This window comes from Coregonus clupeaformis, chromosome 27 (genome assembly GCF_020615455.1).
Source record: "Coregonus clupeaformis isolate EN_2021a chromosome 27, ASM2061545v1, whole genome shotgun sequence".
Taxonomy (NCBI): domain Eukaryota; kingdom Metazoa; phylum Chordata; class Actinopteri; order Salmoniformes; family Salmonidae; genus Coregonus; species Coregonus clupeaformis.
The window spans coordinates 2346013-2418101 of NC_059218.1; the positions used below are offsets into that span (position 1 = coordinate 2346013).

The 72089-nt window shown below is 44.8% G+C and overlaps 1 protein-coding gene across 1 annotated transcript; it reads left to right on the plus strand.

Moving 5' to 3' along the window:
• Positions 1-1517: 1517 nt before the first annotated feature.
• On the plus strand, positions 1518-12551 carry LOC121541541 (beta-centractin). The gene is made up of 11 exons (XM_041850616.2): positions 1518-1725; positions 3895-3959; positions 4083-4158; positions 4252-4377; positions 4532-4656; positions 4742-4958; positions 5097-5189; positions 5330-5504; positions 5670-5731; positions 5893-5933; positions 10402-12551. Exons 1-11 carry the CDS (start codon positions 1678-1680, stop codon positions 10502-10504), a joined length of 1131 nt encoding a protein of 376 aa, XP_041706550.1. The 5' UTR covers positions 1518-1677; the 3' UTR covers positions 10505-12551.
• The last annotated feature ends 59538 nt before the right edge of the window (positions 12552-72089 follow it).

The window sequence follows — 72089 nt, forward strand, 5'->3', positions numbered from 1 at the left end:
CCTGAATGACGGGTCGCCACTGCATGTTTCATCACTCCAGAGAACGCTTTCCACTGCTCCAGAGTCCAATGGCAGTGAGCTTTACACCACTCCAGCCGACGCTTGGCAATGTGTATGGTGATCTTAGTCTTGTGTGCAGCTGCTCGGCCCATTTCATGAAGCTCCCGACAAACAGTTCTTATGCTGACGTTGCTTCCAGAGGCAGTTTGGAACTCGGTAGTGAGTGTTGCAACGGAGGACAGACGATTTTTAAGTTGCTTCTAGACATTTCCACTTCACAATAACAGCACTTACAGTTGACTGGGGCAGCTCTTTGATGAATTGACTTGTTGGAAAGGTGGCATCCTATGACGGTGCCACGTTGAAAGTCACTGAGCTCTTCAGTAAGGCCATTCTACTGCCAATGTTTGTCAATGGAGATTGCATGGCTGTGTGCTCGACTTTATACACCTGTCAGCAACGGGTGTGGCTGAACTAGCCGAATCCACTAATTTGAAGGGATGTCCACATATTTTTGTACATATAGTGTAAGTCATTTCAAGCCTTATTCATACAGTTTTGTTGAATAGGAAATACATCATATAAAATATTTCATATTTGTACTGTGTACTTGAGTCCTCAAAAGTGACTACACCTCATTTATAACTATTTAACTAGGCAAGTCAGTTAAGAACAAATTCTTATTTACAATGACGCCTACACCTGCCAAACCCAGATGAAGCTAGGCCAATTTTGCGCCGCCCTATGGGACTCCCAATCACGGCCGGTTGTGATACAGCCTGGAGTCGAACCAGGGGGTCTGTAGTGACGCCTCAAGCACTGAGATGCAGTGCCTTAGACCGCTGCGCCACTCGGAAGCCCAGTATGCTGCATTACTAGTTATTGTTTATGGCCCTCTCACGATAAATAATTACTTTTGGGAATTACGTAGATGACATTTTCGATTACATTTAGTTACATTTAACTGGTTAAACAACACTCTAAGTGCTACCATTTCCTAACAAAATGTTTGTATAATTTTTTACAGTCTTCATTACGATACTTTTATTTTGAAGGGAAATCTCCGAGGTCACCGCCTTATTCTTTCTAGGTCTTGCTTATTCTTGCTCGCTTCTCAGAGGTCTGACTGTCCTACTGACGGCCAAAAATCTATACCTCAGTGCCAAAAATGCACAACAGTCCTTCTGATTACAGACACTTTTTTCTTAAAGGGAAAGAATCACTGTCATTGATTTTTTTTTAACCTAATCATTTTTGGGTGTTCTGGAATTTGCAACAGACAGATAAACCATACATCATTTCTATTCAGTAATAGCTAATTACCAATGCTAATTAACCATGATTTAAAAAACATGCACATAAATATAATGTAATGATAAATGTTTTCATGAAGATAATGGAAAGCCAGCCAACCAAAATGGTGCACACGCTGACAACCCTGAATCGAGGGTTGATTCGACAGTGAGCACGTGAACTCCAGCTGGCAGCATTGCGATTGGCTGTTACCAGTGTCCGTCTAGATAACCAGACACAGGGTTCGGTTGTGATCAAAGCAAGCAGCGGCAGCGAGTCGTCTGAGCCCAGAGTGACAGGGCGTTATTTACATGATTAGAATATACAATAGGCAATATTGTATCGAAGGAATAATAGAAACATATCTTAAACAATCAGTTCGTCATGGAGTCCTATGACATTATAGCTAACCAGCCGGTTGTGATCGATAATGTAAGTATGATGTCACTCATCCACACCCTGCCTTGCCCGCTAAATGACTACTCAGGGAGGTTAGCTAGCTAGCTTATTGTGTTGGAAGCTTTGATATCTGACATTACTGAATACTGTGTACTAGCTTGCTATTCATCAATATATTCCAGTTGCACTTAGCTAGCTAGCTCTTCCCATGTGCACATCGTGTAGAATGCCTCAATTTATTTTTGTTGCATTGCATAGCTTGTTAGCTAACTTGTGCTGCAGAACCAGCTTGCGAGTGCTAGCTATCCAGCTTACGTTACGTTATTTTTCATCTAAACGCTGTATAACGCTAGCTACATCTCCATCATATTTTCTGTGCTGGAAGAATAACAATATGCATATGATAAAATCATAGTTGCATCAGCTACTAGGAAGCTAGTTGCAACACCGGCTAGACACAATTGTGTCGCCGGGAGACTAACCCCACCTTGGCTTGCTAACGGCTAGCCATCTATGCTGAGTCTTTCCATGTCGTTTCAGCAAGCCATGACCCCCACCATCTCCGATTGTTCTGACATTTTCTCCGTAGTTAGAAACAGATAGGATTTACATTCCTGAAACATTATTTGGTTGAAATGTAGTTTTATCTCGGAGAAATTAAGCTAATTGATTGCACCCAAATTGGTAATTTTTGTTAGACCATTCCTGGTGAACAAGCAAACTATTAGACTACAGCAGTTCTAATGGTTTCAATGTTATGGTCTCTGATGGTCTTCAATGGTAAAAGTCCCAAACACACACTGTATAGTGTTTTGCAATTGGTGTTTTTTGTTGTTATTGGTAAATGTCACTAATCACAATACATATAGAGCTGTTTCCTGATTATTTTATTGAAAAACATAAGACTGCCATGCAATTAATTATGTTATTATGGTTGTCACTATATTTTAGCCCATTTGTATTGTTATATTTTAGGCTTATAGAAAAAGTCTGCATATGAGAATTGCATATGGATAGCCCTCTCAGAGAGCGGCCACTTGTTGGACTATTCAAGGAGAGTTGGGATGAAGTATTAGGTTGCTAAGAGATGGGCAAACTGAATTGCTTTCATGGAGGACTGGCTTGAATTGAGCCAAATCTATTGTTTTACAACCTAAAGTTGCAAAATAAATGTTGTGATCTATTTAATAAACAAAAGGGACCAGCAAACTGGATAAAGTGTGGCGGTATAGCAGAAACAGCGACATCTAGTGGTCAAAACATGGTACTGTCATACTACCTAATGGGAAATAATGCAAGCGACTTCAATTACAAATTTCTCTGAACAGGAGGAAAAAACAACACCAGATTTACAGGAAATACATTACATAGTATGGAGAAGAAATACTCCAAGCCACAGCTTCATACTACTTGTTTAACATAGATAACTTATACTGTTTACTGGTTGTTGGAGTGGGATTGGTGTGGGGTGTATGTGGATGGATTTTCACAATATTGGGGGGATTTTTGGGGAATGCTAATCGTATCTGTTAATAACTACATAAACAATTTTAGAGCAATCTGAGATGGTGGGTGTCATCCATTTTCTTATGCTTTTTGAGGTGGATCGTCTCTGATGCTAGCCCTGCATTGCCAGAGAAATTGGCTAGCTAACAGCATTAGCAAGTGCTAACTATCGCCATCAGTCACTGATCATGCGCCTTAGCGTATACCAGTCTAAAAATAAACAACTTCAATCCAAAAAAAACTACTTGAAATTGCATTTTCAATTTCTTTGCTAGATTATTTATCCTGAATGAGTGTACCCAACCTTGCAGGTTGTTGTCAACATAGTACCTGTGTCATCTGTTGCCCTGATTAGCCCTGAGGCCTGTCATGGGCTCTGTCTGAAAGCTATACAAGTAGCATACTGTTTTACATGAGTGGCACTCAAACCCTTATGAAACTTTTAATTATAAAGCCCTGTGATGCTGCCATGACCCAGCAGACAAAGGCTGGAGAGTGTGTGATGTCTTAGCCAGAGAGGGATGATGCCTTCTTTGGCTTCAGGCTGTGTCTTATGAGACACACACACGAGGAGTGTTAATTGCAGTGGGTGAGGACAGAGAACACAAGCAGTCATAGCTCAATATGGACCCCTTTCTCTCCTCTCTGTTTTTATTTCTTCCCCCTATTTACCTCTATCGTACTTTCTCTCCCCAGGGTTCAGGTGTTGTCAAAGCTGGCTTTGCTGGAGACCAGATTCCCAAATACTGCTTCCCCAACTAGTAAGACCTCAATTTTTACTTATCCTACACCAATAACACACTGCTGATATTCAGTCAGATAGCATCCAAGGGATTTGGGTTGTGTTCATGAATCTGTTGTGTTCTGCTGTGTGTGTGATCCAGTGTGGGCCGTCCCAAGCATGTGCGCGTGATGGCAGGAGCCCTGGAGGGGGACCTCTTCATTGGACCCAAAGCAGAGGTAGGCTTCACACCATAGGCTTCCTCACACACTATGAATGGGCCTGTCACAACAAGCCTCTAACTAACCCTTCTCTTACCCTTCCCCTCTCAGGAGCACAGAGGGTTACTGTCAGTGAGGTATCCCATGGAGCACGGCATAGTGAAGGACTGGAACGACATGGAGAGGATCTGGCAGTACGTCTACTCCAAGGAACAGCTGCAGACCTTCTCAGAGGAGGTGAGCTCTCCTCTCTTTTATAACCTTATTCCTTGTTTTGGTGGTCATTGCAGAACAGTCGACCACATGCTTCCTTCAGTAGCCACGGTCACTGGCTTTAGTCGCATATGATAAAACTGTCCCTCTCCCTTTCCTTCTCTCTCCTTCCCTCCAGCACCCTGTCCTGTTGACTGAAGCGCCTCTGAACCCCAGTAAGAACAGGGAGAAGGCGGCTGAGGTTTTCTTCGAGACCTTCAACGTCCCCGCCCTCTTTATCTCCATGCAGGCAGTCCTCAGTCTGTGAGTATGTTTCCCCGTGTGTGTGTGGTCGTGTCTCACACACGCTTTTGTGTGTGTGTTATACTCTCATCCCTCTCTTGCCCAGCTATGCAACAGGGCGTACCACGGGGGTGGTGTTAGATGCGGGTGACGGGGTGACCCACGCGGTGCCCATCTACGAGGGCTTTGCCATCCCCCACTCCATCATGAGGGTGGACATCGCTGGCAGGGACGTGTCCCGCTACCTCCGGCTGCTGCTACGCAAGGAGGGCTACGACTTCCACACCTCCGCAGAGTTTGAGGTTGTTCGCACCATCAAAGAGGTACGGGACGGACTGTGTGTACATGTGCGTGTGACACACACACACACACACACACACACGTAACCAAACTAAAAGAAACGCAGGGCTCTATAGCTGTCAATAGGAATTTGGTGATAATGTGTGTGTTTCTGTCCTCAGAGAGCCTGCTACCTGTCCCTGAACCCCCAGAAGGATGAGACTCTGGAGACAGAGAAGGCTCAGTACACCCTCCCCGACGGCAGCACGCTGGATGTTAGTATTTAACACACACCTTCATTTTCTTTTGAAGGACTACAAACATCAACAACATCATAATCACCATGATGACCCTGAGCCTAATCTGACACCCAGTTGACCCTAACTCTGACCGTTGACCTCTGCCCCCTGTCCAGATTGGTCCAGCCCGGTTCCGAGCACCAGAGCTGCTGTTCAGGCCAGACTTGATCGGAGACGAGAGCGAGGGGATCCATGAGGTGCTGGCTTTCGCCATCCAGAAGTCTGACATGGACCTCCGACGCACACTCTTCTCCAACATTGTACTGTCTGGAGGATCTACACTGCTCAAAGGTTACACACACACACACACACACACTGACTGTTCGACATCAACTAATACCAGTGTGTTGTGAATGGAAAGTGGGTGTTTTCTCGTGGTTTAAGGCTTCTTAGCTCAGCATTGCACACACACACACACACACACACTGTTAGCTAACATAGTATTTTCTGCTGCAGGCTTCGGTGACAGGCTACTAAGCGAAGTGAAGAAGCTCGCTCCCAAAGACGTGAAAATCAAGGTATAGTAACTAATAACCAAGTTCATGCCCAGGGGCCTCTTCTTGGCCAGAGCTCAGCATGTTAGTATAAGCCTGATGTTTTTAGCATATGTTGGCAGGATGTTGTCGCGTCAACAAGCCCCTGCTGACTTCCTGTCTCTCTCGCTCTGTTTCATGTCCAGATCTCCGCCCCTCAGGAGAGGCTGTACTCCACGTGGATTGGGTAAGAGATCACCACACACACACCAGGGATGCAAGCTCGTTGCCTTTCGGCGGTATTCACCGTTTTGATCTCAAAATAGGCCGTCCATGTGAATCGTGTAGATCCGAAGAACATTTTGGTTATCATTGACATGTTGAAATCATTGACTGAGAACAGAATGCATCCCAGTAAGGGAATATCGGGAGTTCAGAGCATGATGTCAGATCAGAATCAGTGCTTCATCCAATATCATGTGTGACCGCTGTGATCAGCCAGCCACATCGTCTGCCAACCATTGTAATGGCGCTGGAGGGGATGGCTGCCGTTTTATGGACTCTTAACCAAACGTGCTATTTTGTGTTTTTTTTTCTCGCATTGTTTATAACTTATTTTGTACATAATGTTGCTGCTACCGTCTCTTATGACCCAAAAGAGCTTCTGGACATCAGAACAGCGATTACTCACCTTGAACTGGATGAATAATTTTTCTTTAATGAGTCGGATGAGAGGGATTTGCTCCGGACACCCGACAGGGCCCTCATCCCCGTCATTCGCAGTAGAAAGAAAATGAGATATCGTGGAAGGAGATCGGGGCGTCTGGTAAGGAGCCGGCGACGAGTGGCTAATCTTCCTTTGCCATCGATACTATTGGCCAACTTACAATTGCTTGATAATAAAGTGGACGAACTACAGGCACGTATATCCTACCAACGGGACATTAAAACTGTAATATCTTATGTTTCACCGAGTCGTGGCTGAACGAAGACATGAATAACATACAGCTGGCGGGTTATACACTGTATCGGCAGGATAGAACAGCAGCCTCTGGTAAGACAAGGGGTGGCGGTCTATGTATATTTGTAAACAACAGCTGGTACACGATATCTAAAGAAGTCTTGAGGTTTTGCTCGCCTGAGGTAGAGTATCTCATGATAAGCTATAGACCACACTATCAACAAAGAGAGTTTATCTATATTCTTAATCTATTTTCGTAGCTGTCTATTTACCACCACAAACCGATGCAGGCACTAAGACCGCACTCAATGAACTGTATACGGCCGTAAGCAAACAGGAAAAAGCTCATCCAGTGGCGGTGCTCCTAGTGGCCTGGGACTTTAATGCAGGGAAACTGAAATCCATTTTACCTAATTTCTACCAGCATGTTAAATGTGCAACCAGATGGAAAAAAACTCTAGACCACCTTTACTCCACACACAGAGACGCGTACAAAGCTCTCCCTCGCCCTCCATTTGGCAAATCTGACCATAATTCTATCCTCCTGAATCCTGCTTACAAGCAAAAACTGAAGCAGGAAGCACCAGTAACTCGGTTAATAAAAAAAGTGGTCAGATGAAGCAGATGCTAAGCTACAGGACTGTTTTGCTAGCACAGAATGGAATATGTTCGGGGATTCTTCCGATGGCATTGAGGAGTACACCACATCAGTCACTGGCTTCATCAATAAGTGCATCGATGATGTCGTCATACATCATACGTCATACGTATGTGTTACATACCCCAACCAGAAGCCATGGATTACAGGCAACATCCGCACTGAGCTGAAGGGTAGAGCTGCCGCTTTCAAGGAGCGGAACTCTAACCCGGAAGCTTATAAGAAATCCCGCTATGCTCTCCGATGAACCATCAAACAGGCAAAGCGTTAATACAGGACTAAGATCGAATCGTACTACTCCGGCTCCGACGCTTGTCGGATGTGGCAGGGCTTGCAAACTTTTAAAGTCTACAAAGGGAAGCACAGCCGCGAGCTGCCCAGTGACACGAGCATACCAGACGAGCCAAATTACTTCTATGCTTGCTTCGAGGCAAGTAATACTTAAACATGCATGAGAGCATCAGCTTTTCCGGACGACTGTGTGATCACGCTCTCCGTAGCCGATGTGAGTAAGACCTTTAAACAGGTCAACATTCACAAGGCCTCAGGGCCAGACGTATTACCAGGGTGTGTACTCCGAGCATGCGCTGACCAACTGGCAAGTGTCTTCACTGACATTTTCAACCTCTCCCTGTCTGAGTCTGTAATACCAACATGTTTCAAGCAGACCACCATAGTCCCTGTGCCCAAGAACACTAAGGTAACCTGCCTAAATGACTACCGACCCGTAGCACTCACGTCTGTAGCCATGAAGTGCTTTGAAAGGCTGGTCATGGCTCACATCAACACCATTATCCCAGAAACCCTAGACCCACTCCAATTTACATACCGCCCCAACAGATCCACAGATGATGCAATCTCTATTGCGCTGTCCACATCACCAACAAACTAACATGGCCCAAGCACACCAAGACAGTCGTGAAGAGGGCACGACAAAACCTATTCCCTCTAAGGAGACTGAAAAGATTTGTAATGGGTCCTCAGATCCTCAAAAGGTTCTACAGCTGCACCATCGAGAGCATCCTGACTGGTTGCATCACTGCCTGGTATGAGGTGTGAATGAAGGAGTCAGGCGCAGGATGTAAACCACCGAAGTCCAGAGTTGATTCCGTTTACATAAATAAAACGCACCCAGCGTCAAAACGAAACTATCACAAGGGAAATATTCCACCTTGGCAATAACAAATGGAAGAGTAGCTGAACCTACTTGCGCTCACAATGAAACAATCACTCACAAAGACGAGGGGAACACTTATACACATACTAATTAGGGAAATGAGCACCGTGTGTGTGATTGACAAGACAAGTGGAGTGATGAGAATGGGATCGGCAGTAGCTAGTAAGCCGGTGACGACGAACGCCGAAACCTGCCCGAACAAGGACGGGAGGCAGCCTCTGCAGAAGTCGTGACAGGTGTGCAGACACTGATGAGTCTTCTGTTACATTTGTGTAATTATTGGAGCAGCTTGAGCGAAGTGGATACAGTATCTTTTCATTTAGCCTGTTAGAACCAAGAGCACAGGCCAGTCTGACTAGGCTTCGCTGTCACGCAGCCTCTGAGTGCCATAGAGGGGAAAACAGAGCACAGTGACAGTCATGCTTGCGCCGTTACATCTCTGATAACAGTGTATCTCTTGCCCAAACCATTCAAAAGTTCTGCCCCATTTACTGGAGCTACCTTTCTGCCGCAAGTTCGTGCGCATTTTATATAATTTCATAAACCATGTCGCGGGCCGTTTTTAAAGTGGAACTGACAGCGTTTTAGCAACATGAAATCCTATTGAAATCTGTTTATATACACCCACAGGAAGAATATGACACAATTTTTTTTTACATTTTCTGACAAGCGACCACTTAGATATGGTCACTTTCATACTTTCATAGAATGTTTAGGAATGACGTACAGCAAGGCATTTGTGAAAATTCTATAGCAATATAGAGTGGAAAAGCGGCCGTGCGTTTGGACAATTAATAGACACTGCAGCAAATAAAACCTAATAAAAACATATGTCTTGTCCAGGACCGGACTCTACACAGACCGGTGCACCATAGCCAATCAGAGCTACAGTAGGCCTATATGCAAATAAATCATTTGTCACACCGGCTTGCAGTCATTCACTTTGAACCGGACTGTGTGTATACAGGCAGTAACAACAGCGCAACTTTAGATCATTAGAAAGCATTGGCCAAAAGCCACAAAATACACCTGAATGGATTTCTGCAAATATGTAATTACCACGGGAGTCCTCGTACATTTGGAAACTTTACAGTCCTATTGATCAAACAACCATGAAAAGTTAGGCTCTCTCTCCCTCAGTTTCCTATCCACATCAACAACAAGAAGATCAACAACTAATGTTGCCAGAGCGAGATGAGCTAAAATCTAACAAGGGAACAGTAGATAAACCCTTTCAAACTTTTTCAGCTTGTAGTTGGCCGTCAAAAGAGCACCGATAAACAATGGGGAATAGTAGCCTGCTCACCCTTCTGCACTTTGCCTGCCAATGCATGCTTGTCCCCCAATGCATGCTGGTCCCAACCCACGTTTTAATAACTGAATGGGAACTTGCCTGCCTCCCTGCCCATTTGATCGATGCCAAATTTATATTGGATTGACAACTAAGACATATGCTAACTGTGGATAACAGTCGTTCAAGTTCAGCATAGCTAGCTAGCAAAGTGATTCACATTTCTTGCTAGCTAACCAAATGACACCTGCATCTTTAGCTGTAGCCACAGCAAAACGATATGGGGTGAAAAAGTCGGCCACTCACCCATTCGTCCAATGACATGACATCGTCCCAGAAGATAGCTAGCCAACGTTAGGCTCCGCGTTTGAAGCTTGCTAAAGAAATGGCTATATAAATAGATTAGCTAGCCTATTAGTCACGTTATGACTAACTTGTGATCATTGCCCTTGCTAGTTTGAATGTATTGACATTCGTCCGTTTTTGTCCAAAATATTGAGTAATTGAAACTGAATCCCTAATGGCTGGAGGCAGCAAACAATGTACCAGGCCAGCTGTGATTTACGACCTGATAGCACACTCACTCACTCATCTCTTATCCCTCTCCTCCCTCTTGTGTTCTGTGTAGTGGCTCCATCCTGGCGTCATTGGACACCTTTAAGAAGATGTGGGTCAGTAAGAAGGAGTATGAGGAGGACAGAGCACGGGCCATCCACAGGAAGACCTTCTAACACCGCTGCCCTTAAACTGCCCTCAACATTAGCTATCTGCCTCCAACCTTCCCTCACACTACCATCCAATGCTCCTGTATCGGCCCTCAGTTGCCCCACATTGCCAATTTGCCCCAGACAATTCCAACGGTCCCCATATTGCCCTCCATTACCATTCCATACAGCCCAATGTCTGCCCCAGTCTCTCCCCCTTTGTTACCCCCATCCTCTGGCCAGGGGAGTTTCTATATACACCCTCCCTCAGTTCAGCATGCCTTTTGTTGCCACCCACCCCACCCATGGGTGTAGGGAGAGAGCAGGGTGCCCCTTCAGGTAAACCTGTGACCCCCTCACCTCCTCCCTCCACACACACACCCCTCGACCCCAAACATACCCCTCACACACACCCAGGGCTGCGTGGGCATTTGTCAATACTGTGGACTGTCTGTTTTTCTGTTCTAAAGGGGGCAATGCTATACTCTACTCAAACCTGAAGTATTTATATTACTCTCCTATCTTCCCTACCTAGCGTCATATCATCCAGTGACAATGAAGGTGAATGTTTTTTTTGATACTGTAAGAATTTCATTCCAAACCGAAGAGATTGACTTTTGCTTTTTAAAAATGTTTAATATTTTGGTCATCACGGTAACAGATCACCATGTTGAAGTCACCATTGTTTTGTTGTTTTAGTTTTAGTTTCCATTTGTTTAATTAGTTCGTATTGAGGGTTAGGGTTATGACAGTCTGCTATTGGAATAGGTCATGCTGCTCTCTGTGGTCTGGGGTAAAGAATACCACTGTGTTTTACATTGGCTCATAAAACATCCAAGGAATTCATTGGAAAACATTAAAGGAACTTCTCTCTCCACCAACCCTCCTACAGGTGTTTAACAACAATGACTACTGGACATGTTTAGATGGCAGCGATGTTTAACGCTTCCTTATATTGATGTGTCAAAATATAAAGTATCTCCATTCGGTTAGCTGTGTTTTTTTCCTCTTTGTCTGAAAATGATGTTTGTGAAATGGTTTGATAACAGAGGAGTGATGAGATGTACCCTCCTCACTCAGTACAAAACCCAACAGGGGGATTTCAACATTATATGACCATTACTATTTCTAAATGACCGTTAAATATATGAAAGCTAAACTTTGGGACCTGTTGGAACCTTGAATGCCTTCTCCTTCTAAAATTTAAAACTGACAAAGTGCTGTCTGTGAAAAAGTTGGCATCCAGGCCTGCATCAGATGTGTTCCTGTTATTAGTGGTCTGTGTTAGACAGAGAGACTGGTCTGAGAGCTGTGTGCCTGTACAGGTTCAACTCTGAGGAGGTCTAAGTCTCCCCTAACCACTGATGCAGGGTCAGATTTATTCATCACCCAACTGGTTAACCTTCAGATTGTGTGAACGTTTATCTGATCCTAGACCTGGAGTGAACTCTGATCTCAGTGTTAGAGGTTAAGGGTCAGGGTCTAGCTGAGGATCTGTGGGAAGGCCACTGAGATCCTCCGACAAACATTTTCGCTTTTCTAGTGCTCCATATTTGGCTCCATTTAAACCATGGTGGAGATTAACTGTTAAATATGCAACTGTTATTTTAAAGCACCATAATTGTATGTATTGGATATAAACTTTGAGAGATGTTTAGTTGCTATAGACTTTAGTAGGACCATTCTCGTAGTAAGCACGTAGAAGCACAAGATGGTGGATTATTATCAGTTAGTTTCTACCCTCTATTCCCCTCATGTACCAGTAGAAGTCTGGGTGGTATTATGGCTAAGCTGGGTTCCCTGCATCTCAGTGGCAGGAAAAAGGTTGTGTCTAAACCTGTGTCCTTCTTACTCCTATGCCCCGGCACCGGAAAGTCCACTAGCATCTGGGTGTTTTTTAAAAGGTTCTAAACTTCATCAGCCTTGTGTACAGTGGAACGCTTTTCAAAAAGTCAACAACAACTAAAGAAGCTAGTTAAATACAGGAATAAAAATGTACAATACTGTTTATTCAAGTCTTGCTTTTACTTTTCATTTTGTAAATTCAGTATAATAAATAAGTTAATGACTGCTGTTGGAGGTGTCTGATGTGTTTTATATATAATTAATTATAATCATAATAACAGTAACCAACAGGATGCTATGAACTGTTTTAGACATTGTGACCCAGTTCAGTTACACTCGTAACTTTGGCCACATTTTATTAAACAAACGGACATATAAAGGCTTTATAAGGCATTCATTCGTAAGCTCTACACAAATGCTTTACGAAGTCATACCACATTTATAAGCGTCCTATTAAATAAACAGAGTGCTCTCTGGATCTTTTCTCAGTTACTTAATAAGAATACCATCTGCTGGCTGGATTTTAGGGTTGAAGTTGATCGCACCATACTGTTGATCGCACCATACTGTTGATTGCACCATACTGTTGATCGCACCATACTGTTGATTGCACCATACTGTTGATCGCACCATCCACTTTCCAAAAGCACTGAGAAGAAAGGAGGGAGGATGAGTTTACTCTCAAGTACCTGTGCATGGCCTACCTGTGCAAAGTACAGGCTTGAGGTGTGGAGTGTTCTATAAACATTGAATATACACTGAGTATACAAAACATTAAGAACTGCTCTTTACATGACAGACTATCCAGGTGAAGCTATGATCCCTTATTGATGTCACTTGTTAAATCCACTTCAATTAGTGTAGATGAAAGAGAGGAGACAGGTTAAATAAGGAGACAATTGGGACATGGATTGTGTATGTGCACCATTCAGAGGGTGAATGGGCAAGACAAAAAATGTAAGTGCATTTGAACGGGGTATGGTAGTAGGTGCCAGGTGCACCGGTTTGTGTCAAGAACTGCAACGCTGCTGGGTTTTTAATGCTCAACAGTTTCCCATGTGAATCAAGAATGGGCCACCCCCCAAAGGACATCCAGCCAACTTGACACAACTGTGGGAAGCATTGGAGTCAACATGGGCCAGCATCCCTGTGGAACGCTTTTGACACCTTGTAGAATCCATGCCCCTACGAATTAAGGTTGTTCTGAGGTCAAAAGTGAGGGGGAGAGGGGTGCAACTCAATATTAGGAAGGCGTTCCTAATGTTTGGTTTACATTTACATTTACATAATTTAGCAGACGCTCTTATCCAGAGCGACTTACAAATTGATGCATTCAACTTATGATAGCCAGTGGGACAACCACTTTTTTAAAAACTTTTTTTATTGATGGGGGAAGAAGGATTACTTTATACTATTCCAGGTATTCCTTAAAGAGGTAAGGGTTTCAAGTGTCTCCGGAAGGTGGTCAGTGACTCCGCTATCCTGGCGTTGTGGGGGAGCTTGTTCCACCATTGGGGTGCCAGAGCAGCGAATAGCTTTGACTGGGCTGAGCGGGTGCTTCCGTAAAGGTAGGGGAGCTAGCAGGTCAGAGGTGGATGAACGTAGTGCCCTCGTTTGGGTGTAGGGACTGATCAGAGCCTGAAGGTAAGGAGGTGCCGTTCCCCTCACAGCTCCGTAGGCAAGCACCATGGTCTTGTAGTAGATGCGAGCCTCAACTGGAAGCCAGTGGAGTGTGCGGAGGAGCGGGGTGACATGAGAGAACTTGGGAAGGTTGAACACCAGATGGGCTGCAGCGTTCTGGATAAGTTGTAGGGGTTTAATGGCACAGGCAGGGAGCCCAGCCAACAGCGAGTTGCAGTAATATGTGTTTAGCATATACTGAACAAAAATATAAGCACAACATATAGTTACAGTTCATATAAGGAAATCATTCAATTGAAATAAATTCATTAGGCCCTAATCTATGGATTTCATATGACTGGGCAGGGGCACAGCCATGGCTGGGCCTGGGTGGGCATAGGCCCACCCACGGGGAGCCAGGCCCAGCCAATCAGAATTCGTTTTCCCCCACAAAAGGGCTTTATTACAGACAGAAATACTCCTCCTCTTGGCAAAGGAGAAATGCTCACTAACAGGGATGAGAGAATTAAGCTTTTTGTGCGTGTGGAAAATTTCTAGGATCTTTTCTTTCAGCTCATGAAACATGGGACCAACACTTTACATATTGCGCTACAGAAGGCTATAATGGTCGCTAATACTATTAGGCTTGGGTGGGGGACTCAGGTGCAGAGACGGACACGCGGACAAAGAGGGTGAATTATGATGTAGTTTATTCAGCGTGTTATGGTAGAGAGAAGCAGTACAGGGTGGAGTAGCTTCAGGCTGGGGTAGGAGCTGAGTAGGGTGGAGAGCCAGTAGTCCTGAGGGCTGGATGACGAGGATATCAGACAACAGAGCAGGTTGCGGCGTGGGAATGGCAGGCAGGCAGGCAGCAGGAACAGACGAGATCTAATCGAAGGAGAGACAGGTTACAAACGTGGCAGAAACAACTATAATACTGAGAGAGTACAACTAAACTGAGACTTCTGTACGGGGCCAAGTTACCACAGGTAGTGTAGGAACGAACTGGCGCTGGAGAGGTGTCCAGCCCGGGTAGATAACTGCTGGTTGATTGTTGACAACGAGCTGCAGCTGGATGTAACTGATCTTGTGAGAGAATGGCCACGCCCCCTGACCTAGATCCTCTGACTGGACTGCACAGCAGGGGGAGACAGACACAAACAACACACACAGGGAAAAAGGGAAAGGAAAACCAGCAGGAACAGGACCAACAGTGCCGGACCGTAACAGTACCCCCCCCTCAACGGGCGCCACCCGGCGACCCACCCGGCTTGTCAGGGTGGTCCCTATGGAAGTCAGCCACCAGCTGCGGATCCAGTATAAATCGTCGGGGAATCCAGGACCTCTCCTCGGGACCGTATCCCTCCCAGTCCACCAGGTACTGAAACCCTCTACCACGCCTCCGGACGTCCAGCAGTCTCCGCACCGTGTAGGCTGGATGGTCGCAATCATACGCGGTGGCGGAGGGGGATCCACAGGCGGACACAAAGGGCTGGAGGAGACCAGCTTCAGCTGGGACACGTGAAATGTAGGATGGACTCTCATGGCCTGGGGAAGCTTCAACCGAACAGCCGAAGGGTTGATGATGGAGTCGATCTCGAAAGGACCCAAATACCGGGCGACAGCTCACGGGAGTCAGTGCGCAGGGGGATGTTGCTGGAGGAGAGCCAGACTCGCTGACCAGGCTGGAACTGGGGAGCGACTACCCTGTGCCTGTCCGCCACCCTCTTGTTACGCTCTGCTGTCCGTAGAAGAGCCTCACGGGTGTCCACCCACACCTTGCGGCAGCGACAGAAGGTTATCCTGAACTGACGGGGACGGCTAACTCCCTTTCCTGAGACGGGAACAATGGCGGTTGGTACCCCAAAGCCGCCTCAAATGGTGAGAGGCCGGTGGCAGATGAGGTGAGGGAATTGTGGGCATATTCGACCCACGGGAGATGTTTGGCCCAGGTGGACGGGTTCTGGGATGTCACACAGCGTAGAGCAGCCTCCAGGTCCTGATTGGTCCTCTCAGTCTGGCCATTGGACTGGGGATGGAAACCTGATGAGAGACTGACAGTGGCACCCAGAGCCGAACAAAACTCCTTCCATACCCGAGAAATGAACTGTGGGCCTCTATCGGACACTATGTCCACAGGTATTCCATGGGGACGGAATACATGTAGGACAAAGAGGTCGGCTGTCTCACTGGCAGATGGTAATTTTGGTAATGCAACAAAATGGGCAGATTTAGAGAATCTGTCCACGATGGTGAGTATGGTGTCATTACCCTCAGACATAGGAAGTCCAGTGACGAAGTCCAAGCCCACGTGAGACCAAGGACGACTCGGGACTGGGAGAGGCCGCAGCAGGCCCGAAGGAGCCCTGTGGGAAGCCTTATTTTGGGCACAGATGGAACAGGCCGCCACGTACTCCCCGGACGTCAGCCTCGGCGGATGGCCACCAAAAGTGCCTCTTCAGTAGCGACAGTGTACGGTTCATACCAGGGTGGCAGGAGAAGCGTGAGGTGTGGATCCAGTTGAGCACTTGCGGCCGCACGGCTGCGGGAACATAGAGAAGGTCGGGGGCCATCGGCCGGTCCAGGTTCCAACTCTTGTGCCGATCGGACGAGGGACTCGATTTCCCAGTGAACCGCCGCCACCAAACAGGAAGCGGGCAGAACAGATTCAGGATTGCTGGAGTCTTCATTGTCTGTAAACTGGCGAGAGAGAGCATCAGGCTTGACATTACGTGTGCCAGGACGATATGTTAAAATAAACTTGAACCTGCTGAAGAACAGAGCCCATCTGGCCTGACGGGAGTTCAGCCTCTTGGACGACTGGATGTAAGCCAGGTTCTTGTGGTCTGTCCAGACTATGAAGGGTTGCTCTGCTCCGTCTAGCCAGTGCCTCCACTCCTCCAACGCCAACTTGACAGCAAGCAACTCCCGGTTACCCACGTCGTAGTTCTTCTCAGCAGGGGTCAATCTCCTGGAGAAAAAGGCCACAGGATGGAGCTTCTGGTCCGTGGGGGAACGTTGTGACAGGACAGCCCCCCACCCCCCGAATCAGAGGCGTCCACTTCCACAATAAACTGCAAACTAGTGTCTGGATGAATAAGAACAGGTGAGGTGGTGAACAGTTCCTTCAATGTACTCACGGCTGACTCGGCCTCAGGCGTCCACAGGAATGGCACCTTAGGGGAGGTGAGCTTGGTCAGGGGGCAACCACTCGGCTGAAACCCCTGATGAAGCGGCGGTAGAAGTTGGCGAGGCCCAGGAAGCGTTGTAGCTGCTTCCGAGATGTGGGTGTGGGCCACTCCACAACCGCTCTGATCTTGTCAGGGTCTGGGTGACACTTGTCCCCGCTCGATAATAAAGCCCAAAAAGGGACGGACTGCCGGTGGAACTCACATTTTTCTGCTTTCACATACAGTTTGTTTTCCATGAGGCGTTGGAGAACCAGACGGACGTGGGAGACGTGTTCATCCTGTGACTTAGAGAATATTAGAATGTCATCCAAATAGACAAACACAAAAACGGTGTAGAAAATCCCTCAACACATCGTTAACCATGGCCTGAAACACTGCTGGGGCGTTAGTGAGACCGAATGGCATGACTAGGTATTCAAAGTGTCCGAGAGGGGTATTGAACCCAGTTTTCCATTCATCTCCCCGCCTGATCCTAACGAGGGGTGGTAAGCGTTACGTAGGGTCGAGTTTGGTAAACACAGTGGCACCATGAAGGGGTTCAAATGCTGAGTTGATGAGAGGCAGGGGGTATGTATTTCTGACTGTGATGTTATTTAGTCCTCTGTAGTCAATGCAGGGGCGTAATGTTTTGTCCTTCTTCTCTACAAAAAAGAACCCAGCTCCAACAGCGGAAGATGAGGGACGAATGATGCCAGAGGTTAGGGGAGTCGCCTATGTAGGTTTCCATAGCTTCTCTCTCAGGACGGGACAGATTGAAAAGCCGACTGGACGGCAAAGGGGCTCCAGGCAGTAACTCAATAGCGCAATCGTATGGCCTATGAGGTGGTAATGAAAGTGCCTTGGACTTACTGAATACCTCGGCCAGGTCCAGGTACTCCTCAGGGACTGAAGAGAGGTCTGGGGTTTTGACAGGGGAAGCAGGGGAGCCGACCGAGGGCGGAATAGCTTCGACCCAAGGCAAACAGAATGGCAGTGAGTGCTCCAACTGTGTATCTTGTGGTTTTGCCAGTCAATATGGGGGGTTGTGAAGGCTAAGCCAAGGGAAACCGAGGATAAGGGGGAGGCCGAGGAGGAGACTACTTTAAACTGGATGGTTTCTTTGTGATTGCCGGACAGCATGAGAGAAACGGGGACAGTTTGGTGGGTGATGTTGGCAAACTGATGGCCCAATAGCGGTTACTGTTATAGGGCTTAGGCAGGGGCTTAACAGGGATCTCAGCCTGAGTGACCAGGTTGATGTCAAGGAAACTATCCTCAGCACCAGAGTCGATTAGAGCCGCTAGTGGGAGAGATAGATTCCTGAACTGGACTGTAGCTGGGATAACTAGACGGGGTGCTGTGGGCATTGAGTCAGGTGTAGCACTCGCAAGTACGCCCACTTTTACCTGCGAGCTTGGTCTTTTGGGCGAACCGGACAGTTAACCAGGAAATGAGTGCGGTCCCCACAGCACATGCACTCACCAGCCCGCATGCGCCGTCGTTCCTTTTCGGCAGGGGACAGACGAGCACGGCCCAGCTGCATGGGCTCGTTAGTTCCGTGGAGGGATCCGCTGAGGTGTGGGCGGTGTCCAGTGGTGGTGTAGCTCGGGCTGCCGAAAGCGAGGGGGCCCCGCCTGTGGTGTGGACCCGACCGCCTCTCCTGTCTCCTCTCCCGTAGCCTGTTGTCTATTCGTGTAGCAAAGGAAACGAGAACATGAAGGTTAGCAGGCTCATCACGAACAGCTAGTTCATTCTTAATCGGGTCACTTAGACCGTTAACAAACGCTCCCTGAAGAGCTTCGTCATTCCACTTGGAATCGGCTGCCAAGGTCCAAAAGTCAATGGCGTATTCAGCCACGCTTACCCGTGCCCTGTCGTAGCTTCAATAGTCTCTTTGTGGCGGTCCCGCATGGTCCGGGTGATCAAACACAACTTTCAATTGAGAGGAAAAATCGTCAAACGACAGGCTGGCAATCTGCTGAGTAGAACAAGCCGCTTCTGCCCAAATCAAAGCTTTGCCCTCATTAACCCCAGTGCGTAATGTACCTTTGAGGATTCCGTGGAGAAAGACAGGGGCTTCTGTTGGAACACCAAGCGGCACTGAAGCAGGAAACCACGGCATTTGTTCAGGTCCCCGTGAAAGGTTCGGGTGAGGTTGTAGGGGGTTCCCGAAGGGCAGGAGCGGAAGCCGAACCTGGAGCCACTGTAGGAGGAACAGGCGGAGGAGAAACAGAGGGAGGAAGGGTAGTGAGTGTTACCAGGTTAGCTACCTGAGAGGAGAGATGAGATACTTGATCCAACAACTGCTGGTTGTTATCCAATAGAGTCCGGATGAGTTGGTCGTGTTGTCCCAACAGCGTTCCCTGTGAATGGAGGGCGCGTTGTATGCCATCACCGTTGTTTCATGTGGCATCTCTGCTGAGTCCATGTTTGGCCAGTTCGTTCTATTAGGCTTGGGTGGGGGACTCAGGTGCAGAGACGGACACGCGGACAAAGAGGGTGAATTATGATGTAGTTTATTCAGCGTGTTATGGTAGAGAGAAGCAGTACAGGGTGGAGTAGCTTCAGGCCGGGGTAGGAGCTGAGTAGGGTGGAGAGCCAGTAGTCCTGAGGGCTGGATGACGAGGATATCAGACAACAGAGCAGGTTGCGGCGTGGGAATGGCAGGCAGGCAGGCAGCAGGAACAGACGAGATCTAATCGAAGGAGAGACAGGTTACAAACGTGGCAGAAACAACTATAATACTGAGAGAGTACAACTAAACTGAGACTTCTGTACGGGGCCAAGTTACCACAGGTAGTGTAGGAACGAACTGGCGCTGGAGAGGTGTCCAGCCCGGGTAGATAACTGCTGGTTGATTGTTGACAACGAGCTGCAGCTGGATGTAACTGATCTTGTGAGAGAATGGCCACGCCCCCTGACCTAGATCCTCTGACTGGACTGCACAGCAGGGGGAGACAGACACAAACAACACACACAGGGAAAAAGGGAAAGGAAAACCAGCAGGAACAGGACCAACAGTGCCGGACCGTAACAAATACAGGACTAGTAAAGGCCCAGTGCACTACTTTTGTGCAAATATTTTTTTGGGCTAAAGAAATTCACTAATGTATTGATGAAATAGTGCTGAGCAGCTGCCTTCACTTCACAAGTAAGCAGTGTGTTGTGCTGGGGGAGCGCGAGGGAGCGGCACTCCCTCACTTTTTTCAATTTGAGAATACATGGAAAACTTTTCTGATCAATTCTAAATACATTTGCCTATATTTAAGTACCAAAAAACCGATAGAATGACAAACCAAATAAATACGTAGGCTACAGCAGCCAAGAAGTAGGTAAATGGTGGATTCTTCCCTGTTTTCTCTCTTACGAATGATGAAGAACTGTAGGCAACGTGTGCACTGCGGAGGCCCGTTGGAGACTTGACAAGTTAAGATAATCAGAATGTTGAAAAAGAATTCTAAATTAACCGTGTCTGCATTGACATTCTTAAAACACCACCGACCTGCTCTTACGCAGTGGAACTTAGAACGATATGTGAGCACTTGGTTACAGCGACACCATTCCGCCAGGACACCCAATCCAGAGTGGCCACCGCAAAACCGAAGAGCCTGACCCTCTCTGGAAGTTGCTGGAGCCCTGCTTGTGATATTTAGCCTATATTGGATATTGGTTGAGACGCAGGGCACGTTCTAGCTTGGTAGGCTATGTCGGGGTGGGAAAATGTACATGTAAATTGGACCAAATTAGAGGTAATAATGCATGTAGGTTATAGTTTATTGAGATGCATGAATACACCATACCAAAAGCTTGATTATATGGCTGTTTTAAAACACATTTCCTGCAATTCTATGTAGTTGATGGATCGGTTAGTTCCAACTGGGATTGGATTGAAACCCTACAGTATGGTAGCCCTCCATGAACAGGGTTGGAGAGCCCTGTGGTGATAGGCTATTCAATAGGCTACATCTGTCGGTACAAACTTTGATTGAGGAAATGATGACATCGTTGACATTTTTTACCCGCTCCGTCACCTAAAACAATAGCACTACACCACTGCAAGTAAGATCTGTGGTAGGTCTGTATCCGGTGGTGTCTGTGTGCTGCATGTGTTCCCTGCTGGCTTCATCCATCTGAGCAGAAGCCAAAATGCAACCATCCTGTGCTCATTACGAACAGAGTAATAAAGGACCTTGAATGACAGCACCATGGACAACGTCGTTCATCCGGAGACTTCGTGCCACTATTTTGATCTGCCACTGACCACGTTTTAGCCTTCTCCATTTACATTGTGTCATAGCCTACATTGGATTAGCCTACACTGTAATTCATTAAATTGGACTGGATTATTTTACCGCACCAGCATTGCAATCCAGTGCATGTACGATTTATTCAATAAACAGAGATATATTGCGGCGCTGTAAAAAAATGTTTGGCTGCGCTACAGAAGGCTATATCTGTCCGCTAATACAGGACTAGTAAAGGCCCATTGCACTACTTTTGTGAAAATGGATATAAAAACATGTTTTTTTATCAATATTGATTTTTTATTCCGATTTTTCAGGAGGTGCTGCAGCACCCTCAGCACCCCTACTTCCTGTAGCTATGGTAACAATGATAGAATTATTGCATTGATCTGGGAAAACGATACTAAACCAACTATTGAAAGTGAAATGAGGTTGTGGTTTTATTTCTCTTTTCATTTGTAGGCCTAGTACCACATTTGATTATCAAGCTATATAATAATAATGATGATAAAAGTAATAATAATATATTTATTTTATATAGCACTTTTCATTACAAACAGAATCTCAAAGTTGCTTTAAAAAACAAACACAAAAACAGATGGCAGATTCTTTGGCAGAGTCTTGAGCGGTTGGCTTCCACTGCTTCAGATGATAAGGCATTGAGGCAGTATGCATAGGCAGTTGCTTGAGCGGGGGGGCAAATCAAATGTTATTTGTCACATGCAGCGTAAACAACAGGTGTAGACGAACAGTTAAGTGATTACTTGCGGAGTTAAATAAAAATAGAAATGGTGACACAGAATAAATACACAGTGAATAATGAATAACAATAACAAGTTATTGGGGATTTATTATTCTCCTAAATTGATGGGATGACTAACTTAGAAAGAATGCATTCTTGACTGGGCTAATGTAGGCTGTGACACCTGGCAGGCTGTGATTGATGTGAAGAGCTGTTTTAGGGGGTAAAATGAGATAAGGATTGTGTCTCCAAATGCTAGACTATACTGGTTCTTTGTGATCTGTGAGCCTTCCTTGGACGTAGGAATGATGTCTAAGGGAGCTGGCTCTTCTCACTATGACAGGTTGTTATGATATGGACATATGCCTGGTAACAGAGATGCATCAACGGATTGGCTGAGTAAAGTTTAAACCACACTCAGTCCTCTACTCTAATTGGCCAGCAGAAAGGTGGGAAACTCCCTCTGTCAGAGTATTTGGGTATTGAATCTGAAACAATGTTTTAGTTCTCTGGGGTGCCCTGCGAGGTATCTCAGAGAGCCCGTATATACGAAACATCATATTTACCATTGAAGGTTTTTGCATTAATTAAAATAACTAGTATATCTTAGACGTCGTGTTGACCTCTTTTGTTCCTAATACCAGATTTGAATTGACGTGACTTTGACAAAGTAAAAAATAAAATGGCTATATACAGGGACTACCAGTACTGAGTCTATGTGCAGGGGTACGAGGTAATTGAGTTAGCTATGTACATAGAGGTAGGGGTAAAGTGACTAGGCAACAGGATAGATAATAGACAGTAGCAGCAGCGTGTGTGCGAGTGTGAAAGTGTGTGTGTGTGAGTTTGTGTGTGGCGTGACGTCAGTATGCATGCATGTGTGATGTTATGTGTGTGTGGGTGTATGCAATGTGTGTATGTGTGTGTTGGGGTGTCAGTGTAAGTATGTGTGAGTGTGTGGGTAGAGTCCAATATGTGTGCATAGAGTCAGTGCGAAAGAGTTAGTGCAACAAAGGGTCAATGCAGGTAGTCCGGGTAGCCATTTGATTAGCTATTTAGCAGACTTGTTTAGCAGTCTTATGGCTTAGGGGAAGAAGCTGTTCAGGGTCCTGTTGGTTCTGCCGTGGTGCACTGGTACCGCTTGCCATGCGGTAGCAGAGAGAACAGTATATGGTTTGGATGGCTGGAGTCTTTGACATAGATGGAACAGTCAGGTAGAAATGTCAGTCAGGCCAGGAGCTCTTCATCAGGCACTTGACGTCTACGATGTTCAGCTCCTCTCTGTAGGTAGGCTGGATCGTCAACTCCCGAAAGTGTAGCACCCAGGTGCTTCGGCAGCTGTAAAAGCACCAGAAAAGACCACCACACCTTGGTGGTATCCGGAACAGTCCCCTTCGAGGCGAGCCTATAGTCTCTCATCCCCGCACACAGCTTTCAACCTCCTTTCATATAGTAATATAGTAGTATTCACATTCTACTTTATGCTATATTTGTAATTGTGTCTGCCTGGAATTGTGTGTGATGTATTTTAAAGTTAAAATACTTCTTGTCATTTTATGTCTATTGTAGTTTTTAATTGAGCTTTGTTTATGCATGTATTTGTGAACATGACACAGAACATTTAATTAAACCAGAAATGTTTTCTATTTCTGAACAGCTCATTTGAACGTCATCACCACTGGGATTGTGAAGGCTGATGTTGGTGAAGATGTCAACCTGTCCTGTTACGTCTCACCGGAGACCAGTGCTGTTGTCATGACAGTCAGATGGTTTAAAGGGATAGAATGTATTTACATGTAAAAGAAAGGCCAGATGACAGAGGCTATGAAGGCAGAGTGAGTCTGATCATCCAGGTGCTGGAGAGAGGTAACGTATCTCTGATGCTTAGAGATATCGTTTTACATTTTAGCAGACTCTCTTATCCAGAGCGACTTACAGTTAGTGAGTGCATACATTATTTTTTAATTTTTCATACTGGCCCCCCGTGGGAATCGAACCCCGAACCAACTGAGCTACATCCCTGCCGGCCATTCCCTCCCCTACCATGGACGACACTGGGCCAATTGTGCGCCGCCCCATGGGTCTCCCGGTCACGGCTGGCTACGACAGAGCCTGGATTCGAACCAGGATCTCTAGTGGCACAGCTAGCACTGCGATGCAGTGCCTTAGACCACTGCACCACATGGAGTCAGATAGAGGATGCTACCTACACTACCGGTAAAAAGTTTTAGAACACCTACTCATTCAAGGGTTTTTCTTTATCTTTAATAATAGTGAAGACATCAAAACGATAAAATAACACATATGGAATCATGTAGTAACCAAAAAAGTGTTAAACAAATCAAAATATATTTTATATTTGAGATTCTTCAAATAGCCACCGTTTGCCTGGAATGCTTTTCCAACAGTCTTGAAGGAGTTCCCACATATGCTGAGCACTTGTTGGCTGCTTTTCCTTCACTCTGCGGTCCGACTCATCCCAAACCATCTCAATTTGTGGAGGCCAGGTCATCTGATGCAGCACTCCATCACTCTCCTTGGTAAAATAGCCCTTACACAGCCTGGAGGTGTGTTGGGTCATTGTCCTGTTGAAAAACAAATGATAGTCCCACTAAGCCCAGACCAGATGGGATGGTGTATCGCTGCAGAATGCTGTGGTAGCCATGCTGGTTAAGTGTGCCTTGAATTCTAAATAAATCACAGACAGTGTCACCAGCAAAGCACCCCCACACCATAACACCTCCTCCTTGAAATGTTCCATATTGACTAACCTTAATGTCTTAAAGTAATGATGGACTGTTGTTTCTCTTTGCTTATTTGAGCTGTTCTTTTACCAAATAGGGCTATCTTCTGTATGCCCCCCACCTTGTCACAACACGACTGATTGGCTGAAATGCATTAAGAAGGAAAGAAATTCCACAAATTAACTTTTAAGAAGGCACACCTGTTAATTGCAATGCATTCCAGGTGACTACCTCATGAAGCTGGTTGAGAGAATGCTAAGAGTGTGCAAAGCTGTAATCAAGGCAAAGGGTGGCTATTTGAAGAATCTCAAATATAACATATTTGGAGGAGGCTGCAGTGGGTTTATTGTTCAAAGGTAAGTGCTTTGTAAGTGCTGTACAGTACTACAGTACATGTTTATGAACATCTAAACAACAATAACAACCAGTATGTTTCCTTGTACAGCAGACGTATACTTTCTCATGTACAGTAGGTAGGAGTTCATAGTAGGAGTTACAGAATAATAGACAAGATTAATTCCGAATATGAACCAGTTATAATGCATATTACAATCACTCTGAGCTTTGAGCTTGATTTCCTAACCTAAAGCATTTGAACCATTCCAGCGTAACTGGTCATTTCCCTTGATTCTCATTAGTAATGAATGTGATGAACACTTATACCCCTCTGATGCATATCACATCTCACTGGCATTTAATTGGATAATGTGCCAGATAGTGATTTGAAGGTAATGATAATAACTAATCTATTTTGTTTTACATGGTTATTATTGATTACTCTCTATGTCAGTGGGTGCTGTAGGTGGGTGTGGTGCAGGAATCAGGCGCAGGACGCAGAAAATTAGTCCAAAAGACTTTAGTGAAAGCACACTCAATACACGAGCCAAAAAGCCCGGAGGCGAGAAAATACGCACACAGGCGTAAACCAAAAGGCGCACTAACATGTGCGAAAATACCCTCCTAAACAGAGGAGGAAAACCACGAAGAGCAAACGGGCAACAGTAGCGCACAAACACGACAGCGAAACAATCACACACAACACCTGACAAACACAACGAGAACTTATAGGACACTAATTAGCGCTAAACGAAAACAGGTGTACAACATAAAGACAAAACCAAACGAACATAGAAACATTCAACGGTGGCAGCTAGTACTCCGGAGACGACGACCGCCGAAGCCTGCCCGAGCAAGGAAGAGAGGCAGCCTCGGCCGAAACCGTGACACTCTATCTTGGATAATGGATGATCAGGAGGGATATTTGGTGAGTAAATATTTATTTGGCTGTTTTGTACCGATAACACTGATACCATAAAGAAGTAGAGGCCTTGTGAACAGCAGTGTGTCTTCTTCAAGACTTCTAAGTAAATATGTTTCTTTACATTTAACAATACTCTCCCCAAATATTCTAAAGGTAGGTTGGATTATGATGTTATAGATGTTCCTCAAATTCTCCTGAATTTACATCGCCCTCCCACAATCTGCCATAGAGCTCAATATTGCACGCTCCAAAATGAGAATGAAATCTTCTTAAATTGAGCTTCATGTCCTAATATGAAGCATTCAGTCATTCTAAGACTGCTCACATAGTAGCACTGCTTACATTCCTTTCCCTTCATGTACAACATTAATAGATGTTATGAACACTCATTTCAATATGATGTATGGTATTTGATTGAATTATGTAATGTGACAGAAATTGAATTAACAATAATAACTAATACATTCTGTTTACATTACCATTATTCATGACACTCCATCTTGGATAATGGTGAGAGAAGATGAGAGAAGGTGAATGAACTGTTGGCGGGTCTGAAGAAACAGCAGTCTGTGTTTACTCACAGCCGAGACATCAGTGACGCTGCAGTGAAAGCTAGCTACCTCATTGCCAATGAAATCGCAGTGGCTTCAAAACCATTTAGTGAGGGTGAATTTGTAAAAACATGCATGATGAAGGCAGCGGAGATTGTGTGCCCTGAAAAGCGGCAGGCTTTTGCAAATTTCAGCCTGACAAGAAACACAGTTGCAGACAGGATTTCCGATCTTTCAGTGGATTTGGACAGCCAGTTGAAGCAAAAAGTAAAGTCATTTATTGCGTTTTCGGTTGCAATTGATGAAAGCACGGACATTACAGATGTTGCACAACTGGCCATTTTCATCCGCTGAGTTGATGACACATTGACCGTCACCGAGGAGTTCGTGGAGTTGGTGCCGATGACAGATACAACGACAGCAGCTGATATTTTTACCGCACTCGTCGGCGCGCTGGACAGGGTCGGAGTGGACTGGTCCCGCGCTGTCAGCCTGGCTACAGATGGTGCGCCCTCAATGATCGGGAAAAAAGCAGGCGTTGTGACAAAGTTCAGAGAGAAAGTGCAATCTGCAAATGGAGGACGTGATTTTTTGACTTTTCACTGTATTTTGCACCAGGACGCTTTGTGTTGCAAGTCATTAAAGATGGATAACGTCATGAAGGTGGTCATCCAAACTGTTAATTTCATCCGATCCAGAAGCCTGAATCACCGTCAGTTTGACAGCCTTCTCAGAGAGAAAGACCACATCTATGGCCTGCCATACCACACTGAGGTAAGATGGTTAAGCCGAGGTGCTGTGCTGAGGCGTTTCTTTGATTTACGAGAAGAAATTGAACAGTTCATGGAAGAAAAGGGCAAACCAGTGTTAGAATTTCATTCCGCAGAATGGATGCAGGACCTTGCATTTATGGTGGATGTTACAGAGCACCTGAATAACTTGAACAAACAGCTGCAAGGGCGCAACAAAGTTGTCACGCAGTATTATGACAGCATACGTTCTTTCAAGTTGAAGCTGTCATTGTGGGAGACGCAACTTGCCGGTGGTGATGCAGCTCACTTCCCCTGTCTGAAAAAGTGTGGCACGACCCAACATGTGGCAGACATGAAGCGGTTCAAAGATAAAATAACGGGACTGTTACGGGAGTTTGAGCAACGCTTTCAGATTTATGTTTATATGTTTTTATGTTGATGTGCTATTGTTTTTAATTGTTTTTATTTTATTTGTATATTTAACCTATTCTTGACTCTGTGGTTCTTGCACTTGTTTGGGGAACAGGATTTCATTATTTTTATCTACATTTCTGCCTGAGAAATGACACCCTGATATAGTTCTGTGATCTGTGAAACAGTTATGTTAATCACTGAGGCATTGTGTGTTTGTGTGTTCTTTTTCTTTAGAATTTTCAAATAAACTTGACGTGTTTTATGATTAATAGTGATGTTGTGCTTGTACTATTTTGGACACACTGTCCTCAGGCTCCAGCTTTATGTTGTATGTTGATCGTATTAAAACAAAGAAAACAATCTGAAGTTGTTGTTTTTAAGTTATATATACACCATGATTTTTCCGGTCCGGCCCACTTGGGAATAGATATTCCTCCATGTGGCCCCTGAGCTAAAATGAGTTTGACACCCCTGCCTTAACCGTTATGCCAAGAGGTCCAAATCTCTTGACGAGGTCACTAGGTGTTGACTTAATATACTGTAGCTTCAATATGTTTAGGTTGAGGACAAATATTGAAAAAAATGTAACGTTTATTTTCATGTAGCTAGTGCAAGCATAACAATGCCAACGTTATTGCAGTTAGCATTCCCATAGAGATGACATGGATGGTTAGCTAGCTAGCGCATTTTGACTGTATCTAATGGTCGTTATCCACACAGGCTATTTCCCTTGTTGCCGGGCTAGATTAGGTGAATAGACATTCTTCAAATTCTACTGAATGTATCCCGACAACAAGGACCCGGAAATATTTATTGCGATTGATTTTCAACTTCCGGCACATTGACAAACAGGGAGGAGATGTCCTAAAGATAAAATACATTTATCAAAAATATTAAATAAAGTGCACAGAATCTGAAATATATGTTAATTCTCTGTTGAGGAAAATGATATACATTTTTCAACATTTGCTTTCATTTCGTATAATCAAAATGACGCCGATGTTAGCGCAGATAGCATTCCTATAAAGATAACATTGATGGTTAGCTAGCTAGCTAAAGGGGGCACAACAGTTATCTCCATAAAAAAATCTTGCCATTGTTTCTGTCCTTTGTTAATGGTATTCTGTGTCTAACAACATCCTCCTTTCAAGTATTACTCTTTGATTGAAAAGGGAAATAGCCTGCATGGATAACGACCATTAGATACAGTCTTAATGCGCTAGCTAGCTAACCATCCATGTTATCTCTATGGTAATGCTAAGTGTGCTAATGTTGGCGTCGTCGTCCTTGTACTAAATGAAAACAAATGTTTAAATTTTTTACATATTTATTTTCAACAGAGAATTAACATATCTTTCAAATTCTGTCACTTTATTAGGTAGTTTTAAAATATGTAATTCATTTTTACCAATGGTTATGCTTGTGTGTCAATGGACCGGAAGTTGAAATGCAAACACGTTTGAAATGGCTCTGGGTCAAGTGGGCAGGGCTACTGTACATAAGGTGAATATACCACAGAACTTTGCCTCCTCCCACAATACACTGAGTGTACAAAACATTAGGAACACCTTCCTAATATTGAGTTGCGTGCACTTTTTCCCTCAGAACACACACACCCTGTGTGTATGTGTGTGTGTGTGTGTGTGTGTGTGTGACACCAGATCTCAATCCAATTGAACACTTAAGGGAGATTCTGGAGCGATGCCTGAGACAGCGTTTTCCACCACCGTCAACAAAACACCAAATTATGGAATTTCTCACAGAAGAATGGTGTCGCATTCCCTCCAAAATTATATAAAAATTATAGACTTAAATATGTATTTTAATATTGCAGGGAGAGACGGATTATTCCAAATGTGTGTAAAAGGGTTAGAGGCTTATTCCATTTCATAAATCTGTGCACAGTTTCCCATATTCTTATTGAGTTCATTATAATATGATTATCAGATACATGTTTCAAATACTTCAACCCTCAGGCCAACACACAATTCAAGTCGAAGGGAAGCACATCAATAGCTTCAGCCCTAGCCCAAGTGCTACTTTTTTTCAAACCATTTTTTAAGTGAGCAGAGCTATTGATATTGTAACTTATATAACATGAGGCCTTCATTTCATTTAAATTGTTTTCTAAATACACAAAACTATTCCTAAAGTACCTTAATGTGATAGCTACTGTATTATAAATTGATGTTACTGTATGTGTTTTATGTGTTGTGTTTTAGAACATAGAGAGACCTCAGATACAGGTCCCAGGAGGAGACAGAGCATGGACCATCCTCCAACAAGTGAGTTATCAACCTTATTCTGTTCCTCTAATCTTTCTCTAATATTTAACAGTGAGTTATTAACATAGTTAACTATCTTTATTTCAATATACAGTGCCTTCAGAAAGTATTCATACCCCTTGACTTATTCCACATTTTGTTGTGATACAGCCTGAATTCAACATTGATTTAGTAGATTTAATTTTCTCACCCACCGACACACAATACCCCCATAATGACAGTACCAGTCAAAAGTTTGGACACACTAACTCATTCAAGTGTTTTTCTTCATTTTTTTACTATTTTCTACATTGTAGAATAATAGTGAAGACATCAAAACTATTAAATAACACATGGAATTATGTAGTAACCAAAAAAGTGTTAAACTAATCAAAATATAATTTATATTCGAGATTCTTCAAAGTAGCCACCCTTTGCCTTGATGACAGCTTTGCACACTCTTCGCATTCTCTCAACCAGCTTCATGAGGTAGTCACCTGGAATGCATTTCAATTAACAGGTGTGCCTTCTTAAAAGTTAATTTGTGGAATTTCTTTCCTTCTTAATGCGTTTGAGCCCATCAGTTGTGTTGTGACAAGGTAAGGTTTGTATACAGAAGATAGCCCTATTTGGTAAAAGACCAAGTTCATATTATGACAAGAACAGCTCAAATAAGCAAAGAGAAACGACAGTCCATCATTACTTTAAGACAAAAAGGTCAGTCAATCCGGAACATTTCAAGAACTTTGAAAGTTTCTTCATGTGGCGTCGCAAACACCATCAAGCGCTATGATGAAACTGGCTCTCATGAGGAGCGCCACAGGAAAGGAAGACCCAGAGTTACCAATGCTGCAGAGGATAAGTTCATTAGAGTTACCAGCCTCAGAAATTGCAGCCCAAATAAATGCTTCACAGAGTTCAAGTAACAGACACCTCAACATCAACTGCTCAGAGGAGACTACGTGAATCAGGCCTACATGGTCGAATTTCTGCAAAGAAATCACTACTAAAGGACAACAATAATAAGAAGAAACTTGCTTGGGCCAAGAAACATGAGCAATTGACATTAGATCGGTGGAAATCTGTCCTTTGGTCTGATGAATCCAAATTTGAGATTTTTGGTTCCAACCGCTGTGTCTTTGTGAAATGCAGAGTAGGTGAACGGATGATCTCCACATGTATGGTTCCCACTGTGAAGCATGGAGGAGGAGGTGTGATGGTGTGGGGGTGCTTTGCTGGAGACACTGTCTGTGATTTATTTAGAATTCAAGCCACACTTAACCAGCATGGCTACCACATCATTCTGCAGCGATACGCCATCCCATCTGGTTTGCGCTTAGTGGGACTATCATTGGTTTTTCAATAGGACAATGACCCAACACACCTCCAGGCTGTTTAAGGGCTATTTGGACAAGAAGCAGAGTGATGGAGTGCTGCATCAGATGACCTGGCCTCCACAATCCCCCGACCTCAACCCAATTGAGATGGTTTGGCATGAGTTGGACCACAGAATGAAGGAAAAGCAGCCAACAAGTGCTCAGCATATGTGGGAACTCCTTCAAGACTGTTGGAAATGCATTCCAGGTGAAGCTGGTTGAGAGAATGCCAAGCATGTGCAAAGCTGTCATTAAGGCAAAGGGTGGCTACTTTGAAGAATCTAAAATCTTAAATACATTTTGATTTGTTTAACACTTTTTTGGTTACTACATAATTCCATGTGTTATTTCATAGTTTTGATGTCTTCACTATTATTCTACAATGTAGAAAATAGTAAAAATGAAGAAAAACCCTGGAATGAGTAGGTGTGTCCAAACTTTTGAGTGGTACTGTAAGTATTCACACCCCTGAGTCAATACTTTGTAAAAGCACCATTGGCAGCAATTACAGCTGTGAGTCTTTCTGGGTAAAACTCTAAGAGCTTGTGCAACATTTGGCCATTATTATTTTCAGAATTCTTCAAGCTCTGTCAAATTGGTTGTTGATCATTGCTAGACAACCATTTTCAGGTCTTTCCATAGATTTTCAAGCAGATTTATGTCAAAACTGTAACTTGGCCACTCAGGAACATTCACTGTCTTCTTGGTAAGCAACTCCAGTGTAGATTTGGCCTTGTGTTTTAGGTTATTGTCCTGCTGAAAGGTGAATTCGTCTCCCAGTGTCTGAAGGAAAGCAGACTAAACCAGGTTTTTCTCTAGGATTTTGCCTGTGCTTATCTCCATTTTCTTTCTTTTTTGTCCTCAAAAACTCCCCAGTCCTAACGATTACAAGCATACCCATAACATGATGCAGCCACCACTTTGCTTGAAAATATGGAGAGTGGTATTCAGTAACGTGTTGTATTGGATTTTCCCCAAACATAACACTTTGTATTCAGAACAAAAAGTGAATTGCTTTGTCACATGTTTTGGAATATTTTTATTCTGTACAAGCTTCCTTCTTTTCACTCTGTCAATTAGGTTAGTATTGTGGCGTAACTACAATGTTGTTGATCCATCCTCAGTTTTCTCTTATCACAGCCATTAAAATCTGCAACTGTTCTAAAGTCACCATTGGCCTCATGGTGAAATCCCTGAGCGGTTCCCTTCCTCTACGGCAACTGAGTTAGGAAGGACGACTGTATCTTTGTAGTTACTGGGTGTATTGATAACATCACCATGCTCAAAGGGATATTCAATGTCTGTTTTTATTTTTACCCATCTACCAATAGGTGCCCATCTTTGTGAGGCATTGGAAAACCTCCCTGGTCGTTGTGGTTGAATCTGTGTTTGAAATTCACTGCTTGACTGAGGGACCTTACAGATAATTGTATGTGTGTGGTACATAAAATCATGTTTAACACTATTGCACATAGAGTGAGTCCATGCAACTTTTTATGTAACTTGTTAAGCACATTTTTACTTCTGATCTTAAGGGTTGAATACTTATTGACTCAAGACATGTCAGCTTTTCATTTTTTATCAATTTGTAACAAAAAAACAAACATAATTCCACTTTGACATTATTGGGAATTGTGTGTAGGCCAGTGACAAAAAAAATCTCAATGTAATCCATTTTAAATTCAGGCTATAACACAACAACATGTGGAAAAAGTCAAGGGGTGTATACTTTCTGAAGGCACTGTATAGGATGATGTCTAATGTTAACGCCAAATAAGATCCAATATTAGTTAACAACAATCTTAAGTGGGTGTCTGATGAGTCAATGTGTTGACCAGTGTCCTGTGTTGTGTTGTAGTGGGAGCAGAGGACTGAGGCTGGGAGAGGACTGAGGCTGGGAGAAGTGCAGCAAGAAATACCATCCTGGGCACAAAGGAGTTTGGGACCCAGGCCAGCAACTCTGCGGTGACCCAGAGGAGTAAGAGTAGAGAGTGGGACCTGTGTGGGAGACGGCTGGTGCTGTTGGACACTCCAGACTGGTTCTTCCCTGGATGAGACAGGATGTGGGTCTCTGTGTCTGTCTGTCTGCCCTGGGACCCCACACCTTCCTCCTGGTCCTACCAGTACTGCCCTCCAAGGGGGAGGAGAGAGGGGTGCTGGAGAGAATTTAGGATATGTTTAGGGATGGTTGTTGGGGACACACTGTGATTCTATTCACCCATGCTGATGGACTAAACGAGCAGAGTATTGAAGAGTCAGGACCTCCAGCAGCTTGTTGAGAAATGTGGGAGTAGGTACCATGTCCTCAACATTAAGGACAGGGCCCTTGGCACTCAGGTCCCAGAGCTGCTGGAGCAGGTGGGGGAGATGGTGGAAGGAAACAGTGAGAGTTTCTACAGAAGTCAAACCTAGCAGGAGACAGAGGCCCAGGTAGGAGAGATGGAGAGAGAGATCCAGAAGGAGAGAGAGGAGAGGAAACAGAAGGATGAGAGAAAGATGAGAGAGAGGCTTGATAAGGAGTTGCAGGACTCTCTGGAGAAGATAGAGGGAGTGATCCATCAGATATCAGAACACTCAGTGAAAGACCCAATGAACTGGAAAGACAGGTGAAAGAAGATGAAGGAGAACTATGAAGGAGAGGCCAGAGTTGAAGCAGAGAGAAATCTTATGAAAATTGTCCTACCTGATTTACAGAGGAACATCCTGATCTCACAGACAAAGATGCAGAGGGAGTTCAGCAGACAGATGGAGGAGGAGAATATACAGATGATGGAGAAGAATAGACAGATAAAGGAGAATGATCTAGTGATGAAGGAGAAGGATGGAGAGATGGAGAGACTGAGACAGAACTTGAAAGAGATCAGTGAAGCTCACTCAGTGTTGGAGGAGAGATTAGTGGGAGGGGAGCGGTCAGAGGCCACTGATAGGAGTGTTGGGCTGGGTCAGGAGAAACTCATCAAGTTGGCTTCTTCACGGTCTGATATGATTCACCATCACAGTCCATGTGTAGAACCAGATCAGATCTACTGTCCCCTGTACCGTGATGTGTGTCATGGTGACCGTGGGGAATACAGGTCAGAGTCTGGTCTTGTCTACTGAGTCTAGAGAAGGAGGGGGAGGGACATCTGTAAAGATCTTGATGAAACTTAGATCAAAATACCAAACCAAGGAAGATTAGTGACCATGCACTGCACAATTTTAGAATGGATAGGCTTGTGGGGGGTAGGGTGTCAGTGGAGCTGGAGGACCTGGGAGAGTCAGAGACTGAGAACTCTAAAGATGAGTGAGACTTTTACTCAGTGTTGGAGAAGGTTCACTATTGGCAGAGCGAGAACTACACTGTATTTACCCCACAATATTTATATGTTTTAATCAATCCAAGTGCACAGACATACTGTATGTTTCATGTTGAAACTTTAAACATATCTCTACAGTGAAGGATTGATGAGTGATGCATGTGTTTATTGTTCAATGCTTGTTACTTGAACAATACTTATCAGGTTACTAAAACGTATATCAATAAATGAATGTAAAAAAATACAAAATAAAAGGCTATTACTTTTCGTGTGCGCACCCATCTCTTATCTACAGGGAGTGGCACTAGGGGGTGGTGGTAACGTCAAGATTAGAGTGGTGAGCCAGTAACGAGAGGTTTGCTGGTCTGAATCCCAGGGCTGACTGGGTTTATCTGGCAAGAGTGAGCTGGAGTGGTTGCTGGCATCAGAATCACCAACATGCAGTAATGTTTATTGCCAGCAGGTGACAGTAAAGTATATATTGTGATCTATGATCAAAGGATCCTCAGTTGAGTTGGTGTTTTGTCATTGTCACTGATCTTTGGAACTAGAATGTTCAGAGCCAAGCCTCAAGAACCAATCAGACTTTATTATCTGATGGCAATAAACTGGACTGAATGTTGCTGATTATCTCACAGTTGTTCATCAGTCTCAATAGTATCATAATATGATTATAGATAATAAGTAAAATATTTCCACTGATAACACCCTTTAATCTACAGTTCTCTATTGGATATGAAGAGAGAGGCAGGTGAGAGTAGTAATAGAGGAGAGAAGGAGGAGTTTAGTACCTGAGTAAAGGTGAAAGTCTTTAGATTCCTGTACAGGCCTGAGCTGCAGTGTGTTCGGTAAAAATGAGGTGTTGTAGATATGTGCATATCTAAGATCAAAATCAATCAAATGTTATTGGTCGCATACACATATTGAGCAGATGTTATTGCAGGTGCAGCAAAATGCTTGTGTTCCTAGCTCCAACAGTGCAGTATAATCTAACAATTCACGACAATTAACACAAATCTAAAAGTAAAAGAATGGAATTAAGAAATATATAAGTATTTAGACGAGCAATGCCAGAGTGGCATTGACTAGAATACAGTAGAATACAGTATATACATATGAAATGAGTAAAACAGTATGTAAACATTATTAAAGTGACCAGTGATTCCATTTCTATGTACATAGGGCAGCAGCCTCTAAGGTGTAGGGTTGAGTAACCGGGTGGTAGCCAGCTAGTGACAGTGACTCATTTCAGGGCAGGGTACTGGGTGGAGGCCGGCTAGTGATAGCTATTTAACAGTCTGACGGCCTTGAGATAGAAGCTGTTTTTCAATCTCTTGGTCCCAGCTTTGATGCACCTGTACTGACCTCGCCTTCTGGATGATAGCAGGGTGAACAGGCCGTGGCTCGGGTGGTTGATGTCCTTGATGATAATTTTGGCCTTCCTGTGACACCCACTACCAAGGACTGTGGCCTCTCCTTCTCCGTGGCCGATGTGATTAAGAAATTTAAGCATGTTAACCCCCTCAACGCTGCCGGCCCAGACGGCATCCCTAGCCGCGTCCTCAGAGCATGCGCAGACCAGCTGGCTGGTGTGTTTATGGACATATTCAATCTCTCCCTTTCCCATTCTGCTGTTCCCACATGCTTCAAGATGGCCACCATTGTTCCTGTACCCAAGAAAGCAAAGGTAACTGAACTAAATGACTATCGCCCTGTAGCACTCACCTCTGTCATCATGAAGTGCTTTGAGAGACTAGTCAAGGATCATATCACCTCTACCTTACCTGTCACCCTAAACCCACTTCAATTTGCTTACCGCCCCAATAGATCCACAGACGATGCAATCACCATCACACTGCACACTGCCCTATCCCATCTGGACAAGATGGGAGAACCTTCCAGAAGGACAACCATCTCTGCAGCACTCCACCAATCAGGCCCTTATGGTAGAGTGGCCAGACAGAAGCCACTCCTCAGTAAAAGGCACATGACAGCCCACTTGGAGTTTGCCAAAAGGCACCTAAAGACTCTCAGACCATGAGAAACAAGATTCTCTGGTCTGATGAAACCAAGATTGAACTCTTTGGCCTGAATGCAAAGCATAATGTCTGGAGGAAACCTGGCACCATCCCTACGGTGAAGCATGGTGGTGGCAGCATCATGCTGTAGGGATATTTTTCAGTAGCAGGGACTGGGAGACTAGTCAGGATCGAGGGAAAGATGAATAGAGCAAAGTACAGAGAGATCCTTGATGAAAACCTGCTCCAGAGCGCTCAGGACCTCAGACTGGGGTGAAGGTTCACCTTCCAACAGGACAACGACCCTAAGCACACAGCAAAGACAACACAGGAGTGGCTTCGGGACAAGTCTCTGAATGTCTTTGAGTGGCCCAGCCATAGCCCGGACTTGAACCCAATTTAACATCTCTGTGGAGAGACCTGAAAATAGCTGTGCAGTGACGCTCCCCATTCAACCTGACAGAGCTTGAGGATCTGCAGAGAAGAATGGGAGAAACTCCCCAAATACAGGTGTGCCAGGTTTGTAGCGTCATACCCAAGAAGACTCGAGGCTGTAATCGCTGCCAAGGGTGCTTCAACAAACTACTGATTAAAGGGTCTGAATACTTATGTAAATGTAATATTTCCTTTTTTCAATGGTGTTTTTTTTTGCAAATATTTGTAGAAACCTGTTTTTGCTTTGTCATTATGTGGTATTATGTACAGATTGATGAGGGAAAAAAACAATTCCTCACTTGAGAAGAGATTAAGTTACTGGAGAAAAATATGATTGGTCCTGTCTACCTTGTTCTTCAGAATATTTACAATCAGAGTCCAAGAAGGACAAGCTGAAGAGGGAGGAATCAGCTGGTAAGCTTGGTAAGTATGAGAGAGTCTGGAGGAGAGTGGATTGGTTCAGGGAACATGATTAATATAATTTAGTTTGACAGACTAAGGCTTCTTTACACAGGCACCTTAATTTGGATGTGTTGGCATATCTAATACATATCTGATCTTTTCTCCAATGTGTAAACAGCAACAACAAAAACATGGATTCTGATCTTTTGAGAACCGATTTATACCACATTCCTATGTGGCACTCTATTCCGATACACTGCATGCCACCTCAATCTGGATTTTTTTTGCCTTGTTGTGATTTGTTTCTTTTTGAACAACTCTTTTTACTGACTTGATAGTTGTGACTACAGCAGGATTAATACACACTCTGGCTCAGCGGCTCCAGAAATGTGCTCCGACCACCAACTGTCTGTCATAGCTATATGCGTGCAGGAAAATAGATCATGCTGCAGGCAGCATAGAGAAGAAAAATACATGCTTAGAACTTATATTTGATTGCATGGTGCAAGAATGAATGCACTTAATTGATTATTGAATGTTAGGATGGACACATCTTTGTAGAACCATAACATATACAGCCTCCGCTCAACAAATTAGAACTCAAGATCTAATCCTTTGGGGGACTGCAGTTTGCTAATTATAATGTGCTTATCAGCCTTGACGCAGTCAAGCAATGCATTCCGCAAGAGTCGTTCACAATCTGGTCCGGTTGCGGCCACAACAAGACCTCGTTTAAAATGTATCATTAAATAATCTTATTTTTATGCCTAGCAATCAGGGACACATTTACAATTCTCAGTCACAAATGACAGCTCCAATAAGCCCCCAATGGTGAACGACATGTGAATGAGAGGCTTATAGAATCATAACTCTTTCGAGTTTTCAGTTAATCTTTCGCCGGTAAGAGGGTCCTGCGTGCTCTGGGCATTACTGACTCAAATGAACAAAATTAGTCGAAAGATTTGTTATTTTGACTGAACAAGTCAAAGAGATCTGAGTCAATAAAAAGTATGAGGTGTCAACCGATTAAAATACTTAATCGAGTTAATGTCATTAGTTAATCGCAATTTTAGAATTTGCTCAAATTTGGCCCAGAAGAAAGCGATTACAGCCTCGAGTCTTCTTGGGTATGATGCTACAAGCTTGGCACACCTGTATTTGGGGAGTTTCTCCTATTCTTCTCAGCAGATCCTCTCAAGCTCTGTCAGGTTGGATGGGGAGCGTCGCTGCACAGCTATTTTCAGGTCTCCACAGAGATGTTAGATCGGGTTCAAGTCCGGGCTCTGGTTGGGCCACTCAAGGACATTCAGAGACTTGTCCCGAAGCCACTCCTGCGTTGTCTTGGCTGTGTGTTTAGGGTCGTTGTCCTGTTGGAAGGTAAACCTTCGCCCAAGTCTGAGGTCCTGAGTGCTCTGGAGCAGGTTTTCATCAAGCATCTCTCTGTTCTTTGCTCCGTTCATCTTTCCCTCGATCCTGACTAGTCTCCCAGTCCCTGCCGCTGAAAAACATCCCCACAGCATGTTGATGCCACCACCATGCTTCACCGTAGGGATGATGGCAGGTTTCCTCCAGACGTGACGCTTGGCATTCAGGTCAAAGAGTTCAATCTTGGTTTCATCAGACCAGAGAATCTTGTTTCTCATGGTCTGAGAGTCCTTTAGGTGCCTTTTGGCAAACTCCAAGTGGGCTGTCAAGTGCCTTTTACTGAGGAGTGGCTTCCGTTTGGCCACTCTACCATAAAGACCTGATTAGTGGAGTGCTGCAGAGATGGTTGTCCTTCTGGAAGGTTCTCCCATCTCCACAGAGGAACTCTGGAGCTCTGTCAGAGTGACCATCGGGTTCTTGGTCACCTCCCTGACCAAGGCCCTTCTCCCCCGATTGCTCAATTTGGCCGGGATGCCAGCTCTAGGAAGAGTCTTGGTGGTTCTAAACTACTTCCATTTAAGGATGATGTAGGCCACTGTGTTTTTTGGTACCCTTCCCCAGATCTGTGCCTCGACACAATCCTGTCTCGGAGCTCTACGGACAATTCCTTTGACCTCATTGCTTGGTTTTTGGTCTGACATGCACTGTCAACTGTGCGACCTTAAATAGATAGGTGTGTGCATTTCCAAGTCATGTCCAATCAATTGAATTTACCACAGGTGGACTCCAATCAAGTTGTAGAAACATCTAAAGGATGATCAATGGAAACAGGATGGACCTGAGCTCAATTTTGAGTCTCATAGCAAAGGGTCTGAATAGTTATACAAATAAGGTATTTCTATAAACCTGTTTACACTTTGTCATTATGAGGTATTGTGTGTAGATTGATGAGGAAAATGTTTTATTTAATCAATTTCAGAATAAGGCTGTAACGTAACAAAATATGGAAAAGGGGAAGGGGTTTGAATACTTTCTGAATGCACTGTATATGTGTGATGGGATGTATGGACATTATGGACAGTATGTGGGTAGAATATTTAGTATATATAGAATACGTAGGATAGAATAGTGAGGGAAAAAAGTATTTGATCCCTTGCTGATTTTGTATGTTTGCCCACTGACAAAGAAATGATCAGTCTTTAATTTTAATGGTAGGTTTATTTGAACAGTGAGAGACAGAATAACAACAACAAAATCCAGAAGAACGCATGTCAAAAATGTTATAAATTGATTTGCATTTTAATGAGGGAAATAAGTATTTGACCCCCTCTCAATCAGAAAGATTTCTGGCTCCCAGGTGTCTTTTATACAGGTAACGAGCTGAGATTAGAAGCACACTCTTAAAGGGAGTGCTCCTAATCTCAGCTTGTTACCTGTATTAAAGACACCTGTCCACAGAAGCAATCAATCAATCAGATTCCAAACTCTCCACCATGGCCAAGATCAAAGAGCTCTCCAAGGATGTCAGGGACAAGATTGTAGACCTACACAAGGCTGGAATGGGCTACAATACCATCACCAAGCAGCTTGAGCTTGGTAAGAAGGTGACAACAGTTGGTGCGATTATTCGCAAATGGAAGAAACACAAAATAACTGTCAATCTCCCTCGGCCTGGGGCTCCATGCAAGATCTCACCTCGTGGAGTTGCAATGATCATGAGAACGGTGAGGAATCAGCCCAGAACAACACGGAAGGATCTTGTCAATGATCTCAAGGCAGCTGGGACCATAGTCACCAAGAAAACAATTGGTAACACAGTACACCGTGAAGGACTGAAATCCTGCAGCGCCCGCAAGGTCCCCCTGCTCAAGAAAGCACATATACAGGGCCGTCTGAAGTTTGCCAATGAACATCTGAATGATTCAGAGGAGAACTGGGTGAAAGTGTTGTGGTCAGATGAGACCAAAATCGAGCTCTTTGGCATCAACTCAACTCGCCGTGTTTGGAGGAGGAGGAATGCTGTCTATGACCCCAAGAACACCATCCCCACTGTCAAACATGGAGGTGGAAACATTATGCTTTGGGGGTGATTTTCTGCTAAGGGGACAGGACAACTTCACCGCATCAAAGGGACGATGGAATGGGCCATGTACCGTCAAATCTTGGGTGAGAACCTCCTTCCCTCAGCCAGGGCATTGAAAATGGGTCGTGGATGGGTATTCCAGCCTGACAATGACCCAAAACACACGGCCAAGGCAACAAAGGAGTCGCTCAAGAAGAAGCACATTAAGGTCCTGGAGTGGCCTAGCCAGTCTCCAGACCTTAATCCCATAGAAAACAGCAGCCTCTGATGTAAACAGCTGGTGCACGATATCTAAGGAAGTCTCAAGGTTTTGCTCGCCTGAGGTAGAGTATCTCATGATATGCTGTAGACCACACAATCTACCAAGATATTTTTCATCTATATTCTTCATAACTGTCTATTTACCACCACAAATCGATGCTGGCACTAAGACCGCACTCAATGAACTGTATACGGCCATAAGCAAACAGGAAAACACTCATCCAGAGGCGGCGCTCCTAGAGGCCGGGGACTTTAATGCAGGGAAACTTAAATCCGTTTTACCTAATTTCTACCAGCATGTTAAATGTGCAACCCAGAGGTAAAACAAATTACTCCACACACAGAGACACGTACAAAGCTCTCCCTCGCCCTCCATTTGGCAAATCTGACGATAATTCTGTCCTCCTGATTCCTGCTTACAAGCAAAAACTGAAGCAGGAAGCACCAGTAACTCGGTTAATAAAAAAGTGGTCAAATGAAGCAGATGCCAAGCTACAGGACTGTTTTGCTAGCACAGACTGCAATATGTTCCGGGATTCTTCCGATGGCATTGAGGAGTACACCACATCAGTCACTGGCTTCATCAATAAGTGCATCGATGATGTCGTCCCCACAGTGACTGTACGTACATACCCCAACCAGAAGCCATGGATCACAGGCAACATCTGCACTTAGCTAAAGGTGTTGAGCTGCCGCTATGCCCTCAGCCGAACCATCAAACAGGCAAAGAGTCAATACAGGACTAAGAACGAATCGTACCACACCGGCTCAGACGCTCGTCGGATGAGGCAGGGCTTGCAAACTATTACAGACTACAAAGGGAAGCACAGCCGCGAGCTGCCCACTGACACAAGCCTACCAGACGAGCCAAATTACTTCTATGCTCGCTTCGAGGCAAGTAACACTGAAATATGGATAAGAGCATCAGCTGTTCCGGACGACTGTGTTATCACGCTCTCCGTAGCCGATGTGAGTAAGACCTTTAAACAGGTCAACATTCACAAGGCCGCAGGGCCAGACGGATTACCAGGACGTGTACTCTGAGCATGCGCTGACTAACTGGCAAGTGTCTTCACTGACATTTTCCACCTCTCCCTGTCTGAGTCTGTAATCCAACATGTTTCAAGCAGACCACCATAGTCCCTTTGCCCAAAAACACTAAGGTAACCTGCCTAAATGACTACCGACCCATAGCACTCACGTCTGTAGCCATAAAGTGCTTTGAAAGTCTGGTCATGGCTCACAACACCATTATCCCAGAAACCCTAGACCCACTCCAATTTGCATACCGCTCCAACAGATCCACAGATTATGCAATCTCTATTGCGCTCCACACTGCCCTTTCACACCTGGACAAAAGGAACACCTATGTGAGAATGCTATTAATTGACTACAGCTCAGCGTTCAACACTGTAGGTGTCCTGGAGGGCAGGCAGTTTGCCCACCTGTGATGCGTTGGGCAGACCCCTAGAGTTGCGGGCGGTGCAGTTGCCGTACCAGGCGGTGATACAGCCCGACAGGATGCTCTCAATGGTGCATCTGTAAAAGATTGTGAGGGTCTTATGGGCCAAGCTGAATTTCATCAGCCACCTGAGGTTGAAGAGGCGCTGTTGAGCGTTCTTCACCACACTGTCTGTGTAGGTGGACCATTTAAGATTGTCAGTGATCTGTACGCCGAGGAACTTGAAGCTTTTGACCTTCTCCACTGCGGCCCCGTCGAAGTGGTTGGGGGCGTTCTCCCTCTGCTCTCCTGAAGTCCACGATCAGCTCCTTCGTTTTGTTGACGTTGAGGGAGAAACAGAATTAGAGTTACAGATCATAGTCTCATTCAAAGTGAGAAATGCAGCATGTCCTCATCCGGGGATGTACAACTCAACCTTGGGCCTAACATCACTGAGTCAGCGATACTCACTGGAGTGGAAAGCAGTGGATTGCCACGAACTCTAATCATCGCCGCCGCGGAAGTGGGTGAGGGCTATGGTCCCATGATTTCTCTCGAGTCACCCGGCTCCAAGATGAAATTTGACTCTCCAAACATATCCAAGTCGCTATACGCGATTCCCGACTCTGCTTCTGGCCAGCAAGCTGTTTAAAATAGCTCCCTGCATCCAGTGCAAGCGGAAGGGATAATTAATTGCACAACTTGAGTTTCTGTACATTATCACAATCACACCATGAGTAGTTAATCATAAAACATACACCACCACCTTTCTTCTTCCCGGAGAGTTCCTTATTCCTGTCTGCGTGATGTACTGAGAACCCAGCTGGCTGTATGGACGGGGACAGTATATCCGGAGAGAGACATGATTCCGTGAAACAGAGTATGTTACAGTCCCTGACGTCTCTCTGGGAGGAGATCCTCGCCCTGAGCTCGTCTACTATATTGTAGATAGGCGTGAGGTCATATCGGCAACAAACGTACATTTTGTTGCATCAAATCAACCTCTCCACCGCAGTTAGCTAGTAAACTACATTGGCTTATTAAATCAATGCTCAAATTACTTAGAATAATGCTGTGACGGTTTCATCAAACAGAAGTAGAACGTTACAGCTATGTCTATTCTTACCCTGATCATCGGTATTAGCTACTCTTTGTCTCACCCCAAATAATAGATATGTGTCCAGGCAATGTTGTTCTGCACTAAGATGGCTGTTGACTGATGCTGCAGCATCGTAGCCTGATTTATCCTCACTTTCTGATAATTGTGTAATTCATTACCAACAACTTAGCTATTGAAATGCAAGCAGCAGGTGATGAGACCAGTTACAGAAAGTATTACAATACCAAAACATAAAAAAAACATACAAATATTTCACTCAAGTCAACCTTACCAACATGATTGTAATACAGCCATCAGTACTACCTCTCACTTAAATGACGTTGGACCATTCCCAGTGAAATCTCCATTCACACCATGGTGGGAACGGGTGAAGACCCAGTACAACGCGTATAGTCTTGAAATATGATACACATGGCAAGTAATTTTGCTTTCAATGGAGGAGATCTTCGTGGGCTGTACTCAGCCTTGTCTCATGGTAGTTGGTGGTCTGTTGATATCCCTCCCCTATACAGGGTGAACTCTGAATTACTCTAGGCAAGGGTTTTTTATGGTCCTCTCTGGAATTATATCTAATTTACATTGGTCTTATCCCCCACACAAGCTCTTAGATGCTGTGACACCCTGTGGAGATTTGGCCTGGGAGTGTTTAGGTTACTGTAAACTTGGTATCATTTGATTGGTCAATGGTGGTTGGTTTTGGGTTGAAAGGTTACACCTTTAGATGTTATAAATGGAATTAAATGCATTTATTCTCTCTCTTATTCTGTATCCAGTCCATGAAGGAAGGTTTTATGATCAATTCTCATTACCTAGGCTTCTAAGCCTCTGGCCTAGTAAGCATCTCTTTGTTCATGCTTTGTCCTGTAAATTAACCGTAGGATCTATATGCTTGGAATAATGCCTTGTAATGCTTGTTAATGCTTTGTAATTTATGCTTTATGCCTTGTATGTGTCAATTCATTGTACAATGTTAATTAAATATCTGCCTTTGATGTAGATAATGCTCAGACCAATTATTGCTAGTCAACGTCAACTCATTGCCTAATGCTTGCTTGTATATTTTAATTATCTTTATGGAGTCAGATAAACATTTTAATAGGCTAATTGCTTAGTCTTATTACCAGTCACATGTGAGGTATTTACTGTATAATATCCTCTATACTGTATATACACATGTCAAATATTACTGCCCCCTACACCTCCTTAGCACAAACAAACAAGAACATGAAACAAAGATTATTCACTTTATTATAAATTATGATGTAATGGTCAATGAATCACACATTGTTAAATGTGGTAGCTGCAAGCTGTCTGTGTTTAAATCCCTCTCAGTCCAATCTCCAAAGACGTCTATCGTAGAGGGAGTAAGGTTACAAGAGAAAAGGGTGGGGGGACTAGGTGGAGGTTCAGATCTCCTGGAGAGTTACCCTCCTGTAGCTCATCAACTAGCTAGTTATTAGAATCAGGTGCACTAGATTAGGGTTGGAGAAAACCTATAAGACGGTAACTCTCCAGGAGAGGCCTGTATCAGATCAAGCTGGATCTTAAGTCGAGTCTGTTGATTCCATCTTGATCTGGTCATGCTCATCGTGGTACTCCACCCCTCTGGGGCCTGATTGGTGTCACACTTTTCCCCCAGCCCCAGCTAACACACCTGATTAAACTAATTTAATCCGAGGACTGGAGTTGCCCATCTCTATGATAGACTATCACCATGATCATCTAAAAAACATAAGTGTTACAATTACTTTGTTTGCAAACTGTATCAAAATAATAATAATACGAAGCAATGCTCTCATTTATAACCTACATGCTTGTGGTCGGCAAAGAAAGCAAACGGGTACACGTAACGAACATTCATTGAAGTATGGTCAATGTGTTCGCAGAGTTGGATCATGTCTACATACGGTAGCAATGGCAAGATGAAGTGGGGAATGTGATTAGTCTAGATAGAACCGCATTTCTTAATCCTGGTCCAGGGAACCCAAAGGTGTGCACATTGTCATTTTTGCCCTAACACTTGTCGTGGAAATTCTAACCAATAAGGAGAAACTTGATTAATTCTTCAAACAAGCAATACTTTATTATACGAATTGCAATAAGGAAGCTGGTCGACCTCACACTCTTGAGTGTGAGACCGAGGCTTAAAATCATACAGAGAATACAGGGTCTTATATAGCAGACCTAGAAATGCTTAGTCATGGCTGGTTCCACCCCTCCCCGGAAGATCAGGGCATCATAAGCTATCTTGTTTTCTATTTGTGGCCAGGTGTATTGGGTGTGTGAGGTTATAGGGACAAACAAGTGATAACGGCAGTTCCATTACTCCTTTCTCTACCAAGCTAGCCTCCGTTCTCTTCTATCTCCCCACAGCTGTGCCCTTGGAAGATATGAGAAGAAACAGGATGGGCTGAGACACTGTGGTCACTTCTCAGAGGCTCTTTGTCTTATGCCGTGTGACCAGGTTACTCAGAAGCAAAGAGAAATTTAAACAAAACAGGTCTATCTGTTGCTCAAGTTTATCTCTATCTCGGGTGGCAAGTTATCTCACCCCATGTCATTGACGAGACGCCCAGACCAGCTGCAGGGAGCAGAAAGAGAGAACCATCCTTTCTCAGAAGCACAGTATAAGTTATGAAAATCTCTTTACCAATGTTAAACATATAATTGTTAACTATCGATATATAGTAAACAGAGCAGGTAAATACGTTAATTTTCCCCCTACACAAGATGGGGTAGCAGTGCGGTCGTGTATTCTGTAGTGTCCTCGTGTTTTTTAGTTTTTTGTCTTTTTTGCATATATTTCTCAATCTCACTTTCCATCCTTTAACTAAATATACTTTCCTGCAACCCGCCTCACCCAATGTGGAACGGATTCTATAATTTCTATATACCTTTTTATCTAGAACCTCCGGCTGAAACTAGCCTGCTTGCCAGCTAGCCAGCTAACTAGTTACTTGCTATTAGCCACCGTTAGTGGTCTTCACCATTGTCCGTGGCCTGCACTACCTACCAGCCAGCTCTAGCCTGGACAATTATCGGCCAGTTTGCACAGTCTGCACAGCGCGCTATCGAACCAGAGCATATCGGATTTTCTGCCGGAATCACTGAATCACTGGACCTTAACACCGGATCATCGCAACTAGCTAGCTGCAACCGAATGGCTGTTATTGTTGTTGGCTAATCACCACTGTCCCGAAGCAAGCACCAGTTAGCCTTCAGCTAGCCTCGAGCCAGGCCCATCTCTCGGCTATCTACTGCTCTGTCAACCGGACGCGACCTCCTAGTGTTGACACGGAGCCCCGCCGATCCATCACGACTGGTCTGCCGACGTAATCGTCTGATGTGGTTTCAACAGGCTTCCCGTTGCGACGACCACGAAGATCCATCTGCTAGCCCTGGCCCGCTAGCACATGCATTCAACAGCCATGCCTCCTGCTTGCCTGTGCCGTAGCAGCCACCAAACTGCTCCCGGACTCACCTACCCTTAATGGGTCCACGGTCAAACGACCACCCCTCATCACTGTCACACGCTCCCTAAAACACTTTAGCGAGCAGGCCTTTCCAATTGACCTGGCCCGGGTATCCTGGATGGATATTTTTTTATTTTTTTATTTTATTTTATTTCACCTTTATTTAACCAGGTAAGCCAGTTGAGAACAAGTTCTCATTTACAACTGCGACCTGGCCAAGATAAAGCAAAGCAGTGCGATAAAAACAACAACACAGAGTTACATATGGGGTAAAAAAACCTAAGGTCATAAAATACAACAGAAAATATATATACAGTGTGTGCAAATGTAGCAAGTTATGGAGGTAAGGCAATAAATAGGCTATAGTGCAAAATAATTACAATTAGTATTAACACTGGAATGCTAGATGTGCAAGAGATTATGTGCAAATAGAGATACTGGGGTGCAAAAGAGCAAAATAAATAACAATATAGGGATGAGGTAGTTGGGTGGGCTAATTTCACATAGGCTGTGTACATGTGCAGTGATCGGTAAGGTGCTCTGACAACTGATGCTTAAAGTTAGTGAGGGAGATAAGAGTCTCCAGCTTCAGAGATTTTTGCAATTCGTTCCAGTCATTGGCAGCAGAGAACTGGAAGGAATGGCGGCCAAAGGAGGTGTTGGCTTTGGGAATGACCAGTGAGATATACCTGCTGGAGCGCAGACTACGGGTGGGTGCTGCTATGGTGACCAATGAGCTAAGATAAGGCGGGGATTTGCCTAGCAGTGATTTATAGATGGCCTGGAGCCAGTGGGTTTGATGACGAACATGTAGTGAGGATCAGCCAACAAGAGCATACAGGTCACAGTGGTGGGTAGTGTATGGGGCTTTGGAGACAAAACGGATGGCACTGTGATAGACTACATCCAATTTGCTGAGTAGAGTGTTGGAGGCTATTTTGTAAATGACATCGCCGAAGTCAAGGATCGGTAGGATAGTCAGTTTTACGAGGGCATGTTTGGCAGCATGAGTGAAGGAGGCTTTGTTGCGAAATAGGAAGCCGATTCTAGATTTAACTTTGGATTGGAGATTCTTAATGTGAGTCTGGAAGGAGAGTTTACAGTCTAACCAGACACCTAGGTATTTGTAGTTGTCCACATACTCTAGGTCAGACCCGTCGAGAGTGGTGATTCTAGTCGGGTGGGCGGGTGCCAGCAGCGTTCGATTGAAGAGCATGCATTTAGTTTTACTAGTGTTTAAGAGCAGTTGGAGGCTACTGAAGGAGTGTTGTATGGCATTGAAGCTCGTTTGGAGGTTTGTTAACACAGTGTCCAATGAAGGGCCAGATGTATACAAAATGGTGTTGTCTGCGTAGAGGTGGATCTGAGAGTCACCAGCAGCAAGAGCGACATCATTGATATACACGGAGAAAAGAGTCGGCCCAAGAATTGAACCCCTGTGGCACCCCCATAGAGACTGCCATAGGTCCAGACAACAGGCCCTCCGATTTCACACATTGAACTCTATCTGAGAAGTAGTTGGTGAACCAGGCGAGGCAGTCATTTGAGAAACCAAGGCTATTTAGTCTGCCAATAAGAATGCGGTGGTTGACAGAGTCGAAAGCCTTGGCCAGGTCGATGAAGACGGCTGCACAGTACTGTCTATTATCGATCGCGGTTATAATATCGTTTAGGACCTTGAGCGTGGCTGAAGTGCACCCATGACCAGCTCGGAAACCGGATGTCATTTACAAAATAGCATCCAACACTCTACTCAGCAAATTGGATGTAGTCTATCACAGTGCCATCCGTTTTGTCACCAAAGCCCCATATACTACCCACCTTTGTGACCTGTACGCTCTCATTGGCTGGCCCTCACTACATATTCGTCGCCAAACCCACTGGCTCCAGGTCATCTATAAATCACTGCTAGGCAAATCCCCGCCTTATCTTAGCTCATTGGTCACCATAGCAACACCCACTCGTAGTATGCGCTCCAGCAGGTATATCTCACTGGTCATCCCCAAAGCCAACACCTCCTTTGGCCGCCATTCCTTCCAGTTCTCTGCTGCCAATGACTGGAACGAACTGCAAAAATCTCTGAAGCTGGAGACTCTTATCTCCCTCACTAACTTTAAGCATCAGCACCCATACACAAAAAAAAAAAAAAAAAAAAAAAATGTATGCACGCATGACTGTAAGTCGCTTTGGATAAAAGCGTCTGCTAAATGGCATATTATTATTATTATCAGTTGTCAGAGCACCTTACCGATCACTGCACCTGTACACATCCCATCTGAAATTAGCCCACACAACTACCTCATCCCCATATTGTTATTTATTTTGCTCATTTGTACACCAGTATCTCTATTTGCACATCATCTTTTGCACATCTACAGTGAGGGAAAAAAGTATTTGATCCCCTGCTGATTTTGTACATTTGCCCACTGACAAAGAAATGATCAGTCTATAATTTTAATGGTAGGTGTATTTGAACAATGAGAGACAGAATAACAACAAAATAATCCAGAAAAACGCATGTCAAAAATGTAATAAATTGATTTGCCATGTTAAGAAGAGGCAGTCGTCTGAGGTGAGGATATTGCTTCTGTTGAACACTCACCGGGCAGGAGTGCTCTGCGAGATTCAGACCATCTGCCGTCAAGGCATTAGTGATGTTGTAGGCCACTTCCCTCTGTCCTGAAGGTGAAACGCAGAAGGTCACGGAAGAGCCTTTCACTTTTATAACGTCATGTCACACCATTCTGAGATTAAGGATCTCGGGGGTCCCCTCCAAGTTAAGCTGCCGGGCGGCAGCTTGTTCTTTAAGATCCATCATCTAGAACGGCAAATGTCTCCATGTTCCTCCCTTCGCTCTGCAGAGTGTCCTTTACCACCTTCAACATGACCCTTGGAGACCGGTTCTGCTGGTCGAGGTAGAGCACCTTTGCGGCTCCTAACATGAGCATACTCTGCTCCTTCGTAGCTTGGGGAATTACCTTGACCAGCAGAACAGGTCTACAAGGGTCATGTTGAAGGTGGTAAAGGTCACTCTGCAGAGCGAAATGTATAAGACATATAAAAATTACATTATTTACATAACTATTCAAACCCTTTGCTAAGAGACTCCAAATTGAGCTCAGGTGCATCCTGTTTCCATTGATCATCCTTGAGATGTTTCTACAACTTGATTGGAGTCCACCTGTGGTAAATTCAATTGATTGGATATGATTTGGAAAGGCACACACCTATCTATATATGGTCCCACAGTTGACAGTGCATGTCAGAGCAAAAACAAAGCCATGAGGTTGAAGGAATTGTCCATAGAGCGCCGAAATAGGATTGTGTTGAGGCACAGATCTGGGAAAGGGTACCAAAAAATGTCTGCAGAATTGAAGGTCCCCAAGAACACAGTCGCCTCCATCCTTCTTAAATGGAAGAAGTTTGGAACCACCAAGACTCTTCCTAGAGCTGGCCGCCCGGCCAAACTGAGCAATCGGGGGAGAAGGGCCTTGGTCAGGGAGGTGACCAAGAACCCAATGGTGACTCTGACAGAGCTTCAGAGTTGCTCTGTGGAGATGGGAGAACCTTCCAGAAAGACAACCATCTCTGCATTACTCCACCAATCAGGTCTTTATGGTAGAGTGGCCAGACGGAAGCCACTCCTCAGTAAAAGGCATGACAGCCTGCTTGGAGTTTGCCAAAAGTCACCTAAAGGACTCTCAGACCATGAGAAACAAGATTATTTGGTCTGATGAAACCAAGATTGAACTCTTTGGCCTGAATGCCAAGCGTCAAATCTGGAAGAAACCAGGCACCACTCATCACCTGGCCAATACCATCCCTACGGTGAAGCGTGGTGGTGGCAGCATCATGCTGTGGGGATGTTTTTCAGCAGCAGGGACTGGGAGACTAGCCAGGATCGCCGGAAAGATGAACAAAGCAAATTACAGAGAGATCCTTGATGAAAACCTGCTCCAGAGCGCTCAGGACCTCAGACTGGGGCGAAGGTTGACCTTCCAACAGGACAACGACCCTAAGCACACAGCCAAGACAATGCAGGAGTGGCTTCAGGACAAGTCTCTGAATGTCTTTGAGTGGCCAAGCCAAAGCCCGGACTTGAACCCATTCGAACATCTCTAGAGAGACCTTAAAAGGGCTGTACAGCGACGCTCCCGATCCAACCTGACAGAGCTTGAGAGGATCTGCAGAGACGAATGGGAGAAACTCCCTAAATACAGGTGTGCCAAGGTTGTAGCGTCATACCCAAGATGACTTGAGGCTGTAATCGCTGCCAAATGTGCTTAATCAAATTACTGAGGAAAAGGTCTGAATACTTATGTAAATGTCATATTTGAGTTTTCTAAAAACCAGTTTTTGCTTTGTCATTATGAGGTATTGTGTGTAGATTGATGAGGGGAAAAAAACATGTAATCAATTTTAGAGAAAGGCTGTAACATAGCAAATGTTGAAAAAGTGAAGGGGTCTGAATACTTTCCGACTGCACTGTATGTCTGTGATTCCTCTCGTGACCCACCTGCCCTCAGCACCAGGGACGGCCTGTTCAATAGGGCGATATGGGCGACGCACTGCCAAACGGGAAAAGGAAGGGATTTTTTTTCTAATCAATTATATCACGGCAACAGTAGTTATCAGTGTTGTAATCTGATCTGACTGCCACTAAATGTCAAATCAGGCTAAAGTCGTGCTTCAAATGGCCCCGCCCGTTTTTGGGCGATTTCAATCAGGTTGAAAATCGCCCAGAAGTCTCTCATAGCCTGTCATGTAAAATCTATTTTTTTCAAATTTCAAAGCTTTCAATACATTCTCTATGGGTGTCTGTGGGCTTGCACTTACGCGCTTTCGTCATACGTGACGTAACCATGAACGTAACTAAGCAAATAGCGGCTAGCAGCGTCTCTTTGCGACCTGCAGTGTGGCGTTATTTTATGTTTTTAATTTGTACACTTAGTGGCGTTATTTTATGTTTTTAATTTGTACACTTAGTTTACAAACATTCTGCCAACCATGGATTTCGAGTGGTGGGTTTTGGACTGATCTTGTTGATCGTGTACATACCCGCTACGAACGGACTAAATAATGAAAACGTTGCTGGCAGCGGAATCCAATACAGCTGGGAGACTTGGCTGGATGACAGAGTCCCGGACAGAGAAGTGGAGCCGGCCGGCTTCACCCTGGTCGGAGCGGACCTCGATCTGACAGTCACAGGGAAAATCGATCCTGGTAAGAGAGCGACTCTGTACCCCCGAGCCCCGACATTGAACTGCTTTCTGTGTCACTGTGACCTTACTATCTGCCCCGTGAGTTCCCCCAATTGTTTGTTACCGTTGTGTACTGTTGATAATCACAAGTTTACTGGAGAACTGAGACCAAGTAGAGACTTTGGACAGGGTGGATATGCACAAGATTTTAGTCAGACCAAGCTATAACATTATATATTTACTACGACAGTACATTCAACCAAAAGCTAATATAACAAAGGCATCAGAGATTATTTATAATCTGTCACAGAAACTGGAATCCATCTCCCCAGATCAGTCAATAAATGCTTCTGGTATTGACTTATATGCTGCCCCTGTCTTCATGTTGTTGCTGGACATATCTTTTTTTAAATGTGTGTAGGTCACCTAAATCATCAGAAAAATTGCCCCTCCTGAGAATTTTTTCAGGAGCCGCCACTGCTCAGCACTACTCATTCATGTCGCCTCGCTCTCTTAGACCATGGTACTGTACTTGTCCTTCTCAGTCTTGCCTTCATCGTTCTTCAGTGAGACGAGGTGGTGGTATTGGGGGGTTACCCTCGGTCTCATACATCCGAGGCAGGCCTCTCCAGAGGAACACTGAGGGGGGAGAGAGGGAAGGATGGGAAGGAGAGAAAATTGACATGTTTTATCAGTAAGGTATAAATACAGGTATTCTGGTTGAAAATGGGGTGCTTGTCAAGGCAAATAATGCATTACTAAACTTTCTAAAAAGAGATTGAGGAGCTGAGGGGAGGATACTCAAGTGTACATGGAGAGGAAGCCATAGGTGGAGTTGACTCCAATTGAACATCTCACTGGCATCCCAGCCATTAGACTAACAGAGAGAGCGATAAAAGGGGATTGTGGTTAGTATGTATGTCACAGTGTGTGTCTTACTGTGTCTGTCACCAGAGTGGTACACCCCGAAGCAAGCTAGATCTACTCAGGCTTTTATAAAGCTAGCCAGCTTCAGTTTGCTTCACATTCTGTCAGGCTTCCTCCATACTATGACGGTGCATATTGCTCGCCCACCCGCCTGCCGCTAACTCTAGCAAGCTTGTAACTGCGCGTGCCTGTCACACATGGCTAGTCGAACGCAGAACTCTTCATTGAGACAATGCTGAAACATCAATCCATGGGTGAGTCAGTGCAACATTTTAATTTGTGCAGAGATCAGAATGTAAGAAAAGGTATTTTGCAAATTTAGCAGGCTATTTTGTGAAATAGGATTTTAGAAGTGCCGTATTTATCTTATTACTTATCGTTAATGCCGTCTTTGGTTTGCTCATCAATGCACAAGCATATTTTTCTCACTCCTATCGATCCCTGTGGAAACGCTTGTTGCGTTGTGGGCCATAAACATACTGTATAACCCATAGAAGGGTTTTGGAACCTCTAACCCTGGCAATTTGACTGTTATTAAACTCACTACCAATGGCTACGTCTTGACTTGAATGGGAACTGCCATCTATGGATTATGTGTCTATGGTTGGTTGCAGATGTGAGTTTGCCTTTCACAACTTTCAAAATGCAATCACGCAAAAAACGTACAGTTTGGAAAGCAAATGCAGTCCTTACTAAATTTGTATTGTGATAGATATTTTAACATTACAATTTTTTGATTAATACAATATTTAATCCATTGTTTTCCTCGAGTGAAGGGGATGATGACACAATCTTTGCAAGAGGGAGGATATCTGATTTCATTGGTCCTCAACTCATGGCTCAGACACTTTATTCAGGAGAAATGGAGTTAGGCCTGAGCTTGCCTGCCCTGGAGCAGGTTAGTTCTGAAGGATTTGTTGCTATAGAAATGTACCTGGCTAAACGGTGAGCATCTTTCATGGTACTGGTTATCCTGAGTTGAACTCAGAGTTGACCAATGTTACATGACTAACTCATCAAACCTGATTCATAGTATAGGGCTCATGACAAAGCCTTCTCTGTTGCCGTCTCCTTGGTCCCACCGCTACAGCACTGTGCTCCCAGTTCACCCCCAACAAGCTGATCATTGTGTCTGTGAATGCATCCACACACACACACACACACACACACACACACACACACACACACATACACACACACAGAGGAGACATAACACTACCACAATCTACGAACAATTAACAAACCAATCAGTAATTAGGAATTGATGATTCATCAAAATGAGATGGTAAGTGAGTACTGAATGACTCCAACTGCTTAAGGCCTTTGCAGACTGTACGATTTTAGCCGTCTTATGCCACAATTTTGTCGTCCCAGACAACATTTTTGTTGTGGGCAAATTCTTAGGTCATAAACGATTGTCAGACGTCTTGGCTCCTCAGTGTGACAGGGTCTAGGACTGCCAATTAAGTACCACTACGTGTGGCCATAGGCTCAGACAAAGTTCTGTCAGTGTCAGAAGTTTTTGGCCATTATCGTGTGGTATGGCTGACCAATAGGATCACGGCCGGCACTGAGTATGCACACAATAATGCGATCAATGCCATGAACCAAGAGGTCAGTTAAAATCCCAGGTGAGAACATGTTGAATAATATTTACTGTATAAATTAACATGCACAATGTAATCATGTGTGTCAAATATGTAAGTTGAAAACATTGTATGTTAAAAGCACTGTGTGTGAGTGTCCCTAACCTTGCCAACAGTCAGAAATCTGTAAAGAGATGAGGGGTGTTTACCAATCAGGGCCTTGATGGCCACAGTAACAAGGGGTGGACCATCAGGCGACGTAAGGGAAGTCCCCGGAACAAGCAGAGAAATAGACAAAAACCTCCAGGGGACCATGACAGAATGTCCTGTGTTTTAAATGTCATTGGACACAGGAATGTTTTTGCAGCTTTCCCATGAAACATGTCTAGAACGTTCATATATTATATTCTGAGAACATGGCAACCATGTTCTGTGTATGTTTGGTGTGACGTTGATGGAAGATTCTCCTAACAGTCAGAAAACTGCACACTGAAATATTCTTGAAGCGTTCCAATGAAACGTGTTTATTACTGTAATATTGATTATTCTGAGAACATGGTAACCGCGTTCTGGGTAAGTTCTGTTTGACATTAAGGGAATGGTCTCTTGGAAACAGTCCTTGAACATCACTGGAACATTCCTATGAAAACATTAGGCAATGACCTAATGAGACTCTTCAACGGAACATTCTCTAAAGTTGTGGGAACATTTGTTGTTAGCTGGGATCTTTGTATCTCTCTCTCTCTCTCCCACCCTGTTTCTCTTCACACCTCCTCCATCCCTCTCTCTCTGTATTTCCCTCTCAGTATGCAATCCATCTCTGAGAATCAGAAACTCATTATCAACGTAAATTGCGAATAGTTGTGAACAAAGGCAGCTCTGCAATCTGCTTGTTTCATTTCTCCCAAAGTGGCTTTTTGTCACCTTAGGCAGCAGTTACTCTGAACAATGTGTGAACTCAGATTGCACTGTGAAAGGTACTTCACTGAAACTTCTAAAGAACATCAGCAATGATTTTCTTCCCCAATTGATGTGGCCCCAAAGAGATGGGTGGCAGCATGTCGATACAGACACCTCAAAGAGAGAGTGGAGGCCTGTTGTGCACTGACACACACACACACACACACACACACACACACACACACACACACACACACACACACACACACACACACACACACACACACACACACACACACACACACACACACACACACACACTGATTCCCAATTACTCATGGTAGACAGGAACTCTACTTACATCTACCTCAATGTAGCGATTGTAGAAGACAGCGGGGGTTCAGACGGGCTTGAACCATTAACCCCACGAATAGGACAACCAAACTACCTTCTGCGCTATAAAGGTGTAGACCTCTGGTCAGGGTTTGTAGTGTGCTCACATACAGGGAAACTACTTCACAAAAATGTATTTAGGTGAGAGAGTGGCTAGCTGACAGGTTGACTTGATACCAAGCGAATGCGTCCCACAGGAGGTGATTGATCTGAGAGGAGAGGTGAAGGATGTTCTGTCCTTTTACACTTGATATATGTAGACCTACCGGCTCCTTTTACTGACAGGAAACACCAGGGGTACAGCTCAATGAGAAAACATGAGCTTCATCTCCTCATCTCCTTTCCTTGATCTCAATGTTCTTATACAGTATGGGTTCATCTAATTTAGCTTTACCTCTCCTACCTCCTCTTGTCTCCTACTCTTCATCTCAATGGTCTCGGCTGGCTTCCTCTGCTTTTCTCTCCTCACCTTCCTTGTCTCCTCTTCTCCACTCCTTCCTTTTCTCGTCTCATTTGTTTCCTCTCCTCAACTCCTTCTGCACTGATCTGAAAACTATTTTACTTTCACCCAACCTGAATTTACATTCACCTGTTCTTTCACACCAGAGCAGTTAAAGGAAAGGAGTCAAGGAGAGGAAGCTATCTTAAAGTAGACTATCAATACAGTAACCTATAAGATTGAAACCAACAAATTAAACCATAAGATAAAACCATTATTTTATATAATGGCGAGCATCTCCAGCCCATTCTCTTATGGAATAGGCCAGGAGGTGCCAATTCTGCAGGTACCAGATTAAGTTTAGACCTGGCGAAATGTGGAAGCTATACCATCCACTAAGGGCAACATGAGCACCTATTAACATATACTAGGCTTTTTAGGGCATAGAGTACGTATGAGTCATAATTCCCACAACACCTAGCAGTCAAACAGGGAAATGGTTCCAATTGTTTTTCCACCATTAATTTTCCCCATAGTTTTTTTTTTTTTAGAAACACTTAAAATAAGGGCTGCACTTCATGTGGGCTTACCCTTGATAACCATGCAAATCTTTCTAGGACAAGGTGACTTTCATCAATATATTCGGCTGTATTTACGCTAATTAGCTGCTAATGTGGCTATCATACAGAATTACAAATGCCATGATGATCTGGACGGGACTGCCGAATCAAGGCAAAGGTAAGAATCTCTGGATGAACTATCTAATGTTAGCTAAATGTAGTAATTAATAAATTGGCTACATTTCTTTAAATTAACAATTCTGTGAACTGTCTTGTGCAAGTTTTAAATTGACACAATACCTGTTAGCAAAAGTGTCAGCTAGAGATGACGTGCAGGAGCTTGCAGGGATTTGCAGTCTTGCATGATGTCTACTTTGATGCTAATTAGCATTTTTGAATCAGAGAGTAAATAGAGCCAAATATATGGATAAAAGTCACCTTGTCTGAGAGAGATCTACATGGTTATCAAAATGTCATGCCAGGGTAAGCCTACACGAAACATAGCCCTTATTTGAAGTGTTTCTAAAATCACCTATTGGAAAAATTAATGGTGGGAAAATGATTGGAACCATTTCCCTGTTTGACCGCTAGGTTTTATGGTTATTATGACACCTCCAGTGTGGGGCTCTATAATCGATGGGGATGGTGGATGGGTGTTTAACAGTACTATACAGTGCATTCAGAAAGTATTCAGACCCCTTCACTTTTTCCACATTTCGTTACGTTACAGCCTTAATCTAAAATTGATTAAATTGTTTTTTTTCCCTCATCAATCTACGCACAATACCCCATAATGATGAAGCAAAAACAAGTTAAGACATTTTAGCAAATTTATTACAAATACAGAACTAAAATATCAAATTTACATAATTATTCAGACCCTTTAGTCAGCACTTTGTTGAAGCACCTTTGGCAGCGATAACAGCCTCGAGTCTTCTTGGGTATGACACTACAAGCTTGGCACACCTGTATTTGGGGAGTTTCTCCCATTCTTCTCTGCAGATCCTCTCTGTCAGGTTGGATGGGGAGCGTCGCTACACAGCTTTTTTCAGGTCTCTCCAGAGATGTTCAAAAGGACACTTAGAGACTTGTCCCGAAGCCACTCCTCCGTTGTCTTGGCTGTGTGCTTAGGGTTTGTCACGATCGTCGGGTACAGAGAACCAAGGCGCAGCGTGAAAGGTGAACATATTTATTAAATGATGATAACACGAACAAAAACGATAACGTGACGTCCTCGGTCTAACACAAACCACACTGGAACAAGATCCCACAAACACTGTGGGAAAACTGGCTGCTTAAGTATGGTTCCCAATCAGAGACAACAAGCAACAGCTGATACACGTTGCCTCTGATTGAGAACCACACTGGCCAACATAGAACTAGAAAAACTAGAACAAAAACAAATGAAAACTCACACCCTGGCTCAACATACTAGAGTCCCCAGAGCCAGGGCGTGACAGGGTTGTTGTCCTGTTGGAAGGTGAACTTTCGCCCCAGTCTGAGGTCCTGAGCGCACTGGATCAAATCAAATCACATTTTATTTGCCACGTGCGCCGAATACAACAAGTGTAGACCTTTTTTATATATATTTTTTATTTTACCTTTATTTAACTAGGCAAGTCAGTTAAGAACAAATTCTTATTTACAATGACGGCCTACACTGGCCAAACCCGGACGACGCTGAGCCAATTGTGTGCCGCCCTATGGGACATTACAGTGAAATGCTTGCTTACAAGTCCCTAACCAACAATGCAGTTTTTCAGAACAATTAAAATAAAAGAAAAGTGTTAAGTAATAAATAAATAAGTAAAAAAAATAAATAAAAAGGAAATAATTAAATAGCAGCAGTAAAATAAAATAACAGTAGGGAGGCTATATACAGGGGGTACCGGTACAGAGTCAATGTGCGGGGGCACCGGCTAGTCGAGGTAATTTAAGTAATATGTACATGTGGGAAGAGTTAAAGTGACTATGCATGAATAATAAACAGAGTAGCAGCAGCGTAAAAGAGGGGGTTGGAGTGGGATAGGGTGGGGGGGAAAGGCAAATAGTCTGTGTAGCCATGGTTAGCTGTTCAGGAGTCTTATGGCTTGGGGGTAAAAGCTGTTAAGAAGCCTTTTGGACCTAGACTTGGCGCTCCGGTACCGCTTGCCGTGCGGTAGCAGAGAGAACAGTCTATGACTAGGGTGGCTGGAGTCATCCAGAACAGCTGATGCTCTCATGCATGCTTCAGTGTTGCTTGCCTCGAAGCGAGCATGGAAGTGATTTAGCTCGTCTGGTAGGCTTGGGTCACTGGGCAGCTCGCGGCTGTGCTTCCCTTTGTTGTCTGTAATAGTTTTCATGCCCTGCCACATCCGACGCGCGTCAGAGCCAGTGTAGTACGATTCAATCTTAGTCTTGTATTGACTCTTTGCCTGTTTTATGGTTCGTAAGACGGCATTGCGGGATTTCTTATAAGCGTCCGGGTTAGAATCCTGCTCCTTGAAAGCGGCAGCTCTACCCTTTAGCTCAGTGCAGATGTTGCCTGTAATACATGGCTTCTGGTTGGGGTATGTATATAAAGTCACTGTGGGGACGATGCCATCGATTCACTTATTGATGAAGCCAGTGACTGATGTGGTATACTCCTCAATGCTAGCAAAACAGTCCTGTAGCTTAGCATCTGCGTCATCTGACCACTTCCTTATTAACCGAGTCACTGGTGCTTCCTGCTTTAGTTTTTGCTTATAAGCAGGAATCAGGAGGATAGAGTTATGGTCAGATTTGCCAAATGGAGGGCGAGGGAGAGCTTTGTACGCTTCTCTGTGTGTGGATTAAAGGTGGTCTAGAGTTTTTTTTCTTCTTCTGGTTGCACATTTAACATGCTAGTAGAAATGAAGTAGAACAGATTTAAGTTTCCCTGCATTAAAGTCCCCAGCCACTAGGAGCGCTGCCTCTGGATGAGCGTTTTCCTGTTTACTTATGGCCTTATACAGCTCATTGAGTGCAATCTTAGTGCCAGCATCGGTTTGTGGTGGTAAATAGAGAGCTCCGAAAAATATGGATGTCAGTGAAGACACTTGCGAGTTGGTCAGCGCATGCTCGGAGCACACGCCCTGGTAATACGTCTGGCCCTGAGGCCTTGTGAATGTTGACCTGTTTAAAAGGTCTTACTCACATCGGCTACGGAGAGCGTGATCACACAGTCATCCGGAAAAGCTGATGCTCTCATGCATGTTTAAGTATTACTTGCCTCGAAGCAAGCATAGAAGTAATTTGGCTCGTCTGGTATGCTCGTGTCACTGGGCAGCTTGCGGCTGTGCTTCCCTTTGTAGACTTTAAAAGTTTGCAAGCCCTGCCACATCCGACAAGCGTCGGAGCCGGAGTAGTACGATTCGATCTTAATCCTGTATTGACGCTTTGCCTGTTTGATGGTTCATCGGAGAGCATAGCGGGATTTCTTATAAGCTTCCGGGTTAGAGTCCCGCTCCTTGAAAGCGGCAGCTCTACCCTTTAGCTCAGTGCGGATGTTGCCTGTAATCCATGGCTTCTGGTTGGGGTATGTAACACATACGTATGACGTATGATGTATGACGACATCATCGATGCACTTATTGATGAAGCCAGTGACTGATGTGGTGTACTCCTCAATGCCATCGGAAGAATCCCCGAACATATTCCATTCTGTGTTAGCAAAACAGTCCTGTAGCTTAGCATCTGCTTCATCTGACCACTTTTTTATTAACCGAGTTACTGGTGCTTCCTGCTTCAGTTTTTGCTTGTAAGCAGGAATCAGGAGGATAGAATTATGGTCAGATTTGCCAAATGGAGGGCGAGGGAGAGCTTTGTACGCGTCTCTGTGTGTGGAGTAAAGGTGGTCTAGAGTTTTTTTCCATCTGGTTGCACATTTAACATGCTGGTAGAAATGAGGTAAAATGGATTTCAGTTTCCCTGCATTAAAGTCCCAGGCCACTAGGAGCACCGCCACTGGATGAGCTTTTTCCTGTTTGCTTACGGCCGTATACCGTTCATTGAGTGCGGTCTTAGTGCCTGCATCGGTTTGTGGTGGTAAATAGACAGCTACGAAAATAGATTAAGAATATAGATAAACTCTCTTTGTTGATAGTGTGGTCTACAGCTTATCATGAGATACTCTACCTCAGGCGAGCAAAACCTTGAGACTTCCTTAGTATTAGATTTTATGCACCAGCTGTTGTTTACAAATATATACAGACCGCCACCCCTTGTCTTACCGGAGTCAGCCGTTCTATCCTGCCTATGTAGCGTATATCCCGCCAGCTGTAGGTTATCCATGTTGTCGTTCAGCCACGACTCGGTGAAACATAAGATATTACCGTTTTTCATGTCCCGTTGGTAGGATAACCGTAATCTTAGGTCGTCCAATTTATTTTCAAATGATTGGACATTGGCTAATAGGATTGATTGAAGAGGCAGTTTACTCGCTCACCGTCGGATCCTTACAAGGCACCCCGACCTACGTCCACGATATCTCTGTCTCTTTCTAATGCGAATGACGGGGATTTGGGCCTTGTCGGGTGTCTGTAGGATATCCTTCGCGTCCGACTCTTTGAAGAAAATTGTTTTGTCCAATACGAGGTGAGTAATCACTCTCCTGATATCCAGAAGCCATTTTTGGTCATACGAGACGGTGGCAGAAACATTATGTACAGAATAAAATACAAATAACGCGAAAAAACTCCACATAATAGTATAATTGGTTAGAGGGCTGTAAAACGGCAGGCATCTTCTCCGGCGCCATTTTTATTTTACTGGAGCCGGTTTTCATGAAGGATCTCTTTGTACTTTGCTCCGTTCATCTTTCCCTCGATCCTGACTAGTCTCCTAGTGTCTGCCACTGAAAACTCTTTTGGCAAACTCCAAGTGGGCTGTCATGTGACTTTTACTGTGGAGTGGCTTCCATCTGGCCACTCTACCATAAAGGCCTGATTGGTGTAGGGCTGCAGAGATGGTTGTCCTTCTGGAAGGTCCTTCCATCTCCACAGAGGAACTCAGGAGCTCTGTCAGAGTGACTATCGGGTTCTTGATCACTTCCCTTTCCAAGGCCCTTCTCCCCCGATTGCTCAGTTGCCTGGGTGGCCAGCTCTAGGAAGAGTCTTGGTGGTTCCTATCTTCTTCCATTTAAGAATGATGGATGCCACTGTGTTCTTGGGGACCTTCAATGCTGCAGAAATTTTTTTTGGTACCCTTCCCCAGATCTGTGCCTCGACACAATCCTGTCTCAGAGCTCTACGGACAATTTCTTCAACCTCATGGCTTGGTTTTTGCTCTGACATGCACTGTCAACTGTGGGACCTTATATAGACAGGTGTGTGCCTTTCCAAATTATGTCCAATCAATTGAATTTACAACAGGTGGACTCCAATCAAGTTGTAGAAACATCTCAAGGATGATCAATGGAAACAGGATGCACCTGAGCTCAATTTTGAGTCTCATATTAAAGGGTCTGAATAGTTATGTAAATACGTTTTTTCTGTTTTTATTTTTAATAGATTTGCAAAAATGTCTACAAACCTGTTTTCACTTTGTTATTATGGGGTATTTTCGCTTTGTCATTATCGGGTATTATCTGTAGATTGATGAGGAAAACAATTATTTTAATCCATTTTAGAATAAGGCTGTAACGTACATTTACATTTACATTTACGACATTTAGCAGACGCTCTTATCCAGGGGAGAAAGAAGTCAAAGCATAGGGTAGGGCAGTGTGAGCAGGACCAGCGGTGTCATTTGACTTAATAAATGAGGATCGGAGGTCGTCATCCTTCTTTTCAAAATGGTTGACGAAGTCATCCACAGAGAGGGAGGAGGGAGGGGGAGGAGGTGGCAAAGAGCTTCCTAGGGTTAGAGGCAGAGGCTTGAAATTTAGAGTGGTAGAAAGTGGCTTTAGCAGCAGAAACAGAGGAAGAAAATGTAGAGAGGAGGGAGTGAAAAGATGACAGGTCCGCAGGGAGTCTAGTTTTCCTCCATTTCCGCTCGGCTGCCCGGAGCCCTGTTCTGTGAGCTCGCAATGAGTCGTCAAGCCACAGAGCAGGAGGGGAGGACCGAGTTGGCCGGGAGGATAGGGGACATAGAGAGTCAAAAGATGCAGAAAGAGAGGAGAGGAGGGTTGAGGAGGCAGAATCAGGAGATCGGAGGGAGAAGAATTTAGCAGAGGGAAGAGATGATAGGATGGAAGAGGAGAGAGTAGCGGGAGAGAGAGAGCGAAGGTTGCGACGGCACATTACCATCTGAGTAGGGGCAGAGTGAGTAGTGATGGAGGAGTGAGAGAGAAAAGGATACAAAGTAGTGGTCAGAGACTTGGAGGGGAGTTGCAGTGAGATTAGTAGAAGAACAGCATCTAGTAAAGATGAGGTCAAGCGTATTGCCTGCCTTGTGAGTAGGGGAGGACAGTGAGAGGGTGAGGTCAAAAGAGGAAAGGAGTGAAAGAAGGAGGCAGAGAGAAATTAGTCAAAGGCAGACGTAGGGAGGTTAAAGTCACCCAGAACTGTGAGGGGTGAGCCATCCTCAGGAAAGGAACTTATCAAGGCGTCAAGCTCATTGATGAACTCTCCAAGGGAACCTGGAGGGCGATAAATGATAAGGATGTTAAGCTTGAATGGGCTAGTGACTGTGACAGCATGGAATTCAAATGAGGAGATAGACAGATGGGTCAGGGGGAAAAGAGAGAATGTCCACTTGGGAGAGATGAGGATTCCTGTGCCTCCGCCGCGCTGACCAGATGCTCTCGGGGTATGCGAGAACACATGATCAGATGAGGAAAGAGCAGTAGGAGTAGCAGTGTTTTCTGTGGTAATCCATGTTTCCGTCAGTGCCAAGAAGTTGAGGGACTGGAGGGTAGCATAGGCTGAGATTAACTCTGCGTTGTTGGACGCAGAACGGCAGTTCCAGAGGGTGCTGGAGACCTGGAACTCCACGTGGGTCGTGCGTGCAAGGACCACCAGATTAGAGTGGCAGCAGCCACGCGGTGTGAAGCGTTTGCATGGCCTGTGCAGAGAGGAGAGAACAGGGATAGACGGACACATAGTTGACAGGCTACAGAAAAGGCTACAATAATGCAAAAGAGATCGGAATAAAATTAACTAAACATCTGGGGAAGTGAGAGAGCGGCCTCCCTCACTTACCTTTCACTGAAACACTCAAAGATAACTCTCCCAACTTCCACTTTAGAAAGCAGTTCAATGTTTTCTAGGAATAGACTCTAACTTAGTTTATTCAGCTAGCTAACTTGGTACAGTATTCTTCCGTGAAAACTGCCCAGGGCACCGTATCCTATGACGCCATAGCTAACTAGCATGCTAGCATCCAATAGCACACGGTTTCGCACCAATACTTTGTTACAACAAACTACCAATAGTGTGTTAACACACTAAACAGATCATTCGTGTCCGTGTCTAGTTCCTTTCATAACACAGAAATAATTAAACGTTGGCTAGCTAGCACAAAGTCAGTCATGCTAGCTACACAAGTGGACTACACATCTCGAATGTTCAGAAAGTGAAGCTTTACGTTGCAAAATTCTCATTGACTAAAATTATATTGTATTTAGTTGCTACAGTACTGCTAGCTGGTAGTGTTGGCTAGCTTGCAATGGCTGCGGTGTTGACTTTGTTTAGAAAACGGCGTCACTGCGAACGAATGTAGCTGGCTAAAATGATATTGTATTTAGTTGCCACAGTACTGCTAGCTGGTAGTGTTGGCTAGCTAGCAATGGCTGCGGTGTTGACTTTGTCTCTATACTACACCTTTATCTTTGATACAAAGACAACTATGTAGCTAGCTAACATTACACTAATCAAATTGTTCCATTGTAATGTAATGTGTGTCATATTACCTGCGGAGCGAAGTACAGCATGACTACTCACTCCAACTCCAATGACATGGGTCTCTTTAATTTATCAGCGAGTCATACTGAGACCAAGGTCTTTTGCAGATGAGCCCTAAATGACAAAAATACACATCAAATAGAAAATGCAAAGTAGAAACTAAAACACGGTCATAGGAAACACACATTCATCCGTAATAAGGTCCTCAATCAGTTTTCACCAAACAAGCTGAAATTTCAGGCAGTCTTTTCAAACAGCTCTTACGCTGCTGCTACTCTGTTAATTATTTATGCATAGTCACTTTAACTCTACCCACATGTACATATTACCTCAACTACCTCAACTAGCCGGTGCCCCCGCACATTGACTCTGCACTGGTACCCCCCTGTATATATAGCCTCTCTACTGTTATTTTATTTGACTTCTGCTCTTTTTTTCTCAACACTTTTTTTTGTTGTTGTTTTATTTTACTTTTTTTCTTAAAAAATAAATGCATTGTTGGTTAAGGGCTGTGTGTAAGCATGTCACTGTAATGTCTACACCTGTTGTATTTGGCTCATGTGGCCAATACATTTTATTTTATTTTATTTTATTTTATTTGATATTATCACAATTTCACAGTATTATCCAATCTCATAGTGTGGAAATATAGGTATATATAAAACATAGGAAAATCACGTTTTTGACTGCACTGGTCCTTTAAATAAGTGGGGAAGATCATATTTTACCCCATGGCAGAGAGAAAAAACTAGAGTGTCCAATAGAAATGTAGTGGTTGAAGTGTTTCCATTATCCATTTAGGCAAATTGCTCATTCATAAATTGGCGACAGCCTGTATGACCTTCCACCTATTTGAGGGCTACCTCATGTCTCAGGTAGCCCGCAAAAACCAACATGGAGAGAATGCAATAATTGATTTGACATATAGGAATAATTCTCATGTGCCAACATCAGGGCCAGATCATTGCAGGGGCTTACCGGGGCTGAAGCCCCTGGGCTCAGGCCCATGGGGGGCCCAAGAGGCAGCAAACAGAAAAAAGTTACTAAATATAAAGTAAAAAATAAATAAAAAATACTATAGAGTATATATTATACAATATATATTAGATATGTAGTATATACAGTGGGGAGAACAAGTATTTGATACACTGCTGATTTTGCAGGATTTCCTACTTACAAAGCATGTAGAGGTCTGTCATTTTTATCATAGGTACACTTCAACTGTGAGAGAAGGAATCTAAAACAAAAATCCAGAAAATCACATTGTATGATTTTTAAGTAATGAATTTGCATTTTATTGCATGACATAAGTATTTGATACATCAGAAAAGCAGAACTTCATATTTGGTACAGAAACCTTTGTTTGCAATTACAGAGATCATACGTTTCCTGTAGGTCTTGACCAGGTTTACACACACTGCAGCAGGGATTTTGGCCCACTCCTCCATACAGACCTTCTCCAGATCCTTCTGTTATGATTTAACTGGATAGAACCCAAATGCAGACAAGTACACCAAGCCAGAGAAGTTTTAACAGGTTTATTATAATGTTCAATAGTCCAGGTTTCCAATAAATGGGGAAGAGCAAGTCCAGGTTACAGGGAGGGTACAGATCCAGGTCAGGGCAGGTGTGGTACCGTAATGTCCTAGTGTCCGTGGTGAGTCCAAAGGAGAGGCCCGATAGTGGAGAGCAGGATGGTGGTGGCAGGAGTGAAGCGGAGGCAGGAGTCAGGTTCCAAATATCTGTGGCACAGGAGAAAAAGTAAATAAACAGTCCAAAAAACACAAGAGCGAAAACAGACAGGTTGAGTCGGCAGCGAGACTAACATGGTTGTCTTGACTATGATCTGACGATGAGTGGAAAGTTTGACCGGGTCTTAAAGGCTGAGGTGATTATGGTGAATGAGCTGCAGCTGGAACCCTGACTCCCGCACACCAGACTTCACTCCTGCAATCAAGGACAGACAGAGGGGAGGGGGGAGAGCAGAGAGAGAGCTACCTAGCAGCAGTAGGCCTAACAGTACCCCCCTCTACGGACGCCACCTGGCGGCCGACAGGGTTTATCAGGATGTAACCTATGAAACTCACGAACCAGAGCAGGATCCACAATGAAGCTCCTGGGCACCCAGGAACGTTCCTCAGGACCATAACCCTCCCAATCCACCAGGTACTGGAAACCACGACCCCGGGCGGCGAACATCCAGAAGTCGCCGGACAGTGTAGACCGGACCCCCACCCACGATCTTGGGCGGAGGAGGGGGACGAGAGGGCGGGCACAAAGGGCTAACCGACACAGGCTTAATCTGGGAAACATGAAAGGTGGAATGAACCCGTAGGGAGGCAGGAAGCTGTAGCTTAACCGCGCAGGGGTTAACAATAGACAGTATCTTGAACGGTCCTATAAAACGAGGCGCCATCTTCTTCGACTCCACCTTCAATGGAAGGTCCCGTGACTTCAGCCATACCTCTTGACCAGGAGAGTAACCGGGAGCCTGGGACCGGTGACGGTTGGCTTGCCTCTGCATGTACGCCGAAGCTCGGGACAGAGCTACCCTGGCCTTCCTCCAGACCTTGCAGCAGCGGCGCATGTGGGACTGCACCGAGGGTACCGCAAGTTCCCTCTCTTGGGAAGGGAACAGGGGAGGTTGATAACCCAGAGCACACAGAAAAGGAGACAAACCAGAGGAAGCGTTAGTCAAGGTGTTATGAGCATATTCCACCCAGGGGAGCATGGAGCTCCATGACCCAGGGTTAGACCCAGTGACACAGCGAAGTGCGGTCTCCATCTCCTGGTTCGCTCTCTCGGCTTGCCCGTTGGTCTGGGGGTGATATCCAGAGGACAGGCTGGATGTAATGCCCAAAGCTTTACAGAAAGCTTTCCACACCTGGGAGACAAACTGGGGACCCCTGTCAGAGACAATATCCGTGGGTAGACCATGAGAGCGGAACACATGTTCAACCAAAATATCAGCCGTCTCTCTGGCAGTGGGCAGTTTAGGTAGGGCCAAAAAATGAGCGAACTTAGAAAAACGATCAATCACCGTAAGAATGACAGTCTTACCAGATGAGGGGGGAAGTCCAGTGACAAAATCCATAGCGATATGCGACCAGGGCCGGCTGGGTATAGGTAGAGGTCGTAGATGACCAGCGCTGGCCTGGGTGGAGTTTTTACTTCGTGCACATACCGTACAAGCAGCAATGAAGGCTCGAGTGTCCGCCTCCATCGTGGCCCACCAGAACTTCCGTCGCACAAAGTCAAGGGTCCGCGAAACTCCAGGGTGACAGGTAAGGGGAGACGAGTGAGCCCACTGAAGTACCTGGGAGCGAGCAGACTCAGGGACAAACATCCGGTTAGGAGGACCCCTCCCAGGGTCAGCTTGATGATGTTGAGCCTGTCTAACAATCCCCTCGATGTCACATGTGATGACTGCAATACTGCAGGTAGGAGGCAAAATGGGTTCAGGGTTACTACCAGTATCAACAGCCGAATGAACACGAGACAGGGCGTCAGGCTTGACGTTGCGTGACCCAGGACGGTAAGACAGAGAAAAATTGAATCTCCCAAAAAATAGTGCCCACCTGGCTTGACGGGGGTTGAGCTGCTTCGCTGACTGGAGGTAAGCCAGATTCTTATGATCCGTCCAAACGATGAAGGGTTGTTCCGCCCCCTCCAACCAATGTCGCCACTCCTCGAGAGCCAGCTTAACGGCGAGCAGTTCACGATTTCCAACATCATAATTCCTCTCTGCCTGAGAAAGTTTCCTTGAGAGAAAAGCACAGGGATGCAGTTTGTTATCTTCAGGAGAACGTTGTGACAACACTGCACCTACCCCAGTGTCGGATGCATCCACCTCCACGACAAACTGGCGGTCGGGGTCCGGCTGCATCAGAATGGGAGCCGAGGCGAAGCGATGTTTCAGTTCTTCGAACGCTGATTCGGCCCCTTCATTCCAAGCGAACGGTCGTGAGATGGAGGTGAGAGCGGTGAGTGGCGCCGCAATGCGGCTGTAGTCCTTGATGAACCTCCTATAGAAGTTTGCAAACCCCAGGAATCGTTGAAGTTGTTTGCGGGTAGAGGGAGCTGGCCAGTCCGTGACAGCAGAGATCTTAGCTGGGTCCATCCGCAGCTCCCCCTGAGCTATGATGTAACCCAAAAAAGAGGTCTCAGACACGTGAAATTCACATTTCTCCATCTTCACAAACAGTTTGTTCTCCAACAACCTTTGCAACACCTGGCGCACATGCAGTTCATGTTCCTGGGAGGACTCTGAGAAAATCAAGATATCATCCAGATAGACAAAAACAAACCGATTCAACATGTCCCGAAGGACATCATTGACTAGTGCCTGAAAAACAGCAGGGGCATTAGACAACCCAAAAGGCATAACCCGATACTCAAAATGTCCCAAGGGTGTGTTGAAGGCAGTCTTCCATTCATCACCCTTACGAATGCGCACCAGGTGATACGCATTTCGTAGATCCAGTTTCGTAAAGATGGTAGCACCATGAAGGAGGGGAAAAGCAGAATTAATCAAAGGCAGAGAATACTTGTTCTTAATGGTGATGTTGTTAAGTCCACGGTAATCAATACAGGGTCTGAGGGTCTTATCCTTCTTAGCAACAAAAAAGAATCCCGCTCCTACAGGTGACGAGGAAGGACGCATAATACCTGCCGCCAAGGAGTCCCGAATGTAGTTCTCCATAGCCTCCGTCTCCGGCCGGGAGAGATTGTACAGGCGACTGCTGGGGAGCGGGGCTCCTGGCTGGAGGTCAATGGCGCAGTCGTAAGGCCGGTGAGGAGGAAGAGAAGTAGCTCTGTGTTTGCAGAAAACGGATGCCAGGTCATGATACACGCTCAGGAACAGCAGAAAGATCCATGGACTCCAGTGGAGGTTGAGGCACAGTACTGGCAGGAGTCTGAGCAGAACACAAACAATTCACATGACAAAATGTGCTCCATGAAACAATGCTACCTGTCACCCAATCAATGTGTGGATTGTGTTTTATGAGCCAGGGGATACCAAGGACCAGGGGAGTCTGTGGGCAGTCGATAATATGGAATTGAATGTTCTCCTGATGATTTCCCGACACTCTAAGACAAACAGGAACAGTCTGATGGGTAATGCGGGTCAACAATTGTCCATTTAGACCCTTAGCCTGCAGCGGACAGTCCATAGGAACAGTCTCCAAATCCATTTGTTGAGCCCACTCTCTATCCAAAAAGCTTTCGTCGGCACCAGAGTCAATCAGCGCACTAACAGAGAAATTCTGGAACTGCCACTGGAGGGATGCCTGGAGCAGAATGCGGGGAGAAGAGGAAGAATCCGCTGCTCGGCTCACCAAAACTTCTCCCATAAATGATGAGCCGGCCCTTTTCCCCGGACGAACTGGGCAGGAAGGAACGAAATGACCAGCTTCTCCACAATACAGGCAGACCCGAGCCTGAATACGACGTGCACGCTCCTCTGAGGACAACCGTGCACGACCCACCTCCATGGCTTCGGGTTCAGTGCTCCTCGTATCGACTCGGGAAGACACGGCTCTCTCCGTAGGGACGATGCAGGGAGGAGTTTGTTGATGACAGACAGGTTGCTTGGAACTAACACTCCTCTCCCGGCGGCGCTCCCGAATCCGATTATCCAACCTGATAGTGAGTGAAATAAGATTATCCAGCGTAGGCGATTCATCATATGACACCAATTCATCTTTTAAAGTCTCAGACAAAGCATTGATGAACACTCCTTGTAATGCCTCGTCATTCCAACCACTCACTGCTGCTAAAGTCCGAAACTCCACTGCCATCTCCGCCACACTACGAGCCCCCTGCCGAAGAGAAAACAACCGTTTAGCAGCCTCCTTGCCTCGTACGGGGTGGTCAAAAACCTTCCTCATCTCCGTGGTGAAGGCCACGTAAGCGTTGCAAATGTCCGACTGACTCTCCCAGACCGCGGATCCCCAGGCACGAGCGGAACCGCTAGTAGAGTTGATAAGGTAGGCAATACGGGCTCTTTCTGAGGCGTAGGTGAGGGGCTGTTGTTCAAACACTAACGAGCATTGAGTCAAAAAATCGCCACAGGTTCCCATGTTCCCGTCATAGCGCTCTGGAGCAGGAACAAAAGGCTCTCTGATCTGGGCTGAAGGGGTAGTAAGGGCAGACACTTGATTGGTGAGTAATTTAACCTGATTAAGCAGCACCTGACTGTCCTCAGCAATCGTCTTAAACAGGGTATCATGTTGGCCAAGTAGAATGCCCTGATTGGCTATGGCAGTCCAAATTTGAGTGCACTCTGGGGTGGTATCCGAGCTACTGTCTGCTGGGTTCATGTTGGTCAGATCATACTGTTATGATTTAACTGGATAGAACCCAAATGCAGACAAGTACACCAAGCCAGAGAAGTTTTAACAGGTTTATTATAATGTTCAATAGTCCAGGTTTCCAATAAATGGGGAAGAGCAAGTCCAGGTTACAGGGAGGGTACAGATCCAGGTCAGGGCAGGTGTGGTACCGTAATGTCCTAGTGTCCGTGGTGAGTCCAAAGGAGAGGCCCGATAGTGGAGAGCAGGATGGTGGTGGCAGGAGTGAAGCGGAGGCAGGAGTCAGGTTCCAAATATCTGTGGCACAGGAGAAAAAGTAAATAAACAGTCCAAAAAACACAAGAGCGAAAACAGACAGGTTGAGTCGGCAGCGAGACTAACATGGTTGTCTTGACTATGATCTGACGATGAGTGGAAAGTTTGACCGGGTCTTAAAGGCTGAGGTGATTATGGTGAATGAGCTGCAGCTGGAACCCTGACTCCCGCACACCAGACTTCACTCCTGCAATCAAGGACAGACAGAGGGGAGGGGGAGAGCAGAGAGAGAGCTACCTAGCAGCAGTAGGCCTAA

Excerpts from the sequence above, each read along its gene's own strand:
- LOC121541541 (XM_041850616.2), top strand. The coding sequence starts at position 1,678 with ATGGAGTCCTATGACATTATAGCTAACCAGCCGGTTGTGATCGATAAT. Across the intron at positions 1,726-3,894 it reads AGCCGGTTGTGATCGATAAT|GGTTCAGGTGTTGTCAAAGC; the intron begins GTAAGTATGATG and ends TTCTCTCCCCAG. Across the intron at positions 4,657-4,741 it reads ATGCAGGCAGTCCTCAGTCT|CTATGCAACAGGGCGTACCA; the intron begins GTGAGTATGTTT and ends TCTCTTGCCCAG.